Source organism: Wyeomyia smithii, chromosome 3 (assembly GCF_029784165.1).
Source record: "Wyeomyia smithii strain HCP4-BCI-WySm-NY-G18 chromosome 3, ASM2978416v1, whole genome shotgun sequence".
In the NCBI taxonomy this organism is placed as follows: domain Eukaryota; kingdom Metazoa; phylum Arthropoda; class Insecta; order Diptera; family Culicidae; genus Wyeomyia; species Wyeomyia smithii.
The window spans coordinates 273,516,930-273,589,018 of NC_073696.1; the positions used below are offsets into that span (position 1 = coordinate 273,516,930).

General features: G+C 40.5%; 3 protein-coding genes across 3 annotated transcripts in view; all 3 read left to right on the forward strand.

The window, feature by feature from the left end:
- The first annotated feature begins 24,599 nt into the window (after positions 1 to 24,599).
- LOC129731790 (antigen 5 like allergen Cul n 1-like) lies at positions 24,600 to 54,742 on the forward strand. Its single transcript, XM_055692099.1, has 4 exons — positions 24,600 to 24,758; positions 24,842 to 25,119; positions 54,024 to 54,268; positions 54,420 to 54,742. The coding sequence occupies exons 1-4, from the start codon at positions 24,740 to 24,742 to the stop codon at positions 54,667 to 54,669; spliced, it is 792 nt and encodes a 263-aa protein (XP_055548074.1). The 5' UTR covers positions 24,600 to 24,739; the 3' UTR covers positions 54,670 to 54,742.
- A 15,849-nt stretch (positions 54,743 to 70,591) lies between these two features.
- Positions 70,592 to 71,353, forward strand: LOC129729303 (uncharacterized). Its single transcript, XM_055687812.1, has one exon. It carries the CDS (start codon positions 70,592 to 70,594, stop codon positions 71,351 to 71,353), a length of 762 nt encoding a protein of 253 aa, XP_055543787.1.
- Positions 71,354 to 71,381: 28 nt separating this feature from the next.
- LOC129729304 (uncharacterized) overlaps positions 71,382 to 72,089 on the forward strand; it is a 1,791-nt gene continuing 1,083 nt past the window's right edge. Inside the window, exon 1 of the mRNA XM_055687813.1 lies at positions 71,382 to 72,089. This exon is cut by the window's right edge and continues 1,083 nt beyond it. Within this exon, the coding sequence (XP_055543788.1) occupies positions 71,382 to 72,089 (708 nt within the window).

The following is a 72,089-nucleotide window of genomic DNA, read 5'->3' on the forward strand; positions in this document are numbered from 1 at the left end:
GAGGTACAATAATCTGACTATAGTCGATAGGCTGAAAGTCGAAATCACTTGCGCTTGGTTACAAAGCGAATAAATCGCAAATTCCATGAATAAAACCCTACATTTCATCAATTAGTGCCGGCTGGTGGTCGATTATTTTCACCCTCCGCTCTGCTCCGGGTTGCGGAGAGTTATGAGGTAAAGTTTTTAACAATGCGTCCCGAAATCAACCACCAGTAAAGGAAAGGACTTTAGCGAGATTTTCACGCTTAATTCCGAAGCGTTTATCAAGCAATATTTTTCCAAGAGGGAAGCCTTGAACATACTGAATGGAAGCGAGTAATTGGATTTGTCGGTTACTGCCAAGAAACTGAAAGTCATTTCGCCAGCCGCCACTTTAACTGGAAAAGTTCTAGCACTCTCCTGCGTCCTGCGAGAAGCCGCTCCAATAAGGCGGGAATAAGCCTGGCTCGAGGTTTTCTCGTGGGGAATCGAACAATTAAATTTATGGTTTTGTGTTTTTTAATGGGAACGATATTCTGTTGCTGCGGCTCGGCTCGGCTGGTGTGAACTAAAAACGATAAGTGGAATTCATTCACTTCTAGGTTGGTTAAAATTAATTGGAATTGTGGTGCTGAATTGTTCGTTGGGGTGTACTAATTGGGTGCGGACAGATAGAAGACATTTTTGAGCTATGTCTTCATCTGATGCAGGATCGATTGCTTTTCCGTTGAGGTAAAAATGGTAGACAATTTTGATATGATGCTATCATTCGAAAATGTTCAAGCTACAAAAGCATTGTTTTCAAGTTTATTGGTAATAACTGTAGTGTCCTGTAAGTATAATGGTGATGCACCTAATTCGAGATGCGATCAGACAATTATTCAACTCACTCATTGACACAGCATCAGTACTTTATCTAGCAAATAAAATTCTGACAGCGTCGTAAAATAACACTATCTTCAGGCTTGCCGGAAGTGGGATGCGACGTTTTACTCGCTGAGTCCCCTTTGAGCGAGAAAATTTATTTGCTAGGAGGTAAATGAAACATTTTTCGTTAGGAGAGTCACCGACAGTGGTGTCGAAGTACATTTGTTACGGTTTGGAATTTTATTGCACAGAACCGGTGCAGCCGGCTAGTAATGAAATTTGTGCGAAATAAAACAGTTGTTATGAGAGATTTGTTCTGGAATTTTACGATTTACTACCCTTTTAGCGGAGTTTAAATTTTAAAGACCAGGTAAAACAAAACGTATAAATTTCAGATATAAAAGTTTTTTCTCCAAAGTCCTGGAAAATTATTATTTTCAGGTACCAGGTCCATAGTAGGGACATATGTGTTTGAATCATTTAGATTTGTGTATAAAACAGGAAAAGGGCCTAAAGGTAAAATGTAGTTAGAACACCAATTTGTGAAACGTGCTTATCAACCAATTGCATGTAATGCCCACTGTTACGCATAAAACCCAAGTAACAATATTAGTTTTACGATGCACTTTAAGAAGCTTTGATGGCTTGTCCCTCAGAATCTTGTTATTCTTCCAAACTGCGACAAAACAGTCATAAATCCTCAAAGGACCAAGGAGACCCGTATTAGAGGAGGTGTTTAAAAATAGTTTCCAAGATTTATCCAAAACTTTATATTTTATCGATATGAGGTAATGATGACTATAAATATTATCTATAAATTAGGTTCACATTGCTATTCTCAGATTATTTTGCTATGCGCAGATTAAGTTTGGATCTTAAAGCGCAGTTTATGAAACAAAACTCATCGATTTACTCCATTATCAGAATAAATGTCACCCAAGTTCATCAAATAAAATAGCTAAATATACATTTAGGTCTTAATCTTAGAAATTTAAACATGAGAGTTTTTATTACCACGATTAGTTTACATATGTTATGGGACATAAAAGTATGGATTTTCAATATTACTGCTGAATTAAAAATTCACGAGGAAAGTAAACAATTTATTTTCAAGACTGTGTTATCTTTAAAAGAAAAAATGGTTTCGATAGAGTCATCTGGAAGATAAGTGCCATAAAACTTTGGTTACAGGGTCCTGTCAAATTTCGCGAGAGTTTCTTGAAGATGTTTCGAACAGCACGAGCCAACTCGGCTCTAGTTTTGGGTAAGAAGAAGAAGATGATTAAACTACCATAAAACATGAATAAAACCATTTTGGATTGTTAGTTTCTTGGTTTAATTTTCCACTATATTGATGATTGGGACGTGTGTGGCTCACGCGTCCAACATGGACGCGGAAAATGGCTTGTACGATTTTGAGGATGGAACTCTGATCTTCCTGGATATAAGGCGTCGGAAGTCCCTTAAGAAGCGCCTTAAAAGCTGATCTACCACATGAAGCTGTACTTGGGGAACCTCTGGGGTCGTGGGTTGTATTTTTTAGGCCCAACGTGAATACAATGCAAATTGCTATGACCGAGATCACTCCATTCCGTCCAAATAAGCTGCATGTTTCGGTGTCAAACCTCAAGTCAGACTTGGTTTTCTCCTCCGGGCGACCGAAGAGCAAGGTGTATTTTTCACTTGCACTACGCGAGAATCAAAGGACTCCGCGCGCGTGATTTATTTACACTACACCTGATAAGCAGCTGCACACTCATTTTCATTCTGCACGGGAAAAACGAATCGGTTACACTTCAGTAAATGTGAAAGCCAAAGTTCTACAGCATTTTTTCTACCTGACGAGACAAAATGACTCCGGAGATTTCCTGAACAAAGCGAATCGGGCATAACATGTTGAGTGCAAATGCAACTGATGTATGACGATAAATGTATATATGACAAATGAGTACTGAACTCTAATTAGCCACTCTAGTTTTGTAGCTTTTTACAGCCTTTTGCAAACGGCCGCAGGTTTACTTTGCCAGTTCTAACAACCCGTGACTTGTCAGCCATCTTTTCCGGGTCGGAAGACTAGTTTTTCTTGGTTAAATATTGGAGAAAACTTATTCAAGAAAGTTTGGTCTTGTTATCGCCATGATATGGCTGACGAACAATGGGTTTGTATGGCAAAATCTCACCCCCACTAGCACAATCTTACCGCGGCTTACGAAAGTCGTAAATCAGTATCATTCATGTCTTGTTCCTTTGATTCAGGATACCACAAACTGGAACATAGGTTTGTATTCCTCGGACCCTGAGGGTAACCAAAAATAACGATCTGGCGCCACGGAGTTCAGCACCGCGTGCTCATTGTAATGATGGTTCAATTCACAAACGCAATGATTACTATCCGTGAGCCCAATTCGCAGTAGATGTGCGTCTAACCCGTGGTGGAAGGACGAGTTATGCTAGTTTGAAGGTGTACTCTGACGAGAAAATTACAAAAACTCATTGTAGGCAATTGGTCTTTCATAAATATCACCGTTTGTTGCGCACACCTGAGCCAAAGTGTCCACCTTCTTATTGCCCGGAATGGAACAATGAAAAAGAGATCCACACTGGGGTAATCTGCGAAAATTTTTCGGATAAAACATTCTGTTTCCGTAGGGAAAGAGCTTTGCAATTTTCATCGACGAAGGGCCTGAATAGAACTGAGACTGTCCGTAAAGATGAAATAATGATCCGTGGGCATTTTTTGCGGCGTAAAATCTCTGTAATACTTTTGTTTTCTAGTCATTATTGCACAAAAATCTAGCACTCAACATGTGTGATAGAACCATTTTTTCCGATATAAAAGAGAGAAAGCGTAGATTATTAGTTTTCCCGTTTGGTTTCATTCATCTACACGGTGCACTCGCCGTGTACTCGAGAAATAACACGCGCGCACCACCAAACTAATGCGTGTTCACGGCGTGCGAAGAAAATTCAATTCGCTCGAATCGAGTAGTCTGCTCCTCGTGCGAGTCGACGGGTACACCTGGTGCAGAGAAATGCCAAGTCTGACCTCAAGCAAGCCAAAATGCTGCTTTTGAGCTTACCGACTCGCTTTTTGGCCGTTTAGGATCTGATGAAGGTTGGAATCGGCCGCTCTAAGGATTCTAACCTCCAACTGGTGAAGATACTGGATTACACAAGCAGCAGTTGCCTTCAGTATCGTTAGACGAGGGTGTAAAAACTTTGGGTAACTATTGCTGGGCCTATAGTGCCAAGCCATGTACTAGTGAACAAGGTGCGTGCACTTGTGTGTGTCGCGGGTGATGAACTGCATCAAATGCAAACAGTTGAGACATACGGTCACCAACTGTGGCAATAAGGCAAGGGGGTATTTGGGTATTTGGGGTGAATACGGAGAGCAATGAACGGATGACGCCTGCGATAAAAGTGCTGAAAAGTGCTTCTTGTGCTTGTGGGTGGACTTCGCATGAGCTGTCCGCATGTTCTACGTACAAGCAGCACCACCCAAAATCAATCGTTCTCTGAAAGTGCGAACGAAGCACTCCTTTGAAAAAATGCTGTAGGCCATTGCACAATGGTCCTGAAACCGAATTTAGGGGGAAATTTGGGTCTAGAGCTCTATAGCAATCAAAAATTAGGGTGACCAACATTTTCAATGCAATTAAGTATCTAACTTTTTTATCTTTGTATATAGAAAAAAATTTGTTCTACAATGTTATAGCTCCATTAATTTTAGGTAACTTTGTAAAATAAAGTTTTTCTCTATCTTTTAAAACAACCGATTTATATTGAAAAAACATATTTTACGCTCTAACTTTTTTATTTAAAGTTTCATCTCAAAACTGTCTTTGAATGACTTTTAGAGCTTTTTAAGAGAAACAATTTGCAACACTGACATCGTAAATATCTCAATTTTACTCATTGTTATTTTTTTTCATCAAAAAATATGCGTTTTTCATTTGTATGTCATTCATTTTGGGGCAAACATAAAAATTTCTCTTGGTCTCATTATGAAGGGCATACTTGACTCTATAAATGGAGGGACTTTTGGAGATATGTTATTTTTTAAATTTGAGTAAATTTAATATAAAAACAAGACGAAAATTTCAATAATTTTATACATTATGCATATAAAAGCACCCAGATTGATTTTTCGGTATTTTTTCTTATAACTAGACGTAATTACCTTTAATTTGACCCAAATAGATCGAAAATCGATCAACTGGTTCAAAAGTTATGAATTTTTTAAAATTAAATACATAGAATATAGACGTTTTTCATGGTCACCCTATTTCGGAGCTGGTCCCCTTAACAACCCAACGAAACAATACGGGTTTGATTATTTTCAACATAGATGCATCCCTGCGATTTTGAGCACAATTGAAGCACTTTGCGTGACCAACTTCGAAATAGGGTGACCATAAAAAACGACTGTGTTCGATGTATTTAATTTTAAAAAAATTCATAACTTTTCGATCTTTTTGGGTCGAATTAAAGGTAATTATGTCTAGTTATAAGAAAAAATACCAAAAAATAAATCTGGGTGCTTTTATATGCATAATGTATAAAATTATTGAAATTTACGTCTTGTTTTTAAATTGAATTTACTCAAATTTAAAAAATATCATATCTGTAAAAGTTCCTCCATTTATAGAGTCAAGTATGCCCTTCAAAATGAGACCAAGAGATATTTTTTATGTTTGCCCCAAAATGAATGACATACAAATGAAAAACGCATATTTTTTGATGAAAAATATTAATAACTTTGAGTAAAATTGAGATATTTACGATGTCAGCAATGCAAATTATTTCTCTTAAAAAGCTGTAAAAGTCGTTCAAAGACAGTTTTGAGATGAAACTTTAAATAAAAAAGTTAGAGCGTAAAATATGTTTTTTCAATATAAATCGGTTGTTGTAAAAGATAGAGAAAAACTTTTTTTACAAAGTTACTTAAAATTAATGGAGCTACAACATTGTAGAACAAATTTTGCTTCTATCTACAAAGATAAAAAAGTTTGATACCGTAAACTGGGGTGACTTTGATCACCGGAGTGACTTTGATCACTGTACCTCTTTTTTGAAAATGTGGTAAAAAAGCGCTCGTAGTGCTTGGGACTTGTCGTAATCTTCACTGATTGCGTGGATATATGTTCGCATTGATACTATTCATGTATTTCCTGCTATTTGAAGAGTGTTTTTCATGCTAAAATATTAATTGAAAATAAAGTGTATTTTTGGCGATTTTTGTTGCATACAAACAATCGGTTCTAGCAGATTCAAAACAACAAGTTGCAATACGTAAAGTTTTTTTATTTTGTACCCAGATTAGTTCTTAAGATGAACAAATATTATAACAATACATTTTATTGTTATTTTTGCTAGTTTTTCCTCAAAGGCAATGCTGAGTCCCAATATTCTCCACAGCGTACTACATATTTCTTCTTAACAAAAACCCAAGACGTGAAGTAACATGCAAATTTGGCCAATTTCATAAGTCATATTCCTCGTGGACTAGTTTTTGATGATTTTAGACCACCTTCTCTGTCAGTGGATAATCATCCATATATATTATAAAAAAAATGTATGTATCTTGTACATTTGCCATTATAAACTGTTCACGCAGAATGTGAATGGCCCCCAAATTGCTTTCCATATTTATAAACTCGTTTAAGTCGTTTAAGGCTGTTCAATTTAGTGAAAGTAGCAAAGTGTTACACCAAATTCATCGAAATAATGAAGTGATCAAAGTCACCCCGGAATGATGATTGGTGTAAAATTTTTAGAACATATTCAAAAACAGCAAAATTGTTGCTAAACTTTTGAAGTGGTGACTGAATCTTTTTCAGTGCATGCCAGTACTTATTTTAAACAATATCGAATAATATTGTTTTCAGTATATTCTGAACATATTTGAGATACAATCAAAAAAGTGATCAAAGTCACCCCAGTTTACGGTACTTGAATGCATCGAAAATGTTGGTCACCCTAATTTTTGATAATATTACAATGAGCGCTTTATCATATGTAACAACTTTGTAGAAGAAAGTTTTTCTCTGAAATGTTGCTATAGAGCTCTAGACCCAAATTTCTCCCTAAATTCGGTTTCTGGACCATTGTGCATTGACACCAAACTAGTTGCTTCGAACATTCGCGAGATGTAATCTGATGAGTCTGATTCTGATATTTCAGTTTTTTTTGCTGAGCCTTGGAAGTCGTTCTGGAGATATATGGTCTTTGACAAAAACATGTGTTTTATGTGCTCTAACAATTCCTCCGAGCAACACTTTCGTGTAAAATGCAACTAACAAAAGTTAAGTACAAAAAACTAAATTTTAAGTAAGTCCTTCGTAATATACTTTATAACTTTGTACCGAAAAAAGATAGGATTTTCGTTTATTTAACAAAGATTCATATTTTTGAATTTTCTACAACTTTGTTGAATAAACTATTCTTCTATTTCTTAACACAAAAAATTTATTTTTTGATTTTTAGTATAGTAAATTTTTCATATTTTTTGATAATTTGCGATTATGCGGGTCATTCATACAAACAAATGTTCCGAAGACACTTTTAAGCTAGGATGAAGGTGAAAGGCGTTATGGAATTAAGTTCCACTTTTTGCCTTATTGGACCACTGTGCATCGTGCAATGATTTATTGTGGACGGACTCCGAAACATCGTCGATGTAAATGTTCGTTGGTTCGCGTTAATGTTACTAGAAAAGGGTTGCCAAGAAAAAGAAAGCAAGACTCGATCAAAGTCGGCGATTCTCTTCTCCAAGCCAGAGTTAGTGGCTTTAAAGGTTTGACTTTGGCATGAGTCCGGTCTCTTGATCCCAAACCATCACCAGAATCAAATGTGCGCGCGTGTGCTTAGTTTGAAAAGGAAATTATTTATTCTAAAAAACACATGTGAGTGATAGTTATAGTAGTCATCGACTAGAAGTAAAAGTTGGAATAAGGAAATAAATAAAAGTTTAGCTACAGAAGTTAATACAGTTGAACGAAGTAGTTAAAAGAGGATTTCGAAAAAAGTTTATTGTACACAGTAAAAAGAGATATAAAACAGTGTTTTTGTGAAATTTGGCAATGGGGAATAAAGATACTTGGACATAGCTTTGGAAGGAAGAGTTATTAGAGCCATTGGAGAAAAATATAGCTGGTAATACATCTATACAACATCAAAGTTCTGATTAGATATTTACAAAAACATCATATCAAGAAGACTGGCAACTCTGCCAGAAATCGAGCGACAGTTTTGGCAGCGCAATCTATTAAGTTCTGGTGGAACTGATGCATGTTAGTATGTAAGCTGGTATTGCGAATGCAATCCGAATGCACAGGCAGGAATATCACATACGCACACAATGACTTCCTAGCGATGTAATTACCACCACCCGCACTACGCTTCGAACTTGGCCAGCACGTCTGCGTCGTTCGCTTTTTGACCGCTGACTGGCACCTTCTTGCAGCGATCGTATTCTTCGAAGGCTAATTATTCTGTTGAATAAAGGATTCTGTTTCTGTGGCGGTCAGTGCACGTAGCCCATTTAAAGGTTTTCTTTAGGTCGGGTAGTTTTCAGTCGCAGTAACGGAGTGAAACACATAAAAATTTTGCAACGTAGCTTAGCAACTTTAATAAACAGTTTTGTTTATTTTGATCCGCGCATGCGCACGGTAAAATTTAAATAAAAGAACGCCCATTGTTTGTTGAAGTTGCTATGGTACGGTACGACGTTGTTAAATTTTCTACTCCGTTAATACTTTTTTATAAAAAAGTAAGCGAGCGGTGAGGTAGCTTTTTTCCCTGTGAGGGAGTGAGACACACTTTTCTGCTCAATTTATAATTGCTGTTAGTGTATTGACACCTCACGCACAACACTTAAAGGGCATTTTGGTTATAATTGAAATGATCTTCTATAATTAGTAAGTTTTATACCTTTTCAGTGCAAACGGGAGCGGTTTACTCGAAAACATATGTTTTGAGCGCTAAAAATTGCATTTAATGTTTTGAACGAACGAACAAATAAAAAGAAATATGAAGAAAATCGGTTCAGTAGTTTTACCGCAATCGTAAACAGGGCAAAGTAATTTTTGGAGAAACACCACGTATAAAGTGTCAAGTTTATCTTATGCGACCATGACGAGGTGAGCTTCATATCTCTATGAAAATTTGAGAAACTGTTCTCAAGAAGTTGTACTTTGAGATAATGCAAAAAAATCTTGATTTTTTGAAAAGTCGAGAGTCAGAACCTGAAAGGATCTCTTGGGCCGTGGGTTGTATTCTTCCGACTCACAGGGAAGGCATTAAAAACAATGCAAATTTCGAGAGATCTGGTTAAATGGTTTTCAACCGAGACCGGAATCACTAAATTCTACCTGGATAAGCTGCGTGTTTCTCCATCAAGCCTCAAATAATCAAACCATATTGTATCACTCGACGGGGGTTTTTAAACTTACACTCAATCAGGCTCGTGTTGGGTTTCCTTTGGCCGGATCTGACCTACTGAGCCATATACTCATGGACGAAGTGCGTTTTTTTGTAGGCCTGAAGGGCATTCGGGCTAAGAGAGCCACTGCGACCGTCTTGTTGATTATCTTTTGTGAATGATCCCGTTTACTGTACACAGATTACGAGGTACCTATACTCATTGATGGAGCAGGGTTGGTTGGTAGCAATGCTGTGCCCCAATTTGCTACCGCATAGTCAAAGAAACAAACGACCTTTTCGGGATTGTTAATAATATGGAGTTAAAAAGTAACGTATTCTTCACCGGGCCCAAAAACTGCGGAGCCAGTGTTGCATCCTATTTTCGGACCACCTGTATAGAAGCAGATGATGACTGATGGAAGTGCAGGTGCGGTTTCAATCACCTTATATGGAACGTCGAGATTGTTCTGAACCGCAATGCAGTCTGATGTAATAGGGATGGATGGACTAAGGATGTAATTTTTTTATTTAAGCATAGGATGTATTGTCAAAAACGTATGAATGGAAATGGCTTTGACTTTCCGCCAGCTAACTGAAATACAGCCCACAGTTGAGCTTGCGCGGAAAAGATGTATCAGTTTGGGTATCATGATCCCATCTGATTTTACCTGGTCCTGGAGACTTCATAGGCTCAAAGGAGCTTAAGGCCCAATTGATTGAAGCTTCCGTAAACAACCGTCGAGAGAGCAGAATCAAGTCACTGGGCGCAGTCCGAGCCCGACCCGAACCCAAGATTTTTTTCTGGGGTCGATTTTATTTTGTACCAATTTGAGGCTGCCCTGAAGCATTGAGCCTCGAATGGTATTGAAATGTTAGTGATTTTTATGTTTAATTTGACATCTTTATCTTATAAAAATGCTTATTTAATATAGTCGGGCTTCGGGTTTTCAGACCCAAACCCGACATTTTCAAACCCGAACCCGATATTTTTTTTTCCACCAAACCCGAACCCGACCCGTACCCGACACCTTCAAAAATTTTCGAACCCGAACCCGACACTTTCAAACAATTTTCAAACCACTAATCTAATTTTGTTAGAAATCTGAAACGTTAGTAACAAAGTTTGATATGGGTTTGATATTAGTAGAATATTTTTTGTTATGATTTTTGGTATTTTAACACCTAACGGGATCAAAATTAAAACACAACCTGAAAGGTTTTTCACATAACAAACTAACAGCCTCTGTTACATTTTTGTTTTGTCTTTCTGATCGGGAGTGGCTGGTTTGGGTTACCTTTAACACGACACCGGCTAGTAGTGCCTGCTGTAAGTGATGGGCAACAGACACATGACCAGTACCAGAAGGTGGTTTCTGGGACCTAGATTTGTGCACTACCGATGGTTGAGGCAGTGAGTTCCTTGGAGTTTTCTGCGTAACATTCTTTTCACTGTGACTAACCGTCTGCTGAACCCTAACTTTCACTGGCGGGTTACATTGTGCAGGTGTTAATGACGAAACTAGATGTTCCGTCTGTATCTTCCTGTTCTTTGCGAGGTTGCGTTGAGTAGGTTGTGATGACTTAAATAATCGTTTTGCAAATAGTCTTCCTTCTCGTCGCAAAAGAAACAGTTTACGATTCTTTGGTGAAACACTCGCTATATGTTGCTCGCTCCACCTGAAGCAGGCAATACTGAAACAAAATCATCAAAGAAAGCTATTTGTTTCTTTGCTATAGGGTAGTTTGGGGTAATTTGGACCCCTGGGGTGAAATGGACAGGTGCTTTATCTTGGAAAGTATTACATTTTTGGGTTCCATGTACTACTTCATCCTTTCCTTGAACTAATAAACCCTAACTAATATAAAAATTTCATGGTTTGCTGTGACAGGTGCACCGCAGTGCCAATGTAAACAAAGGAAACATCAAAAGTTGATTTTGCTGTAAGTTTTACGCTCGTGAATTTAAGGTTTTTTGAGAACTTCTTCGATGTTTTCAGTCTAATGAGCTTTGCAGCCGTGTTCGTCTAGTTAAAGAGTACATTTTAACGAAAGATTGCGATAAGTTTGATCGAAAATAGTGGAAGGAATTGAGTTTTTAGAAAGGCGTCCTGTTTGGGGTAAAAGGGACAGTTTTTTTGGGGTGATATGGTCAGGCGAGTTTGAAGTAATTTTTTTTTGTCGGATTGATGCCGCGGGCATATAAAAACGAACGCATAGACGGCGGTGTACAAACAATGAACTGTTAAAAGTGTTGCAGGCAATCTGGGATGATTTATCTGTACAAAAAGTGTTTTCAATGCCCCGCAGAGTGGCGGGTTTCTGAACAAAAGTTGAAAAAACCTAATTTTTTTTCTAAAATGCTTCAAAATGACGTATAATGCCAGTTTTTGGGTGCTGAACTCATTTCTGATGTCCGAAAATGTTGTTCCCCTAAAATGCCGTTAAACATTTCTTATCATCAAATTTATTTTTTTGTTCAGATCATGTTCAACATTAGTATACTTGTTCTTTATCGAAAAACCTTATACCCGTATTTTTTTGTTTGTTCCTTAGTGTGATCCATTTTGAATTAAAGTTGCCAAAAATCGGCAATCATTTTTCAACCGATCATTTGACCGATTAAAAAATTTAAAGGAAAATTTAAGGAATTTGATAGGCCTTTCAAGGGAAAATAAGAAATCCTACGTCAACGTACATTCGTTATATGATTTTCCGTTTCGCGAATTCGGGATTAACGGATTTGGAACGACGACATGCAAACCGGGACCCAAAAATTCGAAAAATACGGTTAATTTCATATAGGCTGTTGATTATCCGATCATTCCGAACTGTTTCACGAGACTGTACGGTACACAAGAGTTCTGAAAAATGACATAAATTTCCCTCAAAACGAAACTCGTTGATCCAAAATCAGATCAAAATCGAGGGAATTAGGTAATTGAAGTTAAGCTCAAAATTGTGATTTTCGGACATAAAAATCATTGAAATTTCCTGACACAGCAACATTCAAAGTGCTGCCAAAAATTGGTATATCATCCGATTTTCATGAAACTTACATCACACATACACTGACACACACACATACACACACAATCACACACACATACACACGCACACAGTCACACACACTCACGCGCACACACGCGTAACAAGGGAAATTTTTTTGGCCTACTGTGGAACCACTGTGCCATGCCTAAGAATTGCAGTTATCATTCCGTATGCCTGATAGCACCTTCTACTGTGTATTAAGCAACTATTGATACTATAAAACTCACATTTTTTACCCTGTCCACATCACCCCAAACACTGTCCATTTTCACCCCAAACGATTTTTTTATGTCCGAAAATCATAATTTTTAGTTTCGTTATTTTTTTTGTTCTTTTGACCTCAATATCAAGGTTTTTTCGTGCAGAAACATAGAAAACAGATCAATATTACTATAGTACATTACGTTTATGGGATAGAAAAAAACAGGCTTTACCCGGACGGATCTCAACAGGGCAGCTATACTGTTTATTTTCGTCCAAAGGCAGGAGTGAATTCAAAGCGATTAAACATACTGCAAATTTCTAAAGACCTAACGAAGGAGTACAAGGCCGTGACCGAAATTTCCAAGGTCCGACCTAACAAGCTCCGTGTCGTGGTCAGTGATCTGACACAGGCCAATGCTATCGCTTGCTCTGAGCTCTTCACACGCGAGTATCGCGTTTACATACCCGCACGAGACGTGGAGATCGACGGTGTCATAACCGATTCGAGTCTGTCTGTCGAGTGTATCCTGAAAAGCGCAACCGGTTGCTTCAAAAATACCGAAACACAGGCGAAGATTTTGGATTGTAAGCAATTGCGGTCCATGTCTCTCGCCGGCGGTAAAAAAGTTTACACTCCGTCAGACTCGTTTCGCGTTACGTTTGCTGGATCTGCACTCCCTAGCCACGTCTCGATCGACCGGGTTCGTCTGCCTGTGCGATTGTATGTACCCCGTGTTATGAATTGCACCAATTGCAAGCAGTTAGGCCACACAGCCGCCTACTGCTGCAATAAGGCACGATGTAGCAAGTGTGGGGAGACTCATGCGGAAGATTCTTGCAGTGTAAATGCTGAAAAATGTATTCACTGCGGGGAAAATCAGCATGAGCTCTCCACATGCCCGGTGTACATGCAGCGCAGAGATAAAATCAAGCGGTCACTTAAGGAGCGTTCAAAGCGTTCTTACGCTGAGATGCTGAAGAAGACCGTGACCACTTCTACCATAACATCGAACCCCTTTGATCTGTTGCCCTCTGATGAAACCGATTCTGACGATTCATTAGCGGGAACATCTTATGCCAATCCTGGGGAGTCTAGGAAGAGGAAAAATGTTTCTTCTCCTAAACTTCCCCGAAAAGGTCCTAAGATTTCCCAAAGTGTAATGAAAAGTACGAACAAACCAAACAGTGCTGCGGAAAAACCGAAGCAAACTCCTCCTGGGCTTGCAAATTTAAAGTCCCAGAAGGAGTTCCCAGCACTGCCAGGAACATCTAAAACCCCAGTTGTTCCTTTTGCACTCCCAGTTGATGAAACAACCTCTGGATTAGTCAGTGCGTCTTGAACTGTCCTACAGATCAAACGTTTTTTCGGTTGCTTGTGGACTGGTCTTTGACTGCCTATAGCTTCAAAGTTTGTGTTTTGTCAGTGTGTCTTTTAAAGACTACCTGAAAGTTATTTCCCATCAGTCTTTCTCAAGACTACCTACTTTTGATTTAACATTTGTGTTAACTTTTTTCGTATCACCTGAAATGGCTGGACGGAAAAAGAAACCTCGCATCTCTTTCTGACACATCGAGTGTCTGTAGTGACAATCCTTTTGATATTTTGCCTGAGCAAGAAGCTGGAGAAATGGAAGTTACCAATAATGAAACTATACAAAATATAAAATCTTTAAAAAAGGAGAAAGTTCCACCTATTGTGGTAACTATTTCTTCTGAATTTAATATATTCAAAAAGGAACTTTCAACGTTTGTTTCTGACGTTAAAGTTACCTATCAAATTGGCCGTAGAGGTGAATGCCGCTTATTAGCCGACTCAGTAAAGGGTCGTGATCGTCTTGTTCAGTATTTAACTGACAAGATGTACAAATTTTTTACATATGACACCAAGAACGCCAAGCCGTTCAAGGTTGTCTTGAAAGGTCTCACCAACGATCAAACCGTTGATGAGATCAAACTTACTTTAACAGAATTACTTGGCATAGCCCCTACCCAAGTAATTCTAATGAAACAAAAATCACGAGGCGAAAACAGTCAGAGAACTGGAATTTCCCTTGTTAATTATTTAATTCATTTTAACCGCAATGAGGTTAACAACTTAAAATTTTTTGAAAAAGCACATGCTTTGTATAATGTGCGTGTAAAGTGGGAAACTTATAGGAAGTATGGCGGAGGTGAAAAGCATATCACCCAATGCCGTACTTGCCAACGTTATGACCATGGTTCCAAATTCTGTAACATGGACCAAAAATGTCTTAATTGTGGAGACTCTTCTCACAAAAAGGACACATGTCCTGTGAAAGAGAGTAAAAATTTTCGCTGTGCGAATTGTAACGGCAACCATATGTCAAATTTTTATCAATGCCCAGTCCGTTTAGCAATTGTTAAGGCAAGGCAAGGTAAACAAAATTCAATTTCTCAATTAAAACCAACTTCAAAACAAAATTCTCCAAGCGTACCAGTGACGCATAGTTTACCTACTCCTTTGCATACCCGTTTAACTTATGCACAGGTTACAGGTAGTTCGAACATTATAACGCCTAGTGTTGGTAGTTCGAAAATGACCGTTAATATGGGTAAGCAAAACACGCTAGAAAATAATTGTACACCTATTACTCCAGCTAATATTGCAGCCGAAAATATTTTTTCTAATGTCAACTGCCTGGGGCCAACAGGCAATGTTCGATCTTATGAACGCCATGTTGCAGGCAAAATCAATGTTTGAAGCCATTCAAATAGGCACAAATTTTACTATTAAAATTGTTTCTAAGTTAAAATTTAGCAATGATTTTAAATAAAACAATTAAAATATTAAATTGGAATGCTCGCTCATTGAAGGCCAATGAGAATGAGCTTTTTAATTTTTTAACAGTAAATAATGTGCATATTGCAATTATTACTGAAACATTTTTGAAACCTAACATAAAATTAAAATATGATCCCAATTACGTGGTTCATAGATATGATAGGATTCAGGGTTCCGGCGGTGGAGTTGCAATTGTTATTCATCGCCGAATCAAACATCGTGCTCTTCCCCATCTTGAGACGAAAGTTATTGAAACTTTGGGAATTGAAGTTCAAACTGAACTTGGGATTTTATTTATTGCCGCAGCATATTTACCATTTCAATGCACACGCGAGCTCAAAAATTATTTTAAAGGTGATTTACAAAAACTCACCAGAAATCGTTCGAAATTTTTCATAATCGGCGATTTTAACGCTAAACATCGTTCATGGAATAATTCTCAAAGTAATTCCAATGGCAAAATTTTATTCAATGATTGTTCTTCAGGATACTATTCTATTTTGTCTCCGAATAGTCCTACATGCTTTTCTTCTGTAAGAAACCCTTCAACAATTGATTTGGTGCTGACAGATCAAAGTCATGTATGTAGTGACTTGATCACACATGCTGACTTTGATTCTGACCATCTTCCAATAACTTTTTCTTTATCACATGAATCAGTTTTAAACCCTATGAGCTCTGTTTTTAATTATAACAAAGCTAATTGGGAAAGATACAAAAATTATATTAAGAGAAATTTCAATAATGAGCTTGATTTGCAAAACGAAGTGAATATTGATTCCGCTTTGGAAGCATTAAAATGTGCAATTGTTGATGCCAGGAATTATTCTGTTCCAAAGGCTCAAGTGAAATTTGATTCACCAATAATTGACGAAAATCTTCAACTTCTAATTCGTTTGAAAAATGTCCGCAGACGTCAATATCAACGTTCTCGTGACCCTGTTTTTAAAACTATTTATAAAGATTTACAGAAAGAGATTAAACATAGATTTTCTCTTCTGAGAAATCAAAATTTTGAGACTAAAGTTGAAAAATTGAAACCATATTCAAAACCATTTTGGAAGCTGTCGAAGATTCTTAAGAAACCTTCAAAGCCTGTTCCGGTTTTAAAAGATGGTGAACGTTTTCTTGTATCCAATGAACAAAAGGCTCAAAGACTTGCTCAGCAGTTTGAGAGTGTTCATAACTCAAATTTGAATTTTGTGAGTCCAATTGAAAATGAAGTCACATGTCAATTTGATTTAATTTCTTCCCAGAATTTTTTACCTGCAGAAATAATTGAAACTAACTTGAATGAGATTAAATCAATTATTAAAAATTTCAAAAATATGAAAGCACCTGGTGACGATGGAATCTTTAATATACTAATCAAACATCTCCCTGAGAGCACAATGGATTTTCTGGTGAAAATTTTCAATTGCTGCTTCAAAATTGCATATTTTCCCAAATTATGGAAAAATGCAAAAATTACTCCCATTTTAAAACCGGATAAGAACCCAGCTGAAGTTTCAAGTTATCGACCAATCAGTTTGCTTTCTTCAATAAGTAAACTGTTTGAGAGAACTATTCTTAACAGAATGATGTCACACATCAACGAAAATTCAATTTTTGCAAATGAACAGTTTGGATTTCGCCATGGGCATTCCACAACTCATCAATTGCTCAGAGTTACTAATATGATACGAGCTAACAAATCTGAAGGTTATTCCACTGGAGCTGCTCTTTTAGACATAGAAAAAGCATTCGACAGTGTTTGGCATAAAGGTTTGATTGCGAAATTGCAAACTTTTAATTTTCCAATTTTCCCAATCAAAATTTTAAAAAATTATCTTACTGATCGAACTCTGCAGGTTGTCTATCAGAATTCAAAATCTGATAGATTTCCTGTCAGAGCAGGTGTGCCTCAAGGTTCAGTCTTGGGTCCAGTCCTGTACAACATATTCACTTCAGATCTTCCTGATTTGCCTCCAGGAAGCACAAAGTCATTGTTCTGCGATGACACAAGCATTTCCGTAAAAGGAAAAAGTCTTCGTGTCATATGCAGTCGATTGCAGAAAAGTTTAGATATTTTTTCTTCCTACTTGCAAAAGTGGAAAATCTCTCCCAATGCTTCTAAAACTCAAATGATAATTTTTCCGCATAAGCCTAGGGCTTCTTTCCTCAAGCCAAACAATAATCACGTTGTCAAGATGAATGGGGTTATTTTAAGTTGGTCCGACAAGGTTAAGTACTTGGGACTAATTTATGATAAAACACTTATTTTCAAAGAGCACATTGAGAGTATACAAGCCAAGTGCATCAAATATACGAGATGTTTATATCCTCTCATTAACAGGAATTCTTAACTTTGTTTAAAGAACAAACTTTTGATTTACAAACAAATTTTTAGACCAGCAATGCTTTATGCTGTACCGATCTGGTCAAGTTGCTGTTCAACAAGGAAGAAAACGCTCCAAAGGATTCAGAATAAAATTCTGAAAATGATTTTGAAGCGTCCTCCTTGGTTTGGTACACTCGAATTACATAGACTTACTGGTGTTGAACCATTAGAAGCTATGTCAAATAAAATTATTAACAATTTTCGACAAAAATCGTTGCAATCCTCAATTGCTACGATAAGCTCTCTTTATAGCCAATAAGTAAGCAATTAAGTTAGTTGTAAGTTTACTTCCCCTTTTCTGACAAGTAGGTTTAAATCCCTACGAATGATAAGTCCTAATTGCGAAAGCAAACAAATCCTAACAATTGAAATTACAAATTTCTAACAGTGTTGAGAAGTCACCATTTGTGATTGGACACACATACTCATTATTTATTAATATTTATCATAAATACTTAAGCTACTAACAAATCCCCCCTTAAAAAAAAAAAAAACAACCTCTGGATTAGTGAAATTTTCTGACATTGTGGACTGGATTTTTGAAAATTTTAATGTACCTGATCCAATTAAAATTTTTCTTACAGCATTCCTCCCAACAGTTAGATCATTTTTGAAGCAGTTGACTGCCCAATGGCCTCTCCTTGCAGCGATTGTATCCTTCGATGCCTAATTCAACTGCGTATATGAAGGATTCTATCTCTGTCTTACAGTGGAATTGTAGAAGTATTTTACCAAAAATTGATTCGTTTAAAGTTTTGATAAATAGAAACAAATGCGATGCATTTTCCCTTTGTGAAACTTGGCTTACTTCAAATATTGATCTCAACTTCCATGATTTTAATATTATTCGCCTTGATCGAGACACCCCATATGGAGGAGTACTTTTAGGGATTAAAAAGTGCTATTCTTTCTATCGTATTAACCTCCCCTCGATTCCAGGCATCGAAGTTGTCGCATGTCAAATGACAATACAAGGTAAAGAGCTTTGTATTGCCTCAATATATATTCCCCCCAGAGCACAGGTTGGGCAACGGTTGCTCTTTGATTTAATAGAACTTCTTCCCTCGCCACGTTTGATTTTGGGAGACTTCAACTCTCATGGCGTGGCTTGGGGTTCCCCCTACAATGATAACCGCTCCTCTTTAATCTATAACCTTTGCGATGACTTCGACATGACTATTTTGAACAACGGTGAAATGACACGTATCCCGAAACCTCCAGCGCGCCCAAGCGCTTTGGATCTATCCTTATGTTCGACGTCGCTACGGTTGGATTGCACATGGAAGGTAATCCTCGATCCTCACGGTAGCGACCATTTGCCTATTCTTATTTCAATTACTAACGGTTCAACTCGCATGCGACCAATTGACATTCCGTATGACCTCACACGGAATGTCGATTGGAAGTTATACGAGGAAATGATTTCAAAAGCGGTCGAGTCGATTCAACATCATCCACCACTTGAAGAATACAACCTCCTCGCGGGTTTGATTCTCGACGCCGCGTTGCAAGCCCAAACGAAGAAATATCCCGGCGTAACGATCAAAGAACGGCCTCCCACTCCGTGGTGGGACCAAGAGTGCTCCGATGTCTACACGCAAAGATCCGACGCGTTTAAGGCCTACCAGAAGGGAGGTATACCCGACGACTATATACGGTATTTGGAGCTTAATACCAAGCTTAAAAGCCTGGCTAAAGCAAAGAAACGCGGATATTGGCGTCGGTTCGTGAACGAGACGTCGAGGGAGACATCGATGAGCACTCTTTGGAACACAGCCCGAAGAATGCGGAATCGCGTAACGGTCAACGAAAGCGAGGAGTCTTCAAGTCGGTGGATATTTGATTTTGCCAGGAAAGTATGTCCGGACTCTGTTCCTGAGCAAAACATTGTTCGCGATGCGTCTCCGGGCCACGACGCGATAGAATCACCTTTTACGATGGCAGAATTTTCAGTTGCCCTCCTGTCCTGTAACAATAACGCGCCTGGGTTAGATAGAATCAAATTCAACTTGTTGAAGAATCTACCCGGCAATGCCAAGAGGCGCTTGTTGAACTTGTTCAATAAGTTCCTGGAGCAAAACATTGTACCGCAGGATTGGAGGCAAGTGAAGGTGATCGCCATTCAAAAAACCAGGGAAACCAGCTTCTGATCACAACTCTTATAGGCCGATTGCAATGCTATCCTGTATCCGGAAATTGATGGAAAAAATGATACTCCGTCGTTTGGACCATTGGGTCGAATCAAATGGTCTACTATCGGATACTCAATTTGGCTTCCGCCGCGCCAAAGGGACGAATGATTGTCTTGCGTTGCTTTTAACAGATATTCAGCTGGCGTATGCTCGCAAAGAACAAATGGCGTCTGCGTTCTTGGACATTAAGGGGGCTTTTGATTCCGTTTCTATTGACATTCTTTCGGGTAAACTTCACCGACAAGGATTTTCTCCAATTTTGAACAATTTTTTGCACAATTTGTTGTCCGAAAAGCACATGCATTTTACGCACGGCGATTTGGAAACTTTTCGCATTAGCTACATGGGTCTTCCCCAGGGCTCATGTTTAAGCCCCCTTCTTTACAACTTTTATGTAAATGACATCGACGAATGTCTGGCAAACTCATGCACGATAAGACAACTTGCAGACGACAGTGTAATCTCTGTTACAGGAGCCAAAGCTGCCGATTTGCAAGGACCATTGCAAGATACCTTGGACAATTTGTCTGCTTGGGCTTTACAGCTAGGTATCGAATTCTCTCCGGAGAAGACTGAGATAGTAGTTTTTTCTAGGAAGCATGAACCTGCTCAGCTTCAAACACAATTAATGGGTAAAACGATTTCTCAGTTTTTGGTACACAAATATCTTGGTGTCTGGTTCGACTCTAAAGGCACCTGGGGTTGTCTGATGAAAAAATGTCAACAAAGAGTGAATTTTCTTCGTACAATAACCGGACAATGGTGGGGAGCCCACCCAGGAGACCTTATAAGGCTTTACCAAACAACGATACTGTCTGTTATTGAGTACGGGTGTTTCTGCTTACGCTCCGCAGCAAACACACATTTGATCAAACTGGAGCGAATACAATATCGTTGTTTGCGTATCGCCTTGGGTTGCATGCAGTCGACCCATACGATGAGTTTGGAGATCTTAGCTGGAGTACTACCATTGCAAAACCGCTTCTGGAGCCTGTCTTCTCGTATTCTAATCAAATGTGAGGTCTTGAACCGTCCCGTGATTGAAAATTTTGAAAGGTTAATCGAACTTAATTCTCAAACCCGTTTTATGACATTGTATTGCAATCACATGTCCCAAAATATTAACCCTTCTTCGAATATTCCAAATCGTGTCGACTTATCAAATACTTCTGATTCTACTGTGTTTTTCGATACATCCATGATAGAAGAAACTCGTGGAATCCCGGATCATTTACGCGTGCAGCAGATCCCTTAAATTTTTTCCAATAAATATCGAAACATCAACTGCGACAATATGTACTACACTGACGGATCACTTCTTGATGGGTCCACTGGCTTCGGTATCTTCAATAACAATTTAACCGTCTCCCATAAGCTCGATAATCCTGCTTCTGTTTACGTCGCAGAATTAGCTGCAATTCAGTACACCCTAGGGATTGTCGAAAAAATGCCCACGGACCATTATTTCATCTTTACGGACAGTCTCAGTTCCATTGAGGCTCTCCGATCGATGAAAGATGTTAAGCACTTTCCGTATTTCCTGGGGAAAATACGGGAACATCTGAGTGCTTTATCCGAAAAATCGTTTCAGATTACCTTAGCGTGGGTCCCTTCTCACTGCTCGATACCGGGTAATGAGAAAGCGGACTCTTTGGCTAAGGTGGGCGCAACAAATGGTGATATTTATGAAAGACCAATTGCCTTTAATGAATTTTTCGCATTTGTACGTCAGAATACGATCATCAGTTGGCAAAATTCTTGGACCAAGGGGGAACTGGGAAGGTGGTTACATTCCATAATCCCCAAGGTATCGACGAACCCGTGGTTCAAGGGGTTGGATGTAGGTCGGGATTTCATTTGCGTGATGTCCCGGCTTATGTCCAATAACTATAGATTTGACGCGCATCTCCGTCGTGTTGGGCTCGGGGAAAGTGGTATCTGTGCCTGCGGTGAAGGTTATCACGACATAGAGCACGTTGTCTGGTCAAGCCCTGTACACCGTGACGCCAGGTCTAAATTAATAGCTTACCTGCAGGCCGAAAGTAGGCAGCCGGCTGTTCCTGTTCGTGATGTCTTGGCGAGCCGTGACCTTTCTTACATGTCCCTTATATACGTTTTCCTGAAATCCATCCACGCCCCAGTTTAATCCTATTCCCTTCCGCCTACATCCAACCAAACGACAAGAACACGTTAAGACCCCGGATCCGGAAACAGCAACTAGACCCGCACGATACTCTCAGGTCCCGAGGGAGACAACCCAATATGCCAGTCCGTAATATCTTGGCCCAGCAGCGGAACATATTCAATATGCTGCTTACCTATGGCGATGGAAAACCATCAAACAACAAATCAGTGCTTTTAATGCAAAACATTCTAGTTTTAAGTTAGATCTAGTTTCAGCTCGTAGTCGGCAGCGAGGATAAAAAATTTGCTTTTAGTTATTAAGATACTTTAGAAAGTAAGCTACCAGATATAATTGGCGCCGCTAAACATTGAATTGTTTTTGTGCCGTGTCAAATAAACTATAGATGAAGAAAAAAAAATGCGATATATTTTCCTTATGTGAAACTTGACTCCTTAAGAAGAGCTATTTTTTCTACCGTAGCAACTTCGGATCCAGGTATCGAAGTTATCGCGTGTCAAATGACAATACAAAGTGAAGAACTTTCTACATTCCTCCCAGCGCCCAGGTTCGGCAACAGCTGCTCTTCAACATGATAGAACTTTCTCCTTGCAAGGCTAATTTTGGGAGATTTGGCGTGGCTTGTAGCAGTCTTTGGGACGATTCCGACCCGCTTCGCCCGCTCGATACCGGGCGATAAAAAACTGGACACCTTGGTTAACGGTGCAATTCATAAAAGACAATTGCCTTTGAGTACCCGTTGTTCATGTAGTTTGATGGTTTACGGGGTTCGAAATCGTTGACGATTAAACTACAAATACAGAAGAGTTGTAAAACTATATTTGTGATAAGCCATGTCAAAAAATTGTATTATTTGTAAAAAAATTTCAATCATCATTGATTTTATTTAGGATGTTTACCGAGAAAGGAAAAATCACATGTGAAATAAAAAATATTTAAAAGCTTAATATTGAGCGAAATCACTGACTGTTTTTCCAGTTTTCAAAGGGTTCCATAGAAATCGTTCACCCCTTTCCTGATTTTTGATATTGGTCTTCACTATTTTCTTCGGGTTGAAAATTATAACTAAAAAAGTGGGGCCAATCTATCTTATGAAAAATTTACTGTGAAACCAATAAATAATAAAATTGCCGTGGACTTCTGTGAATTTATCGACTGAAAAAATAGGCATTCTACGGACTAATGTAATAGCAATTTATTTAATTCCTCAATTCAATTTATCCGTCAATCACATTCACACATCACCAGTTCGGTAATCTGAATTTTTCGAACCGGAAATGGCAACTATTGAACTCGCAGCTGCCGTCCGTTTGTTCGTCGGAACACATTTCTAACCAACATAATTGATCGTGTTGTTCGCACGCGCGTTTGCATATTATTCGCATGTTGTCAGCAGCAGCCGCCAGTGAAATTAGCATACCGGAGCCGTAAAGTGCGAATCACGCACCCAAACAAACAATTTCCGGCAATAATATATGTTTGACATCTGCAGTGATTGTTCGTGCTTTATGGAAATTTGACGAACTCGATCCTGGTACCAGCGCTAGCTGAGGACCATTATAATACTCACCACCCCACACCGGGGTGGTCTCAGCTTATCGGACCAGGTTTTTGCGATTGTTATAATTACAAATTAACGCTAACAATCGGTACCCCACAGCAGACGTGTTTTCACGCGTGTTTTATTCTAAAAATCAATTTATGCCCTGCCACGCGTGCTGCCATGTGACGGATCATCGTGAAAATGCATCAGCGCTCGGCAGAGGGCTAACAGTCTAATGTTGTTGGTTTTATGATGGATGCATAGCCGTGCGTTTTGAAGGGGAGGGGATTGAAAAACAGAATTCATTCAAAATGAAAATTATTATTAGATGGCAAATGATATAAAGTATAGCAGAACGATAACAGCAGGAGACAGCTCCTCTCCTCCCAACCAGAAACCTTGCACACGGCTATGGATGGATGTACTTTTCCGTGCAACCTCAGATCAACACTGTTGCTGCGCCCGCAGGCAGACACCTGGTGGTGTTTCCACGTGGTGCGGACAGCAAACAGCGGCAATGATTTTCCTACCGTGTGGGAATCAAACGAACAATCGGATGTTTTCCATACGGATAACCTATTTGTATAATATCGTTTGCGTTGATTTAAGTAATGAACAATCATTGTTTTCATTACAATGTTAGAGTTGCTGTGCTCCGTAAAAAGTAATCACATTGAATTATTTTTCACTTATAAAAATATTGACTTGCACTAGGTAACTTCCGATCAACTCTTTTTTTAAAATGCGCATCGAATTACCTTAAACAGTTTCGTGCTTTCACTCTATTAATTAGAACGAAAACTAATGCACTTGCCAAGAACTCAACGCGTCATCACATGCTGTCGGAAAAATTGATCAATGGTGAGAACTTTCTCAATAATCTAGAAACAGCATCAACCGGATTCAGTAGTAAGCCTCATCTCTTTATACGATTTGTATTATTCATCACTAGAACTCGCAGTTCTAGTGCCCGGAGCACGTGGGAAGTCTATAAAACCCAAATCAATTTACGCACCAATTTCAGTACAAAAACTATAATCAAACGTTCAACTTCCGCGGAAAACACGTGTCTCGAGCAGCCGCTGCCACCGACGCCATCATTTCCGTCGTTTTCTAAGTGTAGTCATTCGCAATCTTCCGCAGCATAAACATGCAGATCAGTGCTAGCCGTGAGTGTCATTTGGGGGGTAGAACCGGTAGTTCGATAGCTGATATGGCTGATAAACTAACGGTAGGCTCTTGGCATTTCCAGAACTGGCCCTGCTGGTGATGATGGTGATGGTTTCCTGCCTCGGACTGACGCTGTCCGCCGTTGACTATTGCGATCCGGTTACCTGCAGCAATGGACGGCCGCACATCGGATGCAACGCGACGGATGATTTTGGTGATGCCTGTCCTGCGAACGTGGAACTGGTGCCGATGGACGACAAAATGAAGGACTTGATTATGAATCTGCACAACAGTTTGCGCAGTGAACTGGCCAACGGCAGCATGGAGGGGTTCGATCCCGCCGAACGGATGCCCGTTTTGGTGAGTATTTGAATTGCGGTATTTGGTGGCTTGGTTTGGCCCCAAACCAACCGGAAATACTCTACTAAATTTAGTTTCAATATGGTTTGTGTTAAAGAGCGCTTGGTGCTTCCGGTTGTCATTATTCGAGCAACTGAGGTATTATATTCATTTGAGTTGTGATAATTTTTGGTAATTTGCAAACACGTCGAAGAGCAGTGATTTTAAATTAAAATCAATTATCAACTAAACGACGATAGTAATTGAAGCAAAAAAATTTTGAAAATTTTCATACATCTTCTACCTAACATGAAGAAGATTTGTAATGACGCTTAATGATAAGACCTTGATTAGAATTATTTTCTTTTGCGGTTAGAAATGTAAAAGAGCATTTAGATTCCTAGGCATTTAATGGCCTTCAAAAACGTTTTTTGTTGTGGGATTGTCCATTAGAAAAAAGTAAGTGGTTGTATTTTGGACACGACCGCATTATTGTCACAGGACTGCGCGAATTCGTATTGTGATTTACACCCACTGTATATGCGCAGCTATTGCGTTATTAGAAAGTCGATGTTTTGCGAAGAATGCGGAAATTGTTTGAGAATTTGGTTGTTTTGATTAGGACCGTTTTTGTTGTTCTTATGGACGACAATGGTAATGGCTGCTTCCAAAAGTGATGGTCATTCACTGACAAAAATTTTGGTTTTCTTACGATACATTTTTTATTACGCATACAAAATATTGAAAAGATTTCAAAAAAAGGTTATAGTTTGAATTCACAGCATTTCGGTTTCAAAACAGAACATTCATAACAAAATTCACTGCACTGCACTTTTGGTATCTGCTACCATTTTGAATCTTTTCAAGGCCACCACAGTCATTAATTTAGTTTGAATAGAAGTTACAATCTTAGTAAAATCAGGGCCATTTGATGTCAAAGGACTTAAGCATGGGTTTGTTCTATGGCCCGCCATCTACCTTTCCCTCTCGTTAAACTTTATAATACTGTGACTAACTCATGACAAAATAAGGTTTCTGTCGCTAAAAGGTTACCAAACTAAAAATATTAATAGAAGTGCTGTATTTGCGATTGTGTGTATCGTTGAAAAAAAGTGAGGGCATAAACTCTATAATTTCCGTCTTTATAAATTGTGCAAACACGAACGAGCAGTTTTATACAGTGTAGTTGTGTTTACGGGACTAACTTATTACCCAAGTTCAGCCATTGCGCTTCTTTAGTGTACGAATATTTTCACGGATTTCAAGAAAATCTGTGTATCAGTCTAAAAGAAAAATTGAGCGGATCGCAGGAAAATTAGACGCGGACTAAGACCCAAGGTCTTAGGCTCAAGGTTCCAGTTTGACATGTATGCCAGCTTGCTATGTATGATGGAGGGCTTCTTAAAACAGTGCTGTTAAATCTACCCCTGGCTCCTTTTCGCGAAGCGTTTCGAGAGATTCAATATTCATTAAAATATATTACAACTGATTAAACCAGCAACAGAAGCAATGCAAGGTCGAGAGATGGCATACAACGATTATATGGCACTCATTAGATCCGTTTACACAATAGACAATGAAACTAAGAACAGGTGATAGTTTTCAAAAGTTTTATTCTGAAGTAAGAAATGTTTTGAAGGAGTTACAGCGTTTGGAATTCAGCTACTAAGAGATTTGGTCGTCGAAAAAAACACTGAGAGAATGGAGCGATTCAACCGTTAGCCTGAATTCGGCATTTTATGAAACGATCCACATTGTTTGATTATTTTTTAACATCAGACCGGGAAGAATCTGGAATTCACTTTCCCCCTTTAGTTCGGTTAGACTGCAATTTTTATAGACCGATTTTATTTCGGACCGAACCGGAACGGAGTTATTCGGCCCAGGTTACGGACTAGGCAATGACTCCGGGTGTGGAAAACCATACGCCGCGGCGGTAGAGAAAATACTTCGCCAACCCGAGCGTCTGTTCACCAAGATGGTGCGGCTCAAAACAGCGTCTGATATTCATGTAAGGAGCTGCTGATCAATGTCCTGGTATCAGCGTGGGACTCTAAATAGAGATAATACGATGGTTCCTCGACAAGACAGGGGGTTGGGGAAGGCCCAACGAGCTGCTTTGGAAAACAATAATCAATCGGCATGGACCTAGGCAACGAAATAAGGACTACGATTGGAAATTTGGGACGTGGAACTGCAAATCGCTCTGCTTTCCAAGATGCAATAGGATAATCTACGAGGAGATACATCCACGCAACTTCGAAGTCATAGCACTGCAGGAACTTCGGGACAGAAGGTATGGAAAAGCGGACATCGAAAGGCTACCTTTTATCAGAGCGGTGGTACCACCAACGAGCTTAGAACTGGCTTTATAGTGCTGGGTAGAATGTGCCAACGCGTGATCGGGTTGCAGCCGATCAGCGCGAGGATGTGTAAGTTGTGAATTAAGAGCTGGTTATTCAATTACAGCATCATCAATGTGCACTGCCCACATGAAGGAAGACCCGATGACGAGAAGGAGGCGTTCTACGATAGCTACCCGCGACTGGACGCGAAAGTCGTCATTGGGGACATGAATGCTAAGGTGAGACGGGAGGCAATGTACAGACCGGTAATCAGGCCTGATAGCCTGCACGCCGTGTCTTATGATAACGGCCTCCCGTGGTATGGTAGTCCAAAGTAGCTTACTCCCCCGCAAAGATATCCACAAATCCACCTGTAGATCAATCGCCCAGCAGAAAGAGAATCAAATCGACCACGTTCTAATCGACGGCAGGTTCTCCTCCGCCAATATCGTCGTTCGCACCTACCTTAGCGCGAATATAGATTCGGACCATTACCTAATAGCTGTGTGCTGCGACCAAATATTGAGCAACTGCGGGACACCCGGGTTGTACAGGTATACGCGCAGGGCGAGAATACACAGGCACGGAACATCCAAAACTCAATACTCCGAAAGAAAAAGCGCCAGCAAGAGGACTGAGATCGCGTAGCGATGGAAGAGCTGTACCAAGCTACCCAAGTAACACACAAAACATGTTAGAAAATAAGTAACAACGAAAGTAGTCATATAAGTGTACTACAAGCGAAATTGAAAACTTGTGTTATTATTTTGTGTTTGAAGTTGCTTTTCATCAGTAATACTACCGCATTTCGAAAACAAGCTCGTTTTTTCTGGTTTTGGAGATGTTTTTAATAACATGAGTGCAAGAATGACAATCACTATCACTTGGTCTTTTCGTAAGACGTTACACCATCTAATAACAACACTACGTACCTGTAAAATGCTTTTCCTTAGTAGCATTCAGCACCCAACTCAAAATTACTTGATCAAATTAATATGTAATTATATGAACGATTTCTATATTTATTCGAAGCGGGTCGGAACGCGCCATCCAAAGATAAACATAACACTTGCAGTGTAACCAATATCACTTCAGTTTTTTTGTTATTGTGTATCTAACAACGTTTTCTAGTTTGGTTAGATTTTATATCCAGAATATGTAGAAACTATGCGAAAACAATTTCAATATTCAAGGGAAAGAAACAACTCTTTTTGAAAAGTTGAATATTATTTTTGTCATCATTTTATAATCAATTAAAACTGCCACTGATAAAAGCAATTGTCGATCTAGTTGCACTGCGCAGACACAACACATTTGCGCATGCGCTTGTTACCAGTTGTCATAGCAACAGATTTGCGCATTGCCGTATTAGAACTCGAGATGTATTTTGCCACTAAGTTATATCAAGTTGGCTTGCTTTCATGCAGTTATCGGTACTTGTTCTACTAGTCTTTATGTTTTGCGCTTTTCTGGTGATATTGATGTCATAGAATAGTTAACGTCAACTATTCTATACCAACGTGTGTTACTTGGGTAACGGCACTCGGATGTTCTACAAGAAGCTGAACAGCTCCTGAAAGGCTTCGTGCCACGGCGATGCAGTAGAGCGCGAGGAAGGTTCGGGAACTAATCTTGATGCATGAGCAAAAGACAACAGGAGCCATCTATCGTCCACACCGCTAAGATTGGCAGGTTGCGGTGGGCTGGGCATGGTATGTTCCGGAAAACGGGACGCCAAACACTTTATGGGAGGCCCCAGGTGCCCAGCCGGTAAGCCGGCTGCGAAACCACGGGCGTAAGGGTGACGCAACTGAACCTGAACCATTGCTTCGCGGCTCAGCAGCTGCTACACCAAGCAGCCACTGAGTCGTTGTCGGACATCGCCGTCATATCGGATCCCTACCGCATCCCTCCCGGAAACGGTAACTGGGTTGCGGATAAGTCCAGATTGGCGGCCATATGTACGACGAGCAAGTTCCCGGTTCAGGAGGTTGTCTCAACCTCAGAAGAAGGGTACGTAGTTGCTAAGGTGAACGGAGTGTTCTACTGCAGTTGCTATTCTCCGCCACGTTGGTCTACCGAAAGGTTCACCCAGATGGTCGACCTCCTATCCATGGAGCTAACGGGCCTAACGCCGTTGGTGGTGGCGGGCGACTTCAACGCTTGGGCTGTTGAGTGGGGAAGTCGCTTCACGAACCAGAGGGGCCAGTTCCTGTTGGGGGCTTTTGCAAAGCTCAACCTAGATCTGGCCAACGTTGGGAACAAAAGTACATTTAGCAGAAATGGTGCGGAGTCGATCATCGACGTGACGTTCTCCAGCCCAGGACTGATCAAGAACTGGAGGGTAGACGATGGCTACACTAATAGCGACCACCAGGCGGTCTGTTTTAGTGTAGACAACAACGAGAGGCGGCAAGCGACGGGTAGAGCCAACACTCCGACCGTTCGCGGGTGGAAGACATTGCACTTTGATGCCGAGGTATTCGAAGAGGCAATGAGAAGGGAGCGCGAGGGGGGCAGTTGGCTCCGCCCGACTGCTGACCAACTAGTTGCTATGCTATCGCGGGCGTGCGACGCCACCATGCCTAGGACTCGCCAACCTAGGAATGGAAAGCCACCGGTTTACTGGTGGACGGACGCGATAGCCGACCTTCGCAGTGCGTGCCTCCGTGCAAGACGGAGGATGCAGCGTGCGCGAAACGAAGAAGAGAGGACAGAGCGCCGCGCAGCATTCAGTTCGGCAAGATCGATGCTAAAGAGTGCGATAAAGGCCAGCAAGAGGGCCTGCTTCGATAGGCTATGTGCGAGTGCCAATACAAATCCGTGGGGTGACGCCTACAGGATCGTAATGGCCAAGACTAAAGGCGCGCTGGCGCCTGCAGAGCGATCACCAGCGATGCTGGAGCGTATCATCGAGGGACTCTTTCCACGCCACGAGCCAAGTCCTTGGCCTCCGGCGGTTGAGTCTCACGTCCGACGTTCCAGTATCTCAGACATAGACCAGAGATGGTCGGCCAACCTGCCGAGCATCCAATCCGTGAGCGACGACAGCCGTGTCGAGGCAGGGGAGGAGGCAAGGGTTACGAATGAGGAACTCATCGTGATCGCCAAATCCCTAAAGGTGAGCAAGGCACCGGGACCGGATGGTATCCCTAACCTGGCGATCAGGCTGGCGATAAAAACGGCCCCCGGGCTGTTCAGGGCAGTCATGTAGAGGTGCCTGGATGACTGTCTCTTTCCGGACAGGTGGAAGCGGCAGAGACTGGTCTTATTGCCGAAGGCTGGGAAACCGCCAGGGGACCCATCGGCATATAGGCCTATCTGCCTGCTGGACACCGCGGGCAAGGTGCTTGAGAAGATCATCCTCAACAGACTGGTGAGGTACACGGAGGGTGTACACGGTCTGGCAAGTAACCAGTTCGGCTTCCGGAAGGCAGGTCCACGCTGGACGCAATCTCTTCCGTCATCAAGACGGCGGAGGTAGCAATCCAGCGCAAGAGAAGGGCAATACGCTACTGCGCAATCGTCACGCTCGACGTGAAGAATGCTGTTGTTGAACTACCGGCTGCTGAACTGTCGTAATTGTAGTGTGTTTCTGTACTGGGACGTGTTTTTTAACATTCTCGTGAGTTTTTAAATGTTTCATTAGCAATTCACGTTTGTTGAACGTAACGTTACATATGCCGCACTTGAAGTAATCAGGCTGATGATTCTTCGCGTGAATAGAAGCCTGTTCGCGGGTTTCAAATCGCATCAAACACACACGACATTTAAATGGTTTCAGCTTTATGTGTTTCCGAAGATGGTCGTCGTGATTTTGCTTGTCTGGAGTTTTATAAGTGAACATATTACAGGCGTAGGGGAAAGTAGGTAAAGACGGACACTGCGGGTAAGATGGACACTTTTAATATTTCACAAACTAGAATGTATTATGATAGTTGAGTGATGCGAATATCTTCTTTATAGTGTGTTAATGCTTTTGAGTTGCATTATCGGGTTTCAGCAAGCAAACTGTCAAATTTGAGAGTAAAACAAAGAATATTTTCTTGAACGCGCAATTTGATGTAATTTTTATTCCACGGAAAATAGTGGAGAACTCGTGAAACTTACGTGTTTTCATTTGTTTACAATAGTAAAGTGATTAATTAGTCTTTCCTCGATTTTCTAGTGAAAATCCAGCAGATTTTCGATGTTCCGATGAAGAGCTACGATCGTTTGAAAAATTTACATCCAGGTCGGGCAAGACGGACACACTAAGGTAGGGAAAGATGGACTCACGGATTTTCCAGAATTTTCACATGTAGCATCTGTTGTGTACTACAGATGTTCACAAAGTACACGCGCGAGTGCAACCAGCAAATATTAATCACTTAGCAGTTAGAACAGACCATATAGGCGGAGAATTTTCGCCTTCATCGAAACCCATCCTCTCAAACTGTTCACGTGATGTATAGATGGTCTCTAATAACGTAGAGTAATGTATGGCCATCACTTAACACATAAATCAAAAGAATACTTAACGTACTGCATCTTTTTTGTGAGTTTCCACCTTTACCTTCGTAGTGTCCATCTTAACCACCCCAAGTGTCCGTCTTTCCCAACCATGTCAAAAAACAGCAATTTGTAGTCTTATTTTTGAAGACCCAAAACACATAAAACTTGGAGGAAGTTCACTAATACCAAATAATGAGTCCAAGTGTCGGTGTTCAGCTGCAGTGTGTTTATGTGTTGTTTTCGGGTGATGTATTTATTGCACATAACGTCGAGTGCTTCGCTTGATGAAACAAAAAATGAATGCGTTGCATTTTTATACAATGTACACAACGTTTATTCTTGCCGATTTCGAACGGCGGTGTTTCTTTCAGGCGGCTGACATCGCGCGATGAGTTAGGGATTAACATCTCAACGTATGTGTAAATGAGATAGTATATCAACGCTACCTTTGAACGTTAACAAAGTTAAGCTAAGCTTTTATTCAAATGAATAAATTGATTCGAGCGCATAACTCTGTTCAACATATATTATGCTTCATTCCGCGTCGAACACTCGACAGAAACGGACGTGCAAAGTGGTCGTTCTATTACAATCCGGTCCGTGTGTACGAATAGCCAAACAAAAGAGTGTATTATTCGCGCTAAAGGCCAACTAGATTGTGAGTTGTGTCGATACGTTCTGTACCCGGCTCACAACTTTGGCTGTATTGGTGCAAAATACCAGCTGCAGTTTTGATCTGTGCACCGTGAATAGATCTTTTTAATCCAAGCCCATCAGTTGACAGTCGAGTCCGTGTCGCTGTGCTGAGTGATCTCACACCCGGCTCACTGCTGGTGGCTGTATTGGTGCTGCTGTACTGGTGCTGCTGGCTGCTTTGGGTGCAGCTTCGAACGATCGGACAACCACTGCTGGAAGGAAGAAGTAAAGAGGTACGTGTTCTTGTCGGCGCTAGTGCGCTAGTGCGCTACATTTAGCGCAATGGATATAGATCACTCACCTCCCGTGCCACCATCCCCGAACCCCCCTGACCCTGACCCTTCTGTTACCCCCTCCCCTGTTCATTCTCCAGTCCCCCCTCGCCCCAGGCTTTACCCAGACGGATCTCAACAGGGCAGCTATACTGTTTATTTTCGTCCAAAGGCAGGAGTGAATTCAAAGCGATTAAACATACTGCAAATTTCTAAAGACCTGACGAAGGGGTACAAGGCCGTGACCGAAATTTCCAAGGTCCGACCTAACAAGCTCCGTGTCGTGGTCAGTGATCTGGCACAGGCCAATGCTATCGCTTGCTCTGAGCTCTTCACACGCGAGTATCGCGTTTACATACCCGCACGAGACGTGGAGATCGACGGTGTCATAACCGATTCGAGTCTGTCTGTCGAGTGTATCCTAAAAAGCGCAACCGGTTGCTTCAAAAATACCGAAATACAGGCGAAGATTTTGGATTGTAAGCAATTGCGGTCCATGTCTCTCGTCGGCGGTAAAAAAGTTTACACTCCGTCAGACTCGTTTCGCGTTACGTTTGCCGGATCTGCACTCCCTAGCCACGTCTCGATCGACCGGGTTCGTCTGCCTGTGCGATTGTATGTACCCCGTGTTATGAATTGCACCAATTGCAAGCAGTTAGGCCACACAGCCGCCTACTGCTGCAATAAGGCACGATGTAGCAAGTGTGGGGAGACTCATGCGGAAGATTCTTGCAGTGTTAATGCTGAAAAATGTATTCACTGTGGGGAAAACCAGCATGAGCTCTCCACATGCCCGGTGTACATGCAGCGCAGAGATAAAATCAAGCGGTCACTTAAGGAGCGTTCAAAGCGTTCTTACGCTGAGATGCTGAAGAAGACCGTGACCACTTCTACCATAACATCGAACCCCTTTGATCTGTTGCCCTCTGATGAAACCGATTCTGACGATTCATCAGCGGGAACATCTTATGCCAATCCTGGGGAGTCTAGGAAGAGGAAAAATGTTTCTTCTCCTAAACTTCCCCGTAAAGGTCCTAAGATTTCCCAAAGTGTAATGAAAAGTACGAACAAACCAAACAGTGCTGCGGAAAAACCGAAGCAAACTCCTCCTGGGCTTGCAAATTTAAAGTCCCAGAAGGAGTTCCCAGCACTGCCAGGAACATCTAAAACCCCAGTTGTTCCTTTTGCACATCCAGTTGAGGAAACAAACTCTGGATTAGTGAAATTTTCTGACATTGTGGACTGGATTTTTGAAAATTTCAATGTACCCGATCCAATTAAAATTTTTCTTACAGCATTCCTCCCAACAGTTAGATCATTTTTGAAGCAGTTGACTGCCCAATGGCCCCTCCTTGCAGCGATTGTATCCTTCGATGGCTAATTCAACTACGTATATGAAGGATTCTATCTCTGTCTTACAGTGGAATCGTAGAAGTATTTTACCAAAAATGGATTCATTTAAAGTTTTAATTAATAGAAACAAATGCGATGCATTTTCCCTTTGTGAAACTTGGCTTACTTCAAATATTGATCTCAACTTCCATGATTTTAATATTATTCGCCTTGATCGAGACACCCCATATGGAGGAGTACTTTTAGGGATTAAAAAGTGCTATTCTTTCTATCGTCTTAACCTCCCCTCGATTCCAGGCATCGAAGTTGTCGCATGTCAAATGACAATACAAGGTAAAGAGCTTTGTATTGCCTCAATATATATTCCTCCCAGAGCACAGGTTGGGCAACGGTTGCTCTTTGATTTAATAGAACTTCTTCCCTCGCCACGTTTGATTTTGGGAGACTTCAACTCTCATGGCGTGGCTTGGGGTTCCCCATACAATGATAACCGCTCCTCTTTAATCTATAACCTTTGCGATGACTTCGACATGACTATTTTAAACAACGGTGAAATGACACGTATCCCGAAACCTCCAGCGCGCCCAAGCGCTTTGGATCTATCCTTATGTTCGACGTCGCTACGGTTGGATTGCACATGGAAGGTAATCCTTGATCCTCACGGTAGCGACCATTTGCCTATTCTTATTTCAATTAATAACGGGTCAACTCGCATGCGACCAATTGACATTCCGTATGACCTCACACGGAATGTCGATTGGAAGTTATACGAGGAAATGATTTCAAAAGCGGTCGAGTCGATTCAACATCATCCACCACTTGAAGAATACAACCTCCTCGCGGGCTTATTCCTCGACGCCGCGTTGCAAACCCAAACGAAGAAATATCCCGGCGTAACGATCAAAGAACGGCCTCCCACTCCGTGGTGGGACCAAGAGTGCTCCGATGTCTACACGCAAAGATCCGACGCGTATCTGACCTTCCGGGATACAGACGATGCCGACGACCTTAAACGTTATTCGGAGCTTGATACCAAGTTTAAAAGCTTGAATAAGACAAAGAAACGCGGATATTGGCGTCGGTTCGTAAACGAGACGTCGAGGGAGACATCAATGAGCACTCTTTGGAACACAGCCCGAAGAATGCGGAATCGCGTAACGGTCAACGAAAGCGAGGAGTCTTCCAGTCGGTGGATATTTGATTTTGCCAGGAAAGTATGTCCGGACTCTGTTCCTGAGCAAAACATTGTTCGCGATGCGTCTCCGGGCCACGACGCGATAGAATCACCTTTTACGATGGCAGAATTTTCAGTTGCCCTCCTGTCCTGTAACAATAACGCGCCTGGGTTAGATAGAATCAAATTCAACTTGTTGAAGAATCTACCCGGCAATGCCAAGAGGCGCTTGTTGAACTTGTTCAATAAGTTCCTGGAGCAAAACATTGTACCGCAGGATTGGAGGCAAGTGAAGGTGATCGCCATCCAAAAACCAGGGAAACCAGCTTCTGATCACAACTCTTATAGGCCGATTGCAATGCTATCCTGTATCTGGAAATTGATGGAAAAAATGATACTCCGTCGCTTAGACCACTGGGTCGAATCAAATGGTCTACTATCAGATACTCAATTTGGCTTCCGCCGTGCCAAAGGGACGAATGATTGTCTTGCGTTGCTTTCAACAGATATTCAGCTGGCGTATGCTCGCAAAGAACAAATGGCGTCTGCGTTCTTGGACATTAAGGGGGCCTTTGATTCCGTTTCTATTGACATTCTTTCGGGCAAACTTCACCGACAAGGACTTTCTCCAATTTTAAACAATTTTTTGCACAATTTGTTGTCCGAAAAGCACATGCATTTTACGCACGGCGATTTGGCAACTTTTCGCATTAGCTACATGGTTCTTCCCCAGGGCTCATGTTTAAGCCCCCTTCTTTACAACTTTTATGTAAATGACATCGACGAATGTCTGGCAAACTCATGCACGATAAGACAACTTGCAGACGACAGTGTAATCTCTGTTACAGGAGCCAAAGCTGCCGATTTGCAAGGACCATTGCAAGATACCTTGGACAATTTGTCTGCTTGGGCTTTACAGCTAGGTATCGAATTCTCTCCGGAGAAGACTGAGATAGTAGTCTTTTCTAGGAAGCATGAACCTGCTCAGCTTCAAACACAATTAATGGGTAAAACTATTTCTCAGGTTTTGGTGCACAAATATCTTGGTGTCTGGTTCGACTCTAAAGGCACCTGGGGTTGTCACGTGAGGTATCTGATGAAAAAATGTCAACAAAGAGTGAATTTTCTTCGTACAATAACCGGACAATGGTGGGGAGCCCACCCAGGAGACCTTATAAGGCTTTACCAAACAACGATACTGTCTGTTATTGAGTACGGGTGTTTCTGCTTCCGCTCCGCAGCAAACACACATTTGATCGAACTGGAGCGAATACAATATCGTTGTTTGCGTATCGCCTTGGGTTGCATACAATCGACCCATACGATGAGTTTGGAGATCTTAGCTGGAGTACTACCATTGAAAAACCGCTTCTGGAGCCTGTCTTCTCGTATTCTTATCAAATGTGAGGTCTTGAACCGACCTGTGATTGAAAATTTTGAAAGGTTAATCGAACTCAATTCTCAAACCCGTTTTATGATATTGTATTTCAATCACATGTCCCAAAATATTAACCCTTCTTCGAATATTCCAAATCGTGTCGACTTATCAAATACTTCTGATTCTACTGTGTTTTTCGATACATCCATGATAGAAGAAACTCGTGGAATCCCGGATCATTTACGCGTGCAGCAGATCCCTTAAATTTTTTCCAATAAATATCGAAACATCAACTGCGACAATATGTACTACACTGACGGATCACTTCTTGATGGGTCCACTGGCTTCGGTATCTTCAATAACAATTTAACCGTCTCTAATAAGCTCGATAATCCTGCTTCTGTTTACGTCGCAGAATTAGCTGCAATTCAGTACACCCTAGGGATTATCGAAAAAATGCCCACGGACCATTATTTCATCTTTACGGACAGTCTCAGTTCCATTGAGGCTCTCCGATCGATGAAAGATGTTAAGCACTTTCCGTATTTCCTGGGGAAAATACGGGAACATCTGAGTGCTTTATCCGAAAAATCTACTCAGATTACCTTAGCGTGGGTCCCTTCTCACTGCTCGATACCGGGTAATGAGAAAGCGGACTCTTTGGCTAAGGTGGGCGCAACAAACGGTGATATTTATGAAAGACCAATTGCCTTTAATGAATTTTTCGCATTTGTACGTCAGAATACGATCATCAGTTGGCAAAATTCTTGGACCAAGGGGGAACTGGGAAGGTGATTACATTCCATAATCCCCAAGGTATCGACGAACCCGTGGTTCAAGGGGTTGGATGTAGGTCGGGATTTCATTTGCGTGATGTCCCGGCTTATGTCCAATCACTATAGATTTGACGCGCTCCTCCGTCGTGTTGGGCTCGGGGAAAATGGTATCTGTGCCTGTGGTGAAGGTTATCACGACATAGAGCACGTTGTTTGGCCATGCCCTGTACACCGTGACGCCAGGTCTAGATTAGTAGCTTCCCTGCAGGCCAAAGGTAGGCAGCCGGCTGTTCCTGTTCGTGATGTCTTGGCGAGCCGTGACCTATCCTACATGTCCCTTATATACGTTTTCCTGAAATCCATCCACGCCCCAGTTTAGTCCTATCCCCTTCCGCCTACATCCAACCAAACGACAAGAACACGTTAAGACCCCGGTTCAAGGGGTTGGATGTAGGTCGGGATTTCATTTGCGTGATGTCCCGGCTTATGTCCAATCACTATAGATTTGACGCGCTCCTCCGTCGTGTTGGGCTCGGGGAAAATGGTATCTGTGCCTGTGGTGAAGGTTATCACGACATAGAGCACGTTGTTTGGCCATGCCCTGTACACCGTGACGCCAGGTCTAGATTAGTAGCTTCCCTGCAGGCCAAAGGTAGGCAGCCGGCTGTTCCTGTTCGTGATGTCTTGGCGAGCCGTGACCTATCCTACATGTCCCTTATATACGTTTTCCTGAAATCCATCCACGCCCCAGTTTAGTCCTATCCCCTTCCGCCTACATCCAACCAAACGACAAGAACACGTTAAGACCCCGGATCCGGAAACAGCAACTAGACCCGCACGATACTCTCAGGCCCCGATGGAAACAACCCAATATGCCAGTCCGTAATATCTTGGCCCAGCAGCGGAACATATTCAATATGCTGCTTACCTATGGCGATGGAAAACCATCAAACAACAAATCAGTGCTTTTCATGCAAAAAATTCTAGCTTAAGTTAGATTTAGTTTCAGCTCGTAGTCGGCAGCGAGGATAAAAAATTTGCTTTTAGTTATTAAGATACTTTAGAAAGTAAGCTACCAGATATAATTGGCGCCGTTAAACATTGAATTGTATTTGTGCCGTGTCAAATAAACTATAGATGAGGAAAAAAAAATATATATTATGCTTTCGTCATGCTCACACTTCTGTGTGAACAAACCTTCAAAAACATAGATGAGACTAGCGCCACTGTCTTCCACGGCAATTTCAGGAAACAAGGCCAATGCCACCGGGTTGGCTACAGAGGCGAAGATCTTTTTGCACAATTTACAACGATAGGCGGACGACGTTGTCGTTAATGTTGTTGGTTGCTGTTTGGTAAGGTAATGAACGTGAAACAAGTCACAAGGAGCACATTTATTGTGCAGGTTTCTGTTGAAATACCGGATGAGAATTTAGCATTTGAAATATAGTGGTCATGCGTGTTACTTTTTGTCTTTCTCCAAGAAAGGTATAGCAATCACTGCAAAAACTAAAGATATGAAAGTGCTTCAAAGGGCCAAATGTCGTATATCACTCGACTCAGTTCGACGAGTTGAACATTTTCTGTATGTATTTATGTATGAGTGTGTGTATGTGCAACTTTTTTTCCTCACTCACTTTGCTTTCCATGAAATTAATTGCAAATCAAAGGTCTGGTTGGCCCATAAGTTGCTATTGAATTTCTTTTTAATCGGGTTTTTAATTTAAAGGTTATGTATCAAAATGTAAAAATCATGTAACATCAATATCTTAGAAACTACCCAACCGATTTTAACAAAACTGATGTCAAATGAACGGGCTATCTCTTGAACCCTTAACTTATAAATTTCATAATAATTAAACATATGGATCAAAAGTTATGTAAAATATTGTTTTCCAGAGGCTGTTTTTTTAACTCACTTTTTTCTAACTCACCCATTTTTCTCAGAGATTGCTGGATCGATTTTTACAAAATTAGTCTCGATCGAAAAGTCTAGTTTTTTTTGTTCATCTATAATTTATTTGACACGGCACAAATACAATTTAATGTTTAACGGCGCCAATTATATCTGGTAGCTTACTTTCTAAAGTATCTTAATAACTAAAAGCAAATTTTTTATCCTCGCTGCCGACTACGAGCTGAAACTAAATGTAACTTAAAGCTATAATATTTTGCATTAAAAGCACTGGTTTACTGTATGATGGTTTTCATTGCCATAGGTAAGCACATGTTCCGCTGCTGGGCCAAGATATTACGGACTGGCATATTGGGTTGTCTCCCTCGGGCCTTGAGAGTATCGTGCGGGTCTGATTGCTGTTTCCGGATCCGGGGTCTTAACGTGTTCTTGTCGTTAGGCTGGATGCAGGCAGAAGGGGGTAGGACTAAACTGGGGCGTGGATGGATTTCAGGAAAACGTATTTAGACCTGGCGTCACGGTGTACAGGGCATGACCAAACAACGTGCTCTATGTCGTGATAACCTTCACCACAGGCACAGATACCACTTTCCCCGAGCCCAACACGACGGAGATGCGCGTCAAATCTATAGTAATTGGACATAAGCCGGGACATCACGCAAATGAAATCCCGACCTACATCCAACCCCTTGAACCACGGGTTCGTCGACACCTTGGGGATTATGGAATGTAACCACCTTCCCAGTTCCCCTCTGGTCCAAGCATTTTGCCAACTGATGATCGTATTCTGACGTACAAATGAGAAAAATTCATTAAAGGCAACTGGTCTTTCATAAATTCCACCGTTTGTTGCGCCCACCTTAGCCAAAGAGTCCGCTTTCTCATTGCCCGGTATCGAGCAGTGAGAAGGGACCCACGCTAAGGTAATCTGAGTAGATTTTTCGGATAAAGCACTCAGATGTTCCCGTATTTTCCCCAGGAAATACGGAGAGTGCTTAACATCTTTCATCGATCGGAGAGCCTCAATGGAACTGAGACTGTCCGTAAAGGTGAAATAATGGTCCGTGGGCATTTTTTCGATAATCCCTAGGGTGTACTGAATTGCAGCCAATTCTGCGACGTAAACAGAAGCAGGATTGTCGAGCTTGTAGGAGGCGGTAAAATTATTGTTGAAGATACCGAAGCCAGTGGACCCGTTGAGAAGTGATCCATCAGTATAAAACGCATTGTCGCAGTTGATGTTTTTATATTTGTTATAAAATATTTTAGGGATCTGCTGCACGCGTAAATGATCCGGGATTCCACGAGATTCTTCCATCATGGATGTATCGAAAAACACAGTAGAAACAGAAGTATCTACTAATTTGACACGATTGGAGGTGTATGAGGAAGGATTTATACTTTGAGACATGTGATTGAAATACACAGTCATGAAACGGGTTTGAGAATTAAGTTCAACTAGCCTATCGAAATTTTCAATTACCAAGGGGTTCAAAACCTCACATTTGATGAGAATACGAGTAGTCAGATCCCAAAAGCGGTCTTTTAATGGGAGAACGCCCGCCAAAACTTCCAAACTCATCGTATGGGTCGAATGCATGCAACCTAAGGCAATACGCAAACAACGATACTGCAATCGTTCCAGCTTGAATAAATGGGTGTTTGCAGCGGAGCGGAAGCAGAAACACCCGTACTCAAGCACCGACAATATCGTTGTTTGGTAAAGCCTTATGAGGTCTCCTGGGTGGGCGCCCCACCATGATCCAGTAATTGTCCGGAGAAAATTCACTCTTTGTTGACATTTTTTCATCAAATACCGAACGTGACATCCCCACGTGCCTTTCGAATCGAACCAGACACCAAGATATTTGTGTACCAAAACCTGAGAAATCGTTTTACCCATTAATTGTGTTTGAAGCTGAGCAGGTTCATGCTTCCTAGAAAAAACTACTATCTCAGTCTTCTCCGGAGAGAATTCGATACCTAGCTGTAAAGCCCAAGCAGACAAATTGTCCAAGGTATCTTGCAATGGTCCTTGCAAATCGGCAGCTTTGGCTCCTGTAACAGAGACCACGCTGTCGTCTGCAAGTTGTCTTATCGTGCATAAATTTGCCAGACATGCGTCAAAGTCATTCACATAAAAATTGAGCATGAGCCCTGGGGAAGACTCATGTAGCTAATACGAAAAGTTGCCAAATCGCCATGCGTAAAATGCATATGCTTTTCGGACAACAAATTATGCAAAAAGTTGTTCAAAATTGGTGAAAATCCTTGTCGGTGAAGTTTGCCCGAAAGAATGTCAATAGAAACGGAATCAAAAGCCCCCTTAATGTCCAAGAACACAAATGCCATTTGTTCTTTGCGAGCATAGGCTAGCTGAATATCTGTTGAAAGCAACGCAAGACAATCATTCGTTCCTTTGGCACGGCGGAAGCCAAATTGAGTACCTGATAGTAGATCGTTTGATTCGACCCAATGGTCTAAATGACGGAGTATCATTTTCTCCATCAATCTCCGGATACAGGATAGCATTGCAATCGGCCAATAAGAGTTGTGATCAGAAGCTGGTTTTCCCGGTTTTTGGATGGCGATCACCGTCACTTGCCTCCAATCCTGCGGTACAATGTTTTGCTCCAGGAACTTATTGAACAAGTTCAACAAGCGCCTCTTGGCATTGCCGGGTAGATTCTTCAACAAGTTGAATTTGATTCTATCTAACCCAGGCGCGTTATTGTTACAGTACAGAAGGGCAACTGAAAATTCTGCCATCGTAAAAGGTGATTCTATCGCATCGTGGCCCGGAGACGCATCGCGAACAATGTTTTGGGCAGGAACAGAGTCCGGACATACTTTCCTGGCAAAATCAAATATCCAACGACTTGAAGACTCCTCGCTTTCGTTGACCGTTACGCGATTCCGCATTCTTCGGGCTGTGTTCCAAAGAGTGCTCATCGATGTCTCCCTCGACGTCTCGTTCACGAACCGACGCCAATATCCGCGTTTCTTTGCTTTAGCCAGGCTTTTAAGCTTGGTATCAAGCTCCGGCCAAAAACGCGTCGGATCTTTGCGTGTAGACATCGGAGCACTCTTTGTCCCACCACGGAGTTGGAGGCCGCTTTTTGATCGTTACGCCGGGATATTTTTTCGTTTGGGCTTGCAACGCGGCATCGAGGATTAGGCCCGTGAGGAGGTTGTATTCTTCAAGTGGTGGGTGTTGTTTAATCGACTCGACCGCTTTTGAAATCATTTCCTCGTATAACTTCCAATCGACATTCCGTGTAAGGTCATACGGAATGTCAACTGGTCGCATGCGAGTTGACCCGTTATTGATTGAAATAAGAATAGGCAAATGGTCGCTACCGTGAGGATCGAGGATTACCTTCCATGTGCAATCCAACCGTAGCGACGTCGAACATAAGGATAGATCCAAAGCGCTTGGGCGCGCTGGAGGTTTCAGGATACGTGTCATTTCACCTTTGTTCAAAATAGTCATGTCAAAGTCATCGCAAAGGTTATAGATTAAAGAGGAGCGGTTATCATTGTAGGGGGAACCCTAAGCCACACCATGAGAGTTGAAGTCTCCCAAAATCAAACGTGGCGAGGGAAGAAGTTCTATTAAATCAAAGAGCAACCGTTGCCCAACTTGTGCTCTGGGAGGAATATATATTGAGGCAATACAAAGCTCTTTACCTTGTATTGTCATTTGACATGCGACAACTTCGGTGCCTGGAATCGAGGGGAGGTTAATACGATAGAAAGAATAGCACTTTTTAATCCCTAAAAGTACGCCTTCATATGGGGTGTCTCGATCAAGGCGAATAATATTAAAATCATGGAAGTTGAGATCAATATTTGAAGTAAGCCAAGTTTCACATAGGGAAAATGCATCGCATTTGTTTTTATTTATCAAAACTTTAAACGAATCAATTTTTGGTAAAATACTTCTACAATTCCACTGTAAGACAGAGATAGAATCCTTCGTATACGCAGATGAATTAAGCATCGAAGGATACAATCGCTGCATGGAAGGGCCATTGGGCAGTCAACTGCTTCAAAAATGATCTAACTGTTGGGAGGAATGCTGTAAGAAAAATTTTAATTGGATCGGGTACATTGAAATTTTCAAAAATCCAGTCCACAATGTCAGAAAACTTCACTAATCCAGAGTTTGTTTCATCAACTGGGAGTGCAAAAGGAACAACTGGGGTTTTAGATGTTCCTGGCAGTGCTGGGAACTCCTTCTGGGACTTTAAATTTGCAAGCCCGGGAGGAGTTTGCTTCGGTTTTTCCGCAGCACTGTTTGGTTTGTTCGTACTTTTCATTACACTTTGGGAAATCTTAGGACCTTTTCGGGGAAGTTTAGGAGAGGAAATATTTTTCCTCTTTCTAGACGCCCCAGGATTGGCATAAGTTGTTCCCGCTGGGGAATCGTCAGAATCGGTTTCATCAGAGGACGACAGATCAAAGGGGTTCGATGTTATGGTAGAAGTGGTCACGGTCTTCTTCAGCATCTCAGCGTAAGAACGCTTTGAACGCTCCTTAAGTGACCGCTTGATTTTATCTCTGCGCTGCATGTACACCGGGCATGTGGAGAGCTCATGCTGATTTTCCCCGCAGTGAATACATTTTTCAGCATTTACACTGCAAGAATCGTTCGCATGAGTTTCTCCACACTTGCTACATCGTGCCTTATTGCAGCAGTAGGCGGCTGTGTGGCCTAGCTGCTTGCAATTGGTGCAATTCATAACACGGGGTACATACAATCGCACAGGCAGACGAACCCGATCGATCGAGACGTGGCTAGGGAGAGTAGATCCGGCAAATGTAACACGAAACGAGTCTGACGGAGTGTACACTTTTGTGCCGTTGACAAGAGACACAGACCGCAATTGCTTGCAATCTATGATCTTTACTTTTACGTCGTGACACAAAGCATTTTCGAAGCAGCCAATACCGCTTGCCAAGATACACTCGACCGACAGACTCGAATCGGTTATGACACCGTCGATCTCAACGTCTCGTGCGGGTATATAAACGCGATACTCGCGTGTGAAGAGCTCGGAGCGAGCAATAGCGTTGGCCTGTTCCAGGTCGCTGACCACGACACGGAGCTTGTTGGGTCTGACCTTGGTGATTTCGGTCACGGCCTTGTACCCCTCCGTCAGGTCTTTCGAAATCTGCAGGATATTTAACGGTTTCGATTTCGGTCCTGCTTTTGGCCGAAAGAAAACAGTAACGCTGCCCTGAGATCCGTCCGGGTAAAGCCTGGGGCGAGGGGGGACTGGAGAATTAACAGAGGAAGGGTTGGCAGGAGGGACAGGGTCGGAGGGGTTCGGGGATGGTGGCACGGGAGGCGAGGGATTTACATCCATCGCGCTAAATCTAGCGCACTAGCGCCGACAGAACACGTACCTCTTTACTTCTCCTTTCAGCAGGGTTGGTTGTCCGAACGGTCGAAGCTGCAGCCTTTACAGCCAGCAGCACCAATACAGCAGCTCCAAACAGCCACCAGCAGCGAGCCGGGTGTGTGATCACTCAGCACAGCGACACAACTCGCTGTCAACTGTTGGCTTCTTCTTTTTCCTCCTTTGTGTTGAGATTCTCGTCCACTGCTGTAGCACAAATCACTTAGCAGCCAAATCGGCTTACGCACCAGCAAACAGCCACGATGCGAAACAGTTGCACAAAGGCGGGCGACCTTGAGCCTTCACTCGACCACGCAAACAATGCCAACACTTGCTCGCGCGTCTTTTGTTTTATATTCTATCGGAGCGATCACCAAACACATCCGATACTGATGCGTGTTCGGCACAGAATGAAAAGTCTAGTTATCCCATAGGTTGTTATTGAATTTTATTGTATTTATAAAAATGTGAAATCACAAAAGCAAAGCTTATACCAAAGCCTGCTAAAACTCGCACACTTTTCTCAGAGATGGTTAGGTCGATTTTCACGAAATCAGTTGCAAATGAAAAGTCTAGTGGCCTTATAACACCCTATTGAATTTCATTGTAATCGGAAATTTAGTTCCGGTACCGTATTTTAAAATGTGAATATCACGAAACTTCATTATCTTAGAAACTACAAAACTGGTGTCAAATGAACGGGCTGTCTTGAAAATCCTTAAATAATGATTGAACATATGGTTCAAAAGTTTTTAAAAGAAACGTGTTCGGGAGGCTATGAAACTCCCTCATTTTTCTTAGAATTAGATGAATTAATTTTTTCAAATTAGTGTCATGTTGAAGGCCTAGTTAGCCCACAAGCCCTATTGAACTTTATTGTAGTTGGATTATAACTTTGTCCGTTATGAATGAAAGAAGGAAAACACCTGTTGAAAAGAAACATATTCCAAAGACTGCTCAAACTCACCAATTTTTTGCCTTTCTCCTAGAAAGGTATAGCAATCACTGGAAAAACCAAAGGTATAAAAGTGATCCCAATGGCCGAATGTCATATACCACTCGACCCCTTTCGACGAACTGAGCATTTTCTGTATGTATTTATGTATGTGTGTATGTGTGTGTGTGTGTATGTATGTGCAACTTTTTTTTCTCACTCACTTTTCTCAGAGATGGCTGGACCGATTTTCATGAAATTAATTGCAAATGAGAGGTCTAGTTGCGCCATAGGTTGCTATTGAATTTCATTGTAATCGGATTTTTAGTTTAGAGGTTATGTATCAAAATGTAAAAATCACGAAACATCAATATCTCAGAAACCACACAACCGATTTCAATGGAACTGGTTTCAAATGATCGGGCTGTCTCCAGAATCCTTAACTTTTAAATTTCGTTATGGTTGAACATATGGTTCAAAAGTTATGTAAAGAAAAGTTATACTAAGGTTGTTTAAACTCACTCATTTTTCTCAGAGATAGTTGAACCGATTTTCACAAAATTAGTGTCAAATGAAAGGTCTAGTTGCCCCATAGGTTGCTATTGAATTTTATTGCAATCGGATAGTAACTTTGTCCGTTGTTCATAAAAATGTGAAATCACATAATGAAAGTAAACATATTGACTTTCTCCTAACGATCACTGGAAACTTTTTTTCTCACTCACTTTTCTCAGCGATGGCTGAACCGATTTCAATGAAATTAATTGCAAATGAATGGTCTAGTTGCCCTATAAGATCCTATTGAATTTTATTGTAATCAGATTTCTAGTTTAGAGGTTATGTATCAAAATGTAAAAATCATGAAACATCAATATCTCAGAAACTGCACAAACGATTTGAACAAAATTGGTTTCAAATGAACGGGCTACTTAAAAACCCTTAACTTTTGAATTTTGTGGTTCAGAAGTAATGGAAAGAAACGTGTTCTGGATACTATTCCTTCTCACTCATGTTTCTCAGAGATGGCTGGACAGATTTGCATAAAATCAGTGTCATATGGAAGGTCTTGTTGCCCCATAAGACCCTAATGATTTTTTTTTGCAAACGGATTATTACTTTGCCTGTAATGTTTAAAAATGTGAAATCTAGCTATTGAAAGAAACATATTCCAAAGACTACCTGGACTCACTCACTTTTCTCAGAGATGGTTGACCCGATTTCCACAGAATTAGTATCAAATGAAAGGTCTACCTACCTCATAACACCCTATTGCATTTTGCTGTAATCGGATTGTAACTTCGTCTGTAATGTATCGAAATGTGAAAATCACGAAACTTTATTATCTTAGAAACTACACAACCGATTTGAACAATATTGATATCAGATGAACGGGCTAGTTAAGGGTTAACTGATGAATTATGATTGAACACGTGGTTTCAAAGTTTGGCTGCTTTATACGTTCCTTTTTCATTTGATTATAATCGAACTTAAGCAACCGTTATGTATTAAATTGTTAATAAAACAACGAAAGTCTATTATCTCAAAGATTACATGACTTATTGGAACATAACTTGTGTCATACGAACGAGTCATCTCTCGAACTTACCAATAACAAACTTCATAACAATTTGATATGTGGCTCAAAAGTTATGGAAAGAAGAGAAATTCAAAGACTATTCAAAACTATACCTGCTTTGATTAATATATGTGACCTCAACATAATTTAAATATGTTATCGTTCAATTTAAATGTTTCTGATATTGCTGATGATTGAATTTAATTCAAATTTTAAATTATATACTTTAGTTACAACATCAATATTTTAGTACCCAAAGAGTGAATATTCCTTTGTTGGATTGCAGCGTTCATGTAAATCTATTTTTACAAATAATAAGTTTAAATGAGAGAGGCTGGGTCTGACCGCTAGGTGGATTAATTTAGGTTTTTCAAAATAGTTAGACCGATTATCACAAAGTTAGTCTCAAACATACTTAAACTATTACTTTATATATAACATCAATATCCTAGTACCCAAAAAGTGGATATACCTTCGTTGGATTGTATTTGATAATTTAAGGATGTTCTCCAGAAACCGGAAGCTGCAAAATCGGGTTTCAAAGCGAAGTATATAGTTCACCCCGGCTTCCGAGCACTATTCCGGCTCCTGAAAAACATTGGGTAATGTTTGTCCCTTTGAGGTTGTTTTCCATAAATCGGAAGCTACTTTCTAGAAAATCCCAAGTAAATATCTGGCCTCTGGGTTTAATGCTTCCGCAATACTCATGATAGGTGATATTTGATCACTTTGTGCTGTTTTCAGAAACTAAAAATCGGCATCTTCGCCATCGAAATATCCAGATTAGGCAGAATTCTGCCATTCTAGGAGGTATTCCGGTAACCAGGAGTAGTCATCTGGATTTTTCGCGTGATGTATTTAAAACATGTTTACTTCATGGTGTTTACATGTGTATGTGTTACTGTATGCTCGTTTGTGTGTAAATGGTATGTTTTAAATGTTCGGTATAGTTGTGCTGTTGGCTATCAGAAATTCGTTATTTAAAGTGGAAAATAAATCCAGCAGAAATTTCCAAGGTGTATTTTATTTTCTAAAATTGAAATGTTCGTGTTAATCTATTTTAACAAGTGATAAGTTCGAATGAGAAAGGCTGGGTCTCACCACTAAGTGGATTAATTTGGGTTTTATCCTCAATTTGTTTAATCTAAGTAATCAAAAAGTAAAAAACAGAAACTTCTGGTAAAACTGCTCAATTTTTTTCATCTCATGTCGGGCTCCAATTATTGGTAGGTCGAATTCATTGGCTGCGGTACAAGGGTGCGTGTTATGGAATACTCAACAAGAGAGAACGAAAATCATCCCACGTTATATACATAGGCGTAGCCAGAGGGGGCAGGGGGGTCGTTGCGACATCTTTAGCCATCTATGTGAAGTAACAGCCAGATCAAAAATAATTGATTGAAATGCTTGCGCTATGTTGCGTGGAATTGCACAGGTTTTTCAGTTGATCCACCATGGATCCGCCTGCATCAACTAGCTTGGAGTATTGGAACCGAGCTGTGACAATTCCTTACCTTGATTCTCTTGTAACTTCACTGGAAACACGGTTCGATGAAGATAGTGCACCTGCCTACGCGTTGTCCTTGCTGCATTCCGCTAACGTAATACGCATGTCGTTGGAAGAATTCAAGCGCAAAACCGAAAATTTCGTAATTTTTATATGAAGTTGACCATTTTGTTGGAGAGGTGGAAGTTGTGTATTAACATTGCAGCAAGATGAGAGTAGATCGTAAGAACTTGGAAGAGTTGGATCTTATAGACCTGCTAGCTAAAGCCCGTTCTTTCTTCCCTGCGACTGAGAAAGCAGTTAAAATTGAACTTGCTCTACCATGGAAACATGCACGATTGAACGCTCGTTCAGCACATTACGTCGAGTGAAAACCTGGCTGAGGTCAACAATAATTGAACAGCGGTTGAGTGCTCTCTGCTTACTGAGTGTTCATCAACAACAATCGTGAAAAGACACATGAACCGCTTCCGGAACGTTTGACGTTTGATACCCGAAGATTTTATTGAGAATCTTGACTGTGTCTTCAATCTTCACATCCTTGGGAAGCTTTGACAGGATGTAGTTGAGATAGCGGCTGTGCGAATGGGTGTCCAGCTTCCGGAGAAATAAACGTACCTTCGCCGCATCATTCAGCTGGCCTGTTAAACAACAACGTCCGAGCGTAACTCCGTTTTCTTCGTCGAAGACAAACTCGATGATGTTCGAAGAGAGGGACTCCAAAATCTGCTCCGGGGTTTGATACTGACGCTGGTGCTGGACCGCTATCCGCTGTAAAATTTGGGCCATCTTGGGCGTCGTACACAAATTACGTAACGCTAAAACTTAGATTTCAGACCCCTTCCCCCCTTTGTAACGAAAAGTAACGTTCGATATGACCCCCCCCCCCCTAAAATTACGTAACGCTGGGCAATCTGTGCTCCTCTCCAAATTTGCAATTTTGAGCAAACATCACAGTTACGTAACGATCTCAACTACCCCCCCCTCCCCCCTATGTAACGATAAGTAACGCAGACTTAACCCCCCTCCCCCCTTTCATGCGTTACGTAATTTGTGTACGACGCCTTGTGAATCATATCTTGAATTCCCGGTTGCGGCTGCTGATCAACTTTATCTTCTGCCATGTCGGTGGATTCTTGAGATCCTCGTCGCCAAAATAATATGTCCAAAGGTTTAAATGAACTTTTAAATGAAGTTTTTAGTACAGAACATCTATTTGTATTTGAGGTTGGACAAAGAATAATCAAATTTTCCACTCTGATGTCAAGGACTACTTTTCACTGGTTGCCTTGATGTAACAATCACTAAAGACTAGTACTTATTTCTATTTTTCAAAACACACTAAAGTCGCTTTTTACGCGGGGGATACGTGCCGCGTAAGAAAACGCGTAAATTCCAGAATCCGCGTAAAAAAACGCGTGACATTCGAAATCCGCGTAAATTCCGGAATCCACGTAAAAAAAAGCCGCGTAAAAAAACCCGCGTAAAAACAACCGCGTAAGAAGCGACCTTATTGTACCATTTTTTACTTCTGAAATTTTGAAGAGCTTAACCCCCCCCCCCTATTTGAAATTCTGGCTACGCCCATGGTTATATGCAAAAGGCAATCCGTAGTAACGAAAAATTGAGCAAACTTGCCATCTGTAATTATTGCGCCCCAAAATCATCTAATTGAAGTAGTTATTATTTATCTCTTGCGTTGAAGCTAGACCACACGTCCATCTAGCAACTGTTTTGTTTTCGTATTAGGTTGCGACCAATTTTTTAATATTTTGTGACAGCGTCTGTTATAAAATACTTGACAGCTTGAAAAGTGCTAGAAAGAGAAGGAAATATCGTTAAATTTAACAAAACTAGAATCATTCCGTGTCTGTTAATTCCTAAGTTTCATGTGTATTCGTATACAATGTTTTCTTAGAGAGGGAATTAAGATGTATGAAACTATCTTAGTCCTACGTTAACCACGCGGCCGCGTCTTGGATACCACCCTCCTATTTTCTCTGGTGATAAGGTCCGGCAGCTGTGTTCCAGTAACCTTCAATATTATTTTCGAAAGACTTCAAGCTAATTAAACAACATTCTGCTGCAGGGTCACCAACCTTTTAAAGAACGAAAGAGTTGATAGAGAATAATTAAAAAAGACTTAACTGAAATTCCCCACTTCAGATCATTGAATTGATTAACCCCAATCGAGTTTATTCCCGAGCCTATTGCAAGTAACAAAATTGGCTTAACCGATTTGTACTCGGTCATTTTAACACCCGTAAGTGCTCGACAGAGTACCAGAGTACCCGCAAAAACGAGATGCTTCGAACTGAAAATGTCTTGAATGACAGTTCGCTCAAGTGCGGTATATGGAAGAGCTGAGGTTAAACTTACTTTTTAAAGTAATAAACTCAAAAATGATACCCGGGTACCCAGGTTAAGACAAGCTGTCATAATTCTACGTTAACATGTTGGAATGAGCTGCCTAATGATCAGGAATCAATACTTGAAAATATTATAACGAAATAAAGTCATTAATCATCGATACACCAATTCTATTTTACTATTTACAATTTTATAATAAGAAAAAAAAAACTGAAACTGGGAAAACTACCGCTGGGCATTGCGTCAGGGAGTACGTTTCTGCTTGACCAAAAAAATAATTTGAAGACTTTGAATTTACACAAATCGAATAATTTAGTGTACACCCACTTTTTTGTTTTTTTTTTTCTGTTCCTTCATTCATTCCGTTAAGATTCTGTTCAATATAAATATTTTTACCCGAAAAAAAAAACAATAACAATAAAAAAGGTGCTGATAAACTTCAAGACACTGTTAGCAACCTTTATGTCACTTTTATGTTGGATTAGATACTTTAATTTCGGCCAATCTATTAAAAAGTTAGACACTGCAGAGGTTATCTTCAAAAGTTTTCAACGTGTGACAATGCTAACCGCTAGATGAAAGAGCCATACAATACAACAACCACGTTTACAAGACCCCTTTCAAATGTCAAACTTTGTGGCCGTTAGTGATCAGTTTTCGAAAATAGGCTAAAGTACACTGATTTCTATACCTATGTTGTGACCTTAGAATTCAATAACCTGAGAATAAAAAATTTCCAGTAAAATTCAATGTAGAATTAGGAAGCGTGTACTCATGTTATTGTGAGCGAAAAGCGAAAACAAGCTTCGATTCTTTAGTGCACTTGAGAGGAAAAGCTCGTCTCCCCTTGTGAAAATATGAACTGAGTCTATCGGTTGATGACTCACAAAGATTAGATCATTTTGCATGAGAACGTTTATGCCATTATAAGCAGGATGTAGTGTCTGACGTTGTTACGTTCAATAAACAAGATTTGAACTGTACTCGCAGTCTAATTTATTACAATGGATACAGTTCCCATTTTTAGCTGCAATTGATACCTCTCCGGTTTATTATTACATATACTTTGATTATTCCCAAGTGAACAACACAAGTTTGACACCAGCTGAGATGCTGCACCAGAGCTTAGAGAGAGGCGACAGCTGGTTTTGCTTTTATTCTAATGAATGTCATGAACCAGACAAGAAATATCATTGGGAACGGAGATTATCTTAATCGATGCAAATTTATCCGGCATTTATTTTTTCAAGATAATTTTTGAAACAAACATTACAGAAAGATAAATTATTTTTGTTCTATTATTCACTTTGATTTATTTCAAGTTGTTAATGTGCTAACTTTTTCTGCTTTAGTGATTTACGCGTTTTTACGAAAACTCTCACTTCAACAAAAACCATGAATTTAAATTAAAAATACTGTATAATTCATTTCTAATTTACAAGTTAATATGAACTTTAACTACGTAATCAACCACCCAAAAACAATAAAACATTGGTGATGCCTGTCACTCAAATTGAAATTGTTTTGAATTCCTAACATTCATTTGTAAGCCTGAAGAGCATTACGCGGACACATCGACTGGATTTCGAGCTTGTTAACATGCATTGCATACCTTTAATGCATCTGTCCATTTCCAACTACTACTCACGCCACTAAATTGTATCCACCGCGTTAAAAGTACTGGATCAATCGAAGGTCAATGAAAAAAATAGAGACAGATCTCATCGCAACCTTACCTCAGTTCACAAAATATTATCAGAACTACTAATTTTTAATTGCACGGACGGAAAAAGAATCCATGAATCTACTTTTGTTACATCAAAAATAGATTATAATATTGAACCGATATAACAACCATCTCAAGTTTGAGCATATTTTTGAATAATATCATCATCAAAACGAGTGACAGATGCGCACGCTGACTTGATTAAAACGTCTGTGGGATATTTTTCTTGCACAGCAACGAAAACGAAGTAGACAAAAACAAAATTGAACTGTCATTGAGCTGGCGCCTCTCTCTCTCAGCGCCAAAGCTATGCTTGATTACCGTCAGTGGTTTTGCGGTCGTTTGCAATCGTTTTGATTGCTCATATTTTACCGCTCATACCCAGCGCTGAAGGATTTCGCTATCTCGAATGGCTGCTAACTGTGTGACCCCTCTGCTAAGCGATTGTACCTCTCGTAAATTTTGATATTACCCATAGCTCTTCAGCAATGCGAAACGTTGCGGTTTTTATTTTCCGTTTTTAGGAAGCATTATTATGAGGGAATTTTTAATGAGAGTCATTTGTCACTCAGATGCAAAACCAGAGAGTGTGGGAATAAGATAAATGCAACAAGTCGTACTAACAAAAACAATAGAAAACACTGGGCATCTATTTTTAATGGGGAATTGTGGTTAACTTTTCATTCTGCTCGTATTACCTTATTTGGCTCCCAGAGATTTGATCCTGCATTAATAATAAACTTTGCAGATGTGAGGTTGTAGATGAACATCGATGATGACTCTATCGGTATCATTAATCTAAATTAACTTGAAACTGTTGTTATGAAATTGGAGCAAACAAATTGTGATCTATCAATCAGTGTCAAAAGTTTAGTACACTAACAAATCCTTTTGTCTGCTGAACTTGCTCTTTCGATCAAAGCACTTTATCTGAAATCCATTGCGCAGTACGAGTCATCTTTTTTCCTCGTTCTCATCAATGTTTTTTCCATCTAATCCAACAGGAGTGGAACGACGAGCTGGCAAAGCTGGCCGAATACAATACCCGCACCTGTTTGTACTCGCACGACGAATGCCGGGCGACGGAGAAGTATCGCTTCGCCGGACAGAATATCGCCCGAAAGTCCAAACCGAACAACATCACCGTCGAGGTCACGCGTGCTATCTCCGATCTGACCAACAAATGGTGGCAGGAGTATGTCGATACGAACCAAACCGTAATGGACTCCTACCGGAAGGTGGGCGAGGGGTAAGTGGCATTCGATACGCACCGTTCGAGATAACGGTGAAAATCCTGCCAGTTCGACCGTCTTCATAAGCCTTCGGGCAAAGCGATTGTCATTAACAACGGACACCCACTCTTCCCCATTCCATCCCACTAATAACGGTTTTGATTGCAGAGTGCATATCGGACATTTCGCTCTGATGGCTAGCGATCGGATTACCAGGGTTGGTTGTGCCGCGACCAAGTACTACAATCCGGACAACAAGCGTAACTACGTGTACTACGTTTGCAACTATTCGTTCACTAATGTGCTCGGCAAGCCAGTCTACCGGAAGGGCAAACCGTGCTCCAAGTGTGATAACTGCAGCAAAAAATACCCGGGACTGTGCGAGGGTATTGGCGATGCAATCGATAAGGATCTTTGAGTGGCTCGCGATGGAGGCTTTTGCGAATTGATAGATGTAGGTTAATAAAAGTGATATTTGCTGCACTACTGAACTGAGTTTTACTTTGTTGAATGAATGTTTGGAAATGTTTACCATAATTTAATAGGGTTAATTTGAGCGATTCGAGTTTCTTGCTATTGAACGGGATTTTTGTCACTCGCCAAGCCTTGCTCTCTGGAGGGTTAGAAGCGGGAATAATTTGTAATTTTTTTTTTTCATCAAAATTCAACTTTTTAGAAATCAAAATTAAAAATGTTCTCAACAAACTTGCCCAGTATTTTATAAAATAAACACCTGGAGATCGTGCTTTGGCATGTCACCGGATATGGAATTAATTTCGGTGTTTAACAGAAAGCAAATTAATTATATTCAACTTAAAAAAAATAATGGTTCTGAATAACCAGCATTTTTGAAGTAGAATACTTCTCTCAGGAAGTTCGGCTACATAGGGATGTGAAATGAAAATCTAAAACCGAAAAAAGTGAAAAATATGTCCAATTTCAAATGCTAATAAATCGGTTAGTATTCGATGGATTTCCTTCGTTCTTGCAGCAATAGATTGGAAAATCTTCTAAGATTCTTCCCAAAATAAGATAATTGTAATTTTATTATTCACACTATTGTACTATTGAAAATAGTCAAGCCTTGTCAAAACGAAAAATTCGACCTCTGATTGGTCGTTATATGCTTGCTTCCCAAGCACGGCCGACAAGATCATATACCTTGCAATTCAAAACTTGCTATTTGGCCTATATAAGAGCCTGTTTCAGCCGGAGCCGCTCATAATAGTTCTAGACAGCGACAACAGCAGTCGTCCTTCCTTAGCAGCAGCACTAGCTCTGTGGTTGGTCACCACGTCTCAGGAGCAGCGCAGTTTTTCTCAGCGTGTGTCGCCAGACAGCCATTATTCCCCCCGTGTTGGGGCAGCATGAAGATTGCCATCAGGTAATCCAATTTTGGAAATCAAAATGCCTTTTTTAAGGCAAATAAACAAGTCATTGAAAGTTAATAATTTTTGTCAACACAAGCAAGCATTCTGTGTTGCATCCTAGCAATTTAAATTTGTCGCACCCGTCTAATTCACTGAATGTGAAATAGCTTCCACAGTGCATGTTGTCCGTGTATCTTAATTCCCCCAATGTTAGGGCAGCTCAAAGGTTGTAATTAGCAACCGATTTTGAACAGCAAAATGCTTTTTTGAAGGCAAATAAAAATATAATTGAAGGTTAATAATTTTCTGGCATCAACACAAGCAGACATTCTTCGCGGGATCCTAGCAATCAAATTCTGTTGTAGTTGTCTAATTTTCACTTTATTTAGTAAACCCCCCACTGTAGGGACAGCGCAAAGGCTGCGATCAGCATAACCGACATTGAATAATAAATTGCCCTGTTAGAACGCATTCACAAAAGCAGTTAGTTCGACTATGCAGAGCTAATGTGAAGTCGATTCAATCAATCAGCATTAACAGATTTTGTCGTCTCCCAGCTGCCAAGTTGCAACATGATGCAACACGCAACAGCGAGCAAACGAAATCGCTTGATGTTACAAACCGCAAAAAGATACGGGTTAAAACCGTTGCGTGTGTGAGAGCACCATCGGTGTTTATTCGTTGGATACACTATCTACTGAACGCAATAATCTGCTTACATGCGACATGGGGACGGGAACATTTTCTTCAACCAAGCTGCACAACACGACACAAAACATGTTATTTTGTTGCTTCAATGAGAGTGCTATCGGTCCGGCTCGACAAGAAATCATTTTTGTTCATCCGTGCTACGAAACTGAGGAAAAACTTTAGAAACTGAAAAAAGAGGTGGAGCTTATCAAATGATCGCTCTGAACCAGAATGAAGTCACACATATTTTTCAAGTTATATCATTCCACCACGTACGTAAAATAATTCATTCCTATTTTCATCCCTATTTAAGAGCCTGTTTTAGTCGAAGCCGCTCATAGTAGTTCTGAACAGCGACGACAGCAGTCCTCCCTTAGCAGCAGCGGGAGCGAGCAGTGGGTACCATCGATAGCGGATAGCGGCCACAACTGTGGCATGGCTGCGAATAAGCGTAGCAGTTTCAGCGGATCTCACCATCGATAGCAGCAGGGCCAGCAGATGCAGGTACGGTTGATACCAATGGCGGCCACAACTGTGGCATGGCTACGGATAGCGTTGCAGTTGCTCAGCAGTTGGGCCAGCGTATAGCGGCCACAACTGTGGCATGGCTATGCATAGCGTAGCTGTTGCAGCGGGTATATCAGCATCGATAGTAGCAGGGTCAGCTGATGCAACGACACTCCCTTCACTAAAATGCTGTTTCAGTGTGGTAGCGGGAAGCATTAGCAACAGGCTTGCATGAAGTGAATACATCAGCCAGCAACTTTCTCTAAGGCCTCTGCCATAGTAGACGCGAAAAGCGGCGCGAACCGATTCGCTCGGCCGTAGGTTGATGTACAGCTCTACTGATGGCTGTACATTAACCTACAGCTGAGCGAATCGGTTCGCGTCGCTTTTCGCGTCTATTATGGCAGAGGCCTAATGGAAAAGTTGTATCAGTTTGTTCAGAAGAATATTATTGTCGGTAATATTACAGAGATGCGATTGCGTGAATCCGATTTTGAATTGAACAATTGTTCTTTTGAAAACAAATAACACACTTATTTGAAGAGTTAATAGCTTTTGGTACCAATAGCAGTATAGTAACAGCCTCAGCGGTAGATGCAGATGCAGCCGGTACTTCCCTGAGGCCGATGTAAAGGTAAATGGGAGCAGCACGGCGAAACAGTTCGGGTTATGCTTAGACACGCGTCATTTTTCGTTGTTGATATTCCCCACATGAAACGACGCGCTTTCGTATGATAGCGGTGGTATTAGCGGTACATACATTTGCCAACACTTCCTCCAGTAAAGCCGTGTCTAGTTTTCAATGTGAAAACACCTTTCTCATTGTGTTGACCGTGCGCCTTAGTCCTCACTATCAAGGTAACACAGAGATGTAAGATAAACCCTACATCCTATGAAAAATTGAACAATTGTTCTTATAAGGACAACAAATGAATTAATGAAGATTTAATTTTGAATTAGAATACGTCTCTCAGGAAGTTCGGCTACATAGGGATGTAAAATGTAAATCTAAAACTGAAAAAAGTGAGAAAAATTTCAAATGCTAATAAATCGGTTAGTTTTCGATGGATTTCCTTCGTTTTTTGCAGCTATCGATTAGAAAATCTTCTAAGATTCCTACCAAATGCATGAAATTGCAATTTTATCATTCGAACTATTGTACTATTGAAAACTCTTAAGCCTTGTCAAAACACAAAATTCGACCTCTGATTGGTCGTTATACCGCGCTTTCCCAAGCACGGTCGGCAGAGCTATGGACCTAGTAAATTGGGAATGCATCATTTGGCCTATATAAGAGCTTCATCAGATAATAAACAAACATTTCATCGGATATTAAATTGAACAACTGAAATTTGAAGAACACAAATGATTATTTGAAGAGTTAATATTTTCTCGTTTTGCGCTATAATCCAAAGTTAATTATCTTCATCTACATGCATACTCTGATTATTATTACGTGTTTGCGTCGCTTAGTGTTTGGCTACGGTCATGCAGAACGCAAATAAAGGCGCGATGCAATTCCGCAAGACGAAATCTGTTGAAATGTATAGCTCTACTTCGCCTTAAAAAGAGCTGTACATTTCACCACGGTAAGGCGAATCGCATCGCGCCGGCATTCGCGTTCTGCATAACCGTAGCCTTTGTTCCGTTTCCGTTTAATGATGTCGTATTAAATGTGCATATTACAATTCGGCAGCACTTCAACTTCTCATTTGCACAAAATTTAAAAATATCCAATGAACTTCATTCAAAATATCAGACAAAAAGAAATTACAATACTGCCAATGAACGGTCAACGTTTATTTACTAGAAAAAATGACTGACACGCAAGCAGCCAGGTTATCTTTCTTGTAAAAGTATTCTACTGCAACCTTGCGGTCGTGGCTTTGCATACAACCTTCTTGTGATTTTTTTTCTCTCGCGTCAATCGCAATTATGATAAACATAACATTTCTGTTTCAACCATCAGCGATCCGACGACAATGTTGATGGTCATTAACATATAATTACATGGCGACCGGATACATTCCACAAAAGCAATTTCGACAACGTCGGAAGAAACGATGATAAACATAATTTCAGCTGGAAATTGATTTACGCTAATATGAACATGGAAGTGGAAATTATGCACAAGTGGATTTAAATTTTGATGAATAAGACCTATAGAAAAATTTGAGAGCTTTTCATTTCAGTGTTTCGGCTGTCATCTTAACCAGTCGCACAAGGAAAACTTCGATCAGTTTCGAAAATAAATTAGACTACTTTATTGAATCTCAATTGAAAGTACGGCTAGGTTCGGGCAACTGCCGTGGCCAACAGCTCGAGCCCGGGATAAACGGAAACCAAACTCTGACCATCCCTTTTTTGCGTGTACCTACACATGCTACGTCCTGTTTGATTGCATTATTCGATCGCTTTTACTCAACTTTTTTTTTTTTTTGGTTAGCTGTTGCTGCTAATGTTTTTTTCTGGCTTCATCATCGGCTTTTTGAACAAATTTCTACCTTACTTACTTGTACCAATTTTCATTAACATGAAAGCATTTCGGCTGACATTTCCGAAAACTGGTTTTCGCTTCCAACATGTAATTGTAATTAAAAAATAAAATTTGTATAATCGTGTATGTGTGTGTGTGTGTGTGTATGTGTATGAGTGCATACATAAAACACATCGAACAAATTGGATCCATTGCCTCTTTTTTCCAGAATAGGAACAATATTGGACAACGGAGCCTACTTGGATGTGTGTCAAATTTAAATTCCGGCTCGATTTTTTTTAATGGCTACAGGTTTATTTTTTATAGTGTTGTGCTTGCATTTCTGCTGTTAACATGATCGAATTATTCAATTATTTATGGTCGGCCAACGCTGCTTGCGTGCTTGTATTATCATTATTGGTATTATTCTTTTTTTTCAACACAGTTAAGACATGGTACACATACAGATATATAGTCACATGCAATGTTTTAATGCTGATTACATTTAATGTTTCCGTGCGGAAATTTTATGGCGTCGTGTTTTTTTTCTGTTTATTCTGATAGGCTGCTGATACACGCTACTTTATGACATTGGAATCCCCTCATACCTTGGCATTTAATTGACATACAAATATTTTATGCAATGTTTCTTAGTTAGCGAATCTCGGTGTCGATTTATTTGAGCTCCAAAACTAGCAAATAACGAACGGTGTTGATAATTGAAAGTGCCAAATTTTGCGAAAATATTTCATTTATTTATCTGTATAATTTACTCCGATTCTCTGGTAACTAACTTTTCGCTTAAACTATGCACAGTTTGCTTAAACTTCCGACAGACATTTATAGAAACAGTGTTATTTTCTTTAGATTTGTTTTATCATATAGAGAACATCAATTTTATTATAGAATCTGTTTTAAAATCGTGATTTAAACTGCTTTACTTTAACCTCTACCGGTACACACTTAATAATTTTTGTTTCATCTCCGATCTGTTAAATTACCAACTAATGCGGTGGGCATCCTACAGTTTCTACAGTCAATCAATCGCATTGTGATTGCGATAGAATAACAGTTTGTGTTTCGGTTCATGAATCGCCTCCCCAGTTGGACAGTGAAACCCATCAAACTGCGATACTAATTACGACAATTTCGTTGCAGAACATTGAACGTTGCAGTGGAAAATTTATCGACGTTCCAGGGTGCGTAGGCTGCCTTTGTGTGGAAAAGCATAATTCAATTACCGGCAGAACACTCTCGTTCGGTTGATTCGATTTCCGAAAATGAAATATTCTGTGCTCGAAATTGCTGACACGTAATAATTGTGTATCGAAATGAGAATCTTTGTAGTTGAAATACCTTTTCTGTTCACGGCTCGATTAGCAGCTGATTGGTTGGAGTTGCTTTCGTTTGGCTGCTCCCGAAGGGAAAAGTTTGCGGCTTTGCTAGTTGTGATGCTGAAACTGGTACGAATGCGAAATGATCCCTACATCACGAAATGAATAAGAGAGCGGAACCCTGAATAGAATAAACTCCTTCTTGTCTCTACCTACGTATTGAATCCATCCGCGATGCGTTGAACACACGTTTTGTAACGCTGCCGACAGATACGTGGAACCACATTATTGTTATCCCGTGTCTAAGCCTCTTCGGTGCGATAATAAATGCCTCTCCATTACAAGATACGGCGGCACGTGTCAGGGTAAATTTCGCACTCCACTCGGTTTGGCCGCAGATTCTACGATTTCAATCTTATCGCGTTTATTTCGTCCCATTGCACAATGGCCCAGAAACCAAATTTAGGGGGAAATTTGGGTCTAGAGCTCTATAGCAACATTTTAGAGAAAAACTTTCTTCTACAAAGTTGTTACATATGATCAAGCGCTCATTGAAAAATTATCAAAAATTAGGGTGACCAACATTTTCGATGCAATCAAGTATCTAACTTTTTTTTATCTTTGTAGATAGAAGAAAAATTTGTTTTACAATGTTATAGCTCCATTAATTTTAAGTAACTTTGTAAAAAAAGTTTTTCTCTATCTTTGAACACAACCGATTTATATTGAAAAAACATATTTTACGCTCTAACTTTTTTATTTCAAGTTTCATCTCAAAACTGTCTTCTAGCGACTTTCAGAGCTTTTTAAGAGAAACAATTTGCAATGCTGACATCGTAAATATCTCTATTCTACTCAAAGTTATTGATGTTTTTCATCAAAAAACATACGTTTTTCATTTGTATGTCATTCATTTTGGGGCAAACATAAAAAATATCTCTTGGTCTCATTTTGAAGGGCATACTTGACTCTATAAATGGAGGAACTTTTAGAGATATTTTGTTTTTTAAATTTGAGTAAATTCAATTTAAAAACAAGACGAAAATTTCAATAATTTTATACATTATGCATATAAAAGCACCCAGATTTACGTTTTGGTATTTTTTCTTATGACTAGACGTAATTACCTTTAATTTGACCCAAAAAGATCAAAAATCGATCAACTGGTTCAAAAGTTATGAATTTTTTTAAAATTAAATACATCGAACTCAGTCATTTTTTATGGTCACCCTATTTCGAAGTTGGTCACGCAAAGTGCTTCAATTGTGCTCAAAATCGCAGGGATGCATCTATGTTGAAAATAATCAAACCCGTATTGTTTCGTTGGGTTATTAAGGGGACCAGCTCCGAAATAGGGTGACCATAAAAAACGGCTATATTCGATGTATTTTATTTAAAAAAATTCATAACTTTTGAACCAGTTGATCGATTTTCGATCTTTTTGGGTCAAATTAAAGGTAATTACGTCTAGTTATAAGAAAAAATACCAAAACGTAAATCTGGGTGCTTTTATATGCATAATGTATAAAATTATTGAAATTTTCGTCTTGTTTTTAAATTGAATTTACTCAAATATAAAAAATAACATATCTCTAAAAGTTCCTCCATTTATAGAGTCAAGTATGCCCTTCAAAATGAGACTGAGAGATATTTTTTATGTTTGCCCCAAAATGAATGACATACAAATGAAAAACGTTTGTTTTTTGATGAAAAACATCAATAACTCTGAGTAGAATAGAGATATTTACGATATCAGAATTGCAAATTGCTTCTCTTAAAAAGCTTTTAAAGTCGTTCAAAGGCAGTTTAAGGGTGAAACTTGAAATAAAGAAGTTAGAGCGCAAAATGTGTTTTTTCAATATAAATCGGTTGTTTTCAAAGGTAGAAAAAAACTTTTTTTTACAAAGTTACTCAAAATTATTGGAGCTATAACATTGTAGAACAAGTTTTCTTCTATCTACAAAGATAAAAAAGTTAGATAGTTGATTGCTTCGAAAATTTTGGTTTTTGTTTGGTTTTTTGATAATTTTTCAATAAGCGCATTGTCATATGTAACAACTTTGTAGAAGAAAGTTTTTCTCTAAAATACTGCAATAGAGCTCTAGACCCAAATTTCCCCCTAAATTTGGTTTCTGGACCATTGTGCATTGTTTCACCTAGCATCAACAGGGGTTTCAGCGGTAAATAAGGAAAAGCGCCTGGTCGTGTTTGAGTGATTTACTGCTCTATTTCAGGACCACGCACTGCTGCCGTTTTCTACAACAAATAAATCCGGTCCAGTGTAGTAAATCATTTTGTGAAGAATCAATTACCGCATTCCTATAATATGTCGTATATTATAAAGAAAAACAATCGTCGATTTCGCCCCGTGTGATTATTAAAAAGCGGCATTTTTGCCTCCCAAGATGATTCAACCTCACTCATGTTTGTTTAATTGAATCTAATAATCTTGGTAGATGGAAATAAGATGGAACGGTTCTATAAATTTGAACGACTCTTTACATGTTAGTTTTGTTTTGTATCAGGTTAACGTGCTACGAAAATAATAACTGGAAAGACGTGAAAAAAGTTAAACAACGTATTTTTTTCTCTTTTTCCGCCATTCATTGTAAGAACCACACCATCAGATTACTTTGATTTTGGAATAGCAGCGGCAAGTTAAACCTGAAGTAGCGTGGTTGTCATGTCGGTTGTCAGGTAAACAAGAACGTGTTTATGAAGAAAGTTTTCATAACGTTAAGCATAAAAGCTGTTTATGCTTTTAATGGCAAATTTCTACTGCTCTACGAATTACGACGATTCTGAGCGGTTTTTGTGTTGGTTTCGGTTGGTTTCTATGACGTTCTTTTCGGATTTAGTTGGTTTGAGTGAGTTTCTGCTGTGGACGAAGTGATAAATTGAAATCGGTAAACAATTGCCTTCGTACAAATTGATGAATTCCATCATGAGCAGAGACGATGTCCGCAATTCAACCACCGAGTTTCTGTCAAAGCCAAGGTCAGTTATCGCAAATTTATAGGAAACATTTGAAATTTGTAGGATGACGCATTTGAATATCTGAATTCACCGGGTTAGCTAGTAATATATAAACACAGCTTGGCTCTCTGGGAATATTTGAAGAAGCGATCTAAACTAAACTCCATGTCCAACTGTCAACAGTGATTTCAATATACAATTAGTTGTTGTGCAAAACAAATGCAAACTGCTTAAAATATGTTCCGGTTGATTGGAATAGTGTCCCTCAGCTGGGAACTTCAATTGATTAATTGATTATTGTTAAAGTTTGCTGACACAGTTTTCTAGTCTTCAAATTTAAAATTGGTTCTTTATCGCAGTTTACTTCGCGAAATTCGATGATGATGACAATAGGTTACGATGATAAAATAATAAGCGTTAGTTGACGGATTTTCCCCGATGTCGGTCGGCTAGCTCTCCAACATGGTTGTGATGTCAGGTTCGATTCCCGATCAAGTCGAGGAACTTTTCGAGCTGGAAATTTTCTCGACTCAGCACTGGGGCACGGTGTATCGTCGTACTTATCCTACACATGCAAAATGTGCCAAAAACAATATCGATAACGAACTCTCTCAACTAATGTAGTTGATCGAGACCGCTATTGGCCCCAAGGCTAAGCATGCGATATTGCGGATTTTCATATAAATCAAATAAAGTTTCAATGATGTAGAGAGTATGTTTTCAAATATAATCATTTCGATTTTAAATTGCTTGTTTTAAGTGTAGGTTCATTAATAGTTTATATTTTTTTATTAAGAAAGCAATCTATGTAACATAGCTCAATCAGCTAAATTGAGGTTATAACGAGAAAAAAAATATGTTCAGTAATTTCGCAAGTCAGAAACAAATATAGTGTTCATTGTTAACGAAAAGAGCTCTCCAATTGTGCTCGTACTAGTACACTTTACACGATGTAAGTTGAATTGAAAATGTGTTTAAAAAAGTGCGATGAACTTTTTGGTATAGATTGAAAAATAATTTTAGGCTTATTGCTATGCAAATCATGGGATTACGGATCGTGTCTTTCAACTTTATTATTTCATGTCCAGTACTGAGCAACATGAAAAAGGATTGTATTTTTTCGATTAGGTTACCACCCGCTGGAGTTAATACAAGAGTCAATTATGAAACAAAACAACACTCAAAGTTGGCATGCGTGATTGAGCTGTCAAAAAGTGCCTTCAGTTCGTCTCGTTTTCTCTCAAAAATTGCTGCATTGATTTTGTAAAGAATTTTTCGACAGTTCTTTATGGGATTTTCGTCTAGGTCCTGAGGTTGAGGTTTTTTTTTCTCTGTGTGGACTCATCACTGCGACCAGAGACATTTTGATCTATTGTGATATTGCCCAGGTATTTTCTGTACTCCGCACTTCATATTATTGGCAGTATCACTATTGAAGTAGATGATACGCTTTTTTTTTATTTATTTATAACCGTGCTTGTGTGTGAGAGTTTACCCTTACATTTCAAGCTTACTGCTCTACTATACCGAGCCTCTTTTCTATCCTACCAATATCGTCAAATCACAATTGCCTGAACTGACCTAACGTTCCTCTCTGGCCAGGTTTATTCTAAGAGGGACTTATTATGTCAAGAGGAAGGAGTCTTATCGAACCTCGTTCCTCCTACCAACACCGCGTCACAATCACAATTCCCTGAAGAGGCACTCAATGCTTCACCTCTGGTCAGGTTTATTATAAGTAGGACTTATATTTTTGTCAGGAGGAAGGAGTCGTATCGAAACCTCGTTCCTCCAGACCGCGTCATAATTACAATTACCTGAAGAGAACTATTATACGTTACTCAGAACAGTTTTATTATAAGAGGGACTTTTTGTTAGGATGAAAGTCGGCAAGGTTACTAAAAAATTCAGCTTGAAGGAAGGGTATGTAGTAGAGAGCCTGAGAATGAACCCATGTTAAAGTCCTTTAACAACCAAATGGCCAGATTCTACTAAGATTCGAACCCACGACCACTCGCTTATCAAAGCGGACTCTGTAACCTTGCGGCTACGAAGCCGGTTGAGGTTAGAGAGAAGGTCTTCCATCGTGCTTGCATGGGCAAGTACATCAGTAATAAAAGTTTATCTCTTTATGACGATTATTCCTGCAATCAGGTTGCGACACGCTACAGTCTTCAAAGCCTTCAAAGCCGCTTCATGCTATATGGTACAGACTAGTGGTAGAACTTCGCCCGATTCAGATATACTCCATGGCACGCTCAATGTAGCTCCGACCGAACACGTGACACCTATCAAGAAATACTACCAGAATGTTAGAAGTCTACGAACGAAAATCGACGACTATTTATTGCCGTTTCTGACTGCGAGTACAACGTCATCATTCTGACCTGGTTGAAAAATGATATCAATTCTATGCAGTTTTTCAACCAAAGCTACTGTGTATATAGGAAGGATCGCATTCCCGAAGTGACTGGAAGAACGCGTGGAGGAGGCGTTCTCATAGCTGTTAAGCACTCATTTAATTCCACTCGCTGCACGGTTCGTATCCACGACAGCCTAGAGCATCTTTGGGTTAGTCCATTCCCGGCGGGTGATGCCCAATGGCATTACCTGACATCTAAACTTTGATTGCAGCTCAACAATTTTATTAAAGAGACAATGTGTACAGTAGTGCACTTGCAAGCACGGCACAGACTGGCTTTGGTCTCGATCACACAGGTCTATAAGAGTTATCAGCATCAGCTGACTCTTCTGTGTGTGATAAGACATTCCTTTCAGTCTATAAATAACGCTTGCACAGCAGTGTGTGTAGTTAGGGATGAGCAATAAAATAAGTCGGCAGTGGAATGTGATACGCATATAGATTGTGAAACAGTGCCACCGTCCCCCGTAGTTTTATTGGTCAACACACCATGCCGAGATTGCGGGTTCACGTCCCGTCGGGATGCAATTTATTTATTCAAATCTGTATCATATTTTAATTTCGTTTATTTTTCGTTTTCCCTACTGCACACATTGTCTGCTTAATGAACTTGAATGTTAACGGGTAAAAGCCGCTGTTGAAAATAGAAATTTAGTTCGAAAAAGCTCAACAATTATTCTTGCAGTTTTGAACAACGAAACTATCTAATACGATTAGAGAAAAGATCGATCCACAATATGCAATACAGTTTGTGTCAATTGTGCATGTAGTTGCTGAGTAAAACGAGTTTGAAGGTCATTTTTCGAGGTAAAATTTGTTGGAATTTGTTGTTGTGTGCTATTCGGTGACTTCAACCTTTCGGATTTGTGCTGGCGGGCAGCTACTGCATTGTATGTATTGTATGAACCCACTGACGATCAACTCTTTGATTTTGCACGCGCCAACTTTGAAGACCTTAGAGAAGCTTTTTTGTCCGTCGATTGATCACTAGTTTACAATGCTTCCAACGTAAACGAGGCAGTTCAATTCTTCAACGAAACGCTCACGCAGCTTTTCCCAAGATTCGTACCAGTTCGTCGCCCAAAAACTTCCGTGGACCAACAAAAGTCTTCGTTATTTGAAGCTACAGCGCTCTAGTACTTTGATGCTCTACTCATACAACCGAAATTCCGTCACCAAACAGAGATTTATTGAAGCAAGCACCAAGTTTGAATTTTACAACCAAGCTCTCTACGGACGGTACGTATTGCGAATGCAAAAAACGTTAAAAACTCAGCCGAAACTGTTTTGGGTTTACGTTCGTTTTGCCAATACATCTGAGGACGCAGTATGCAGCAATCAACAAATTGAAAACGCGCTTGCTAATGTCTCTTCTGGTATAGTTTCAATGCACAGCCGTGATTTCAATAGCACAGCAGCTGTTAAAAAATAGAAGTCCTCGAAAACGCCGGATGGACCGGATGGAATTCCTTCGACTATTTTAATACAATGCGCCGTTGAACTGTGTGCTCCAATGAAAGTCATATCGAACCTAGCCTCATCACAAGCACTATTCCCAGAATGTTAGAAGAAGTCGATTATAAAGCGACGCATCTAACTATCGTGGAGTTACCTCACTATGTGCTGGCTTAAAGCTTTTCGAGATACTGATGAACGCAGAACTCTTTCGGGCAGCAGAGTCATATATTTCGCATAAGCAACATAGGTTCTTTCCTGACAGATCCATTGTAACCAATCTAAATTAATTCACATCACTGTGCCTCACCTCCAAGCCACAGGTATCAATTTGATACAGTTTACACCGACTTGAAAGTGGCCTTCGACAGAGTATCCTGATTGCTAAGTTGGATCGTCTTGGTGTGTCCTTAAACGTTGTCTACTGGTTCAATTCAAGCAATCGCCGGCTATATGTTATACTGGGTTCTGTGGAGTCAGGAGAATTCATTAACCGATCAGGTGTTCCGCAAGGCAGCAACATGGGTCCACTACAATTCATCATTTTTTCTCAACGACCTCTACCTAGCACTGCCAAAAGACTATAAATTATTGTGTGCCGATGATTTAAAAATGTATTACCTAATCAAAACTACTACCGACTGCAAAGTGTAATTAACAGATTACTTTTGCGAGGAAAAAACATCCATTCAGTGGAACTATCGTATAGGCGATGAAACCATTACCAAAGCTAACGTAGTGCGAATTCTTGGGATTATGCTGGATGCAAAGTTGAGCTTCCGGGAACACTACAGTCACGTAATCAACAAATCTAGGCGGAATATTGGGTTCATTCTCCAGATGTCACCCGAATTTCGTAATCCTTACTGCCTGCGCTCTATGTACTACAGCCTAGTGCGATCTGTTCTGGAAACAGCTGCCGTCGCAGCATATGGATAACCAGAATCGAAAAAGTCCAATCAAAGTTCATAAAATTCGCTCTAAGACTACTTCCTTGGAGAAATCCAGATGCGCTACCTCCATACGAAGTCTGGTGCAGACTTTTAGAAATGGACACTCTCGAAAAGTGAACTCGAAAACCTAGATAGAAGAAATTAACGCACCCTGGATTTCCAATAGAAGGGACGTGAACGTGCTGCCACATCCACTACGTCAACGAAACTTTTTGAGGCTCCAACAACATAGCACAGACCTGGGAGGGAGAAACGAATACTACACTCAAAACAGAGAACACGCACATGCGTCGTTTTCTGATAGCGTGTAACGCATGCATGACTCGACGAAATTTTTAGTAACATCAGGAATTCGCGTTGACGGTGTTGCTGATTTTTGTTTGGTTTTTGCGTGCGAAAAAGAAGAAAGGAAATATTTTTGCTTTTGTCATCACGCACATTGTGACAATTACATATGAGAGCTCACCACCGCAACATGTTTCAAGGGCTAACATCTCAATATATGTGTAAACGAGATAGCATATCACCGCCTCTTTTCATACATCTTTATCTTACTGCTGACAGCGGGCACAAATTAATTTGAGCCCAGGACATGAGTTCATTATCATTCACTGTTACTCGGTATAGGGAAGCCAAAGGCTCGGAGCTCACATAAGTGCGAACAGCCTTCAAAATCTCTTTCAACGTGAATAATGTGCAAATTTTGCAGACTAATTTTTCGAGTCTGTGTTTTTTTTTTCAATTTGCCGTTGTATAAAAGTTTTTTCCGAGTTTTGAGTTCGACCGTAATGAAGTATGTTCGAAATTGTAACCAAAGCCTTAAATCCAGAGAAGCGCAAGTTTAATAATCGAAGTACGCTAGCATGATTATTACTTAAAGCTTATGAAATTTATTATTTTACGTAAAAACAAACCAAAATATTTTGTGAAACGACAATGAATGCAAAAACTGTTTGCAATGAATATGTTTTCGAGCAACTGAAAGGTATCAGTTTTAACAATACTCATCGCAAAAAAATGCTTTTTTTCCTTGGATCAAATTGACAGTCGATGACAGCTCATCCTGGTTCATTTTGACACTTACACAGCTTCGTATCCGTTTCTCCCTCCCAGGGACAGACTACTCACAAATCGAGCCTATTCGAACAATGTGCGTTCTATTGATTATTATTTGTTCAACTGTCATGTCTCCTTTACTGTTTTTCGTGATCGTGTTACAAACAGTGTTCATTTAGACTATTTGTCCGATGAATATAATAAAAAAAAAAAATAATAAAAATAATATCTCGTCAACCTGAGCTCAGAACAGCGTCTGTTCTCCATGTTAGGGGTGGCTGATCAATGTCCTGGTGCCAGCATGGGACTCTAAACAGGGTTGTCACAATGGTCCTCTGGCGAAACTGGGGGTTGGTACAGGCCTCACAAGCCAGCCGTCAAAACAATCTGTACAAGAAGTAAATATTATTGACACGGACCGGAACAATTGGCATAGACCTAGGCATCAAAAACGGACTAACGATTGGAAACTCGGATTATAGAACTGCAAGTCTCTTATTGCTTTAGGGAGTACCCGCACTCTTTCCGACTTATTGGGGGTCTGCAAGTTCGACATTGTAGCGCTGCCGGAGATATGGTTAAAGGGGGTATCGGTACAATCGGTACACGAGCTGGACACAGCTTTCACAGCTGTGATGAGCGAAATGCAGTAATGCGTGATTGGGTGGTACCCAATCAACAACATAATGTGCAAGTTGAGGATTAGTACACAGCCCTCACCTAGGAAGTAATGATGACGATAAGGACGCCTTTCACGTGCAGGTGGAGCATGCAATAGCTGCCCAAAATATGATTTCGAAATCCTGATCGGAGATCTCTCAGCTCAGGTTGACCAGGAGAAGGCCGGTTGTTGGGACCGGTTGTTGGGACGTTCTTTTTTTGCCTCTGGCAACACTTGCTATTGCTTGTTTACGTTGTTAGTGCGCTGTTCTATTTTTCGATTTTATTTTGTTATAAAGCTCTCAATTTTGATATTTCTTTCGACCTATCTGCTTTCTCGAACTGCATTCTACACGAGTGATATTGGATCTTATCTCTGGATCAATCTGTTCGCCGATAAATCTGCTGTTTCGTGGTGCTTCGCTCATCTGTGATAGAACAATGGCTTCTACGTGCAAAACATGCAGCTCCGCCGTCAATGGAATTGACAAAGTCGTCTGTCGTGGTAACTGCCGATCACTGTTCCATCGTACATGCATTCCCCAATTGCAACGATCGATTTTGGAGGTGATTGCAACACACAGCAGCAATCTATTTTGGCTATGCGATGATTGTGCCAGCAGCTTCAACAATTGGCTGCAACTACCCGTTACCGCCGCCCCCGCTGCTGATTCATTACAGCTGTGTCAAGCAGTCGAAAAATTAAATTCTGTCGTCACCGATCTCTCGTCTCGCATCGAAAAACACTTCCCGTGCGGACCTGCTGTTCCAGCCCAAAAGATGTTTTTTTCTCAACGTCTGCCGGGCAAACAACCAACGCCTAAACGTAGTCGAGAAAACAATGCCAAATTTCGTGCTACTGCCGCTGCTGTTTGTGGCACCAGAACTATACAACGCGAAATCAAAACTGTAGCAGACGAGCGACAGCAATTTTGGATCTATCTGAGCCGTCTCGATCTATGCCACACAGTGAATGATATCGCCGCTATGATCCAGGAGTGTCTAGGAATCAATGAAACGCCTAAGGCAATTTTGCTAGTGAAAAAAGATGCGGATCTCACTAAGCTGAATTTCGTTTCATTCAGAGTGGAAATTCCAAGAGATCTCAAAAAAGCTGCTTTAAGTGCGTCTACGTGGCCGATCGGAGTTTTGGTGCGCGAATTTGATTTTGATCAAACACGAGTTGACCGATTTCGCCAATAGCATATTGGCCCCGACAAATGCTTTTATTATGGACAGCGAGAGTCAACCGACTCTCGCACAAGATAAGTACCGTACACTTTACGCTCCTGACAACCGCCAAAATCCGTGTTTACATTTTAGAACACTTGACAACTCGTCGTCCCAGCCGATTATTGGACCGAGGATTTCATATTCACACGCCACAAACTCACCTCTGCACCTGTACTACCAAAACGCTAGCGGCATGAACTCGAACATCGATGACTACCTGCTCGCCTTTTCTGACAGTCACTACGACTTCATCGCATTAACGGAAACATGGCTTGACGATCGCACCTTAACTTCCCACCTGTTTGGAGCCGAGTATGAGGGTTTCCGTTGCGATCGCGGCCCTCAAAACAGCCAAAAGAAGACCGGTGGAGGTGTACTCATCGCTGTCCGTTGCAGCTTGAAGCCCCGGCAAATCGTCGACGCGGCCTGGAACAACCTCGAACAAGTTTGGGTATCGGTCCAGTTATCCGGTCGAAAGTTATACATTTGCGTTGTTTACTTTCCACCGGAGAGAACACGCGATAAGCAGCTAATCGACACTCACATCCAGTCCGTTTTAGCTATCCACGATAGAGTAAAAAGGTGTGACGAGATCGTAGTCATTGGAGATTTTAACTTGCCTAATTTATACTGGGCCCCTAAAAGAAGCGGTTTCCTTTATCCCGATCCGGACCGCTCCAACTATCATGCTTGTGCACTTAATCTT

What these genes read in the sequence shown, in the direction of transcription:
- LOC129729303 (XM_055687812.1), top strand. Translation starts at nt 70,592, where the DNA reads ATGGCTTCTACGTGCAAAACATGCAGCTCCGCCGTCAATGGAATTGAC.
- LOC129731790 (XM_055692099.1), top strand. An exon ending in CCGAACGGATGCCCGTTTTG is followed by an intron (nt 25,120 to 54,023) that starts GTGAGTATTTGA and finishes CTAATCCAACAG; the next exon opens with GAGTGGAACGACGAGCTGGC. An exon ending in TACCGGAAGGTGGGCGAGGG is followed by an intron (nt 54,269 to 54,419) that starts GTAAGTGGCATT and finishes TTTTGATTGCAG; the next exon opens with AGTGCATATCGGACATTTCG.